The sequence below is a fragment of the Sciurus vulgaris genome (assembly GCF_902686455.1).
Source record: "Sciurus vulgaris genome assembly, chromosome: 8".
Classification (NCBI taxonomy): Eukaryota; Metazoa; Chordata; class Mammalia; order Rodentia; family Sciuridae; genus Sciurus; species Sciurus vulgaris.
In genome coordinates this window covers 141007710-141079500 of record NC_136468.1, presented here as the reverse complement: position 1 = coordinate 141079500, position 71791 = coordinate 141007710, and the positions used below count along the sequence as shown (strand labels likewise).

General features: G+C 49.2%; 2 long non-coding RNA genes across 3 annotated transcripts; one reads left to right on the top strand and one right to left on the bottom strand.

Annotated features, from left to right (window-relative positions):
* Positions 1-25322: 25322 nt before the first annotated feature.
* On the bottom strand, positions 25323-59174 carry LOC306668745. Of its 2 annotated transcripts, XR_013765962.1 has the most exons (4): positions 58291-59174; positions 38314-38376; positions 30423-30602; positions 25323-28319 (listed from the first exon to the last, which is right to left on the bottom strand). It is a non-coding gene; the product is annotated as an uncharacterized lncRNA (long non-coding RNA). The 2 variants fall into 2 exon arrangements; XR_013765963.1 differs by lacking the exon at positions 25323-28319 and having other exon boundaries at positions 29447-30602.
* LOC306668746 lies at positions 55341-55791 on the top strand. The gene is made up of 2 exons (XR_013765964.1): positions 55341-55450; positions 55550-55791. It is a non-coding gene; the product is annotated as an uncharacterized lncRNA (long non-coding RNA).
* Positions 59175-71791: the final 12617 nt, after the last annotated feature.

Below are 71791 nucleotides of genomic sequence, written 5' to 3'. Positions count from 1 at the left end.
TGGCCTGGGCTTCCGGGTGGAGGGCACAGGAACGGGTCCCTGAGTCAGTAGCAGTGGAGGCAGCCTTGAAGGGAGGCAGAAGGACGGAGGCACTGGCTAAGGCAAGGCCTTGAGTCATCACGGAACAGGGAGGGTGTGCACAGGGGACAGGTCCCCGGGGTTTCCCGAACTTATCATCCTGTGGACCTTGGAGTCACCAAGGCCTGAGAACCAGATGGAGCCCCCAGACCTGATTTGTTTGATCTTCATTTTCCATGAAACTCCAGATTCCTGGCTTCTTAATTGCTGACCCAGCACCTTCTGGGCCGTGCAAAGCCAGGATTAAGAGGCAGCTGCCCCCTCGGCCAGCCTCCCTGGTCACCCCCTGGCCTTGCACCTGGCCCCTGTAGGCATTTGAGATGGCCCTTCCTCATCCGCCCAACCCACCACCCTGTACAGATGAGGAAACTGAGACCCAGGGAGATTATGGCTCCTCAGTGTCGCTCAGCTGCCTCGTGACCTAGCCAGGGCCCAGAGTCCACACTCCAACCAGGAGCTGGACTCCTTACAGGGTCCCAGCCCAGCTTCTGACCCTGGTTCCCTGTGTGAGGAGAAGATGTAACTCCGAGCATCCTCAGGACGCAGCGTTTAACCATTCCCAGAAACACAACCCCAGGTGGATGGCAGTCATGGTGGGTCCTCACAAGCCTCCATGACATCTGTCAATCACTCGACTTGTCCTCTGGACACCATCGAGAGGCTGGGTGGACGAGGTGGAGGAGGCCATGGCCAGGGTAACAGCACACAATTTTACAGTGAACTTTTTGTTCGGGAGAGTCGAAGGAGCACGCTCTGAACCAATGACAGAAAGCGCCGTGGTAGATACTATGGTTCCCGGGCCCGGGACGTAGACACGCATCATCACCAGCGAGGATCAGTACGTAACTGTGTGGGCCATGCTTCCACACGGCAGGCAGGGCAGTGGGCTCCTTCACCCCAGTGTCGCCCCAGAGGAGAAGAATGCATTTCGCTCTGATGTCATCAGGGCTAAGATGCCACTTGGCAATAGGAATCTTTCAGCGCCGGGTCCTACACGCAGCTCACTGTGGATGTAAAGATCACGTGACCCAATCAGACGTACAAAACCATCATGGTGAGCCCATCAGATCTTTCCTGGAGAGTCTTAATGCTCCACATCATGGTTTGCCCACCATGGGACACCCGGCTCCCAGGGGGACCTGAGTGGAGACGGAATGGGAACGTGCTTGTAGGGCCGGTGCCCCGGGTCCCCAGCACAGTGACCCTGAGCCGAGCCTCACGACCTGGTGCTCCTTCTCCCACTCACCAGAGGAAGACACTGACGTCCAAGATGTGGAAGGCTCCTTCCTGCAGCTCACGAATGGTGCCTCCGCGGCCCCCTGCCCCGTCTGCCACGTCTGGCTGCTGGGAGGCTGAGATGGATTCACCCGGGCAGGGGGAGGCTGGCTGGCCTCTTTAACCAAATGGCCAGCGCTGCTGGGTTTGGTCCAAGTTCTGCTGGGCTGGCGAAAGGCTTTCTCTCCCGTCGATGCCCGTGTGGCCTCCTTTTCAGAGGCTGCCTCGGTCTCTCTCCTCTGATTGCGTTCACTTATTTTATTGCTTCAGAACCAGGCAGCCAGCAGAGAAGGGACAGAGAGATCAGGAAGGCGGCCTCTCCTTTAAAAATGACCGTGAGCTTGCCCCTCCTCCCAGCCCAGCGGAAACGGCTGCTGTCTGTCACAGGATCCTGCTTACGGGCACAAAAGCCGGGAAATTTCAGAGCCAGCCTCGGCCCCGGGGAGGCCCGAGCCTGTGGGCTGGGCTTCAAATGCTTCTCCCAGTCCTTGGGAGGAAGGTGGCCTGCCCGCCAGTGGACCTGCCCCACGGCCAGTGGGAAGTCCCAGAATTTATAGATGACCTTGTCACCAGGCAAATGTTTTGGAACAAATTGTTCTTCTTTTTAAATCCTTGTTTTCCACTGGTTTTTCTTGTCCCCTCCGGTCCACCTTCCTGCTGTCCTTGTTAAATCAGGGCCATGGCGCCACCTACTGCCCGTCGTGGGCAGTGGGACTCGACTGGGACCGGGGACCCTGGGTCTGTGGCCCACCTCTCCCGTCTCAGCACAGGTGGGAGGGTGGCTCTCTGACTCCTGTTCTCAGAGTCGGCACCTGAGGTCACCGAGACTCTGCTTCCTCGGGACCCAGGGTGTCCTCTCTCAGGTGGCGTGAACGACACCCAGGCCTGGCTGGATCTGGACGCTCGATCCACACACGTACCCTTCCTCTCCCGCCTGAAGGGTGGCTCACCAGGCGGAACAGCTCAGAGGCCATTAGAGGCCAAGGCCAGGCCTCGGAAAGAGTGACACCTTTATCTCCTTTATAAGAATACAAGCCCAAGAGGGCAGAACTCTCTAGAAACAATAACCAGCTTTGCGAAGCAGGCCAGGAGCTCAGGCTGGGCCACCCTGGGGAAGTTGCTTCTCCCCTCTGAGGGTCTCAATGTCCTCACCTGTCTGTGGGGACAGTAATAGTGACGGGACCTCAGAGTGTTCCGGCGGGCACTGACGTGGGCACGCAGAAGCCAGCAGAGAGGAGGCGTCCAACCGCACAGACGATCCAGGTGTTAATGGCTGCTGTGAGACATGATGCCTGATGCAGAGGAAGCACTTCGTAAATGTCTGAGGAATCACAGACCCAGGGTCAGAAGACTGGTCGACTGTCCTCGCAGGGGACTGCGCGAGGCCCAGGACGTCACCGTGCCTGCTCCGCCCCCTCCGGAGACCTTGCTTCATTGACTGAAGGATCCTCAGTTTTCCCACCCGTCAGAAGGGCATGACGTCTGTCTTACCTGGCGCTCAGAGATACAGAGGGGCTCCGGCCAGCAGTGCATTTGAAACTGCTTTGGAGAGTTTAAAGGAAGAAAGGAGAGGAGGAAGGAGTCTTGCTCTTCCGTTAGGGCAGTTCCACTTACCTGGTGACTTTGCCGTCACCCTCCAAGGGATCCTGGGGCTCATGGACAAACGGTGACCCTCCTGACACAAAGTGGGAGTCATATCCAGTGCCCCCACCCACTGACAGCAGCATCGGGCCAGTTAACTCCTTTTCTGCTGACAAAAATTGAGCACACTCCTGAGAGTGGGTTCCCCCTCTCACCTAGTGGACATAGGATCATGGGCAGCTGATCTGAGGTTGTGGGGGAGCCTTGCAGCACAAGGGAAGTGGGTCAGGCCATGTCAGGAAGCAAGGTGGAGGCCAACTCCAACTTAGTCCCAGGGGCCCTAGGGAGCCACAGACAATTCATGAGCAAGGGAAGGGCAGGACCAGGAAGAGAATTCAGGCAGCAGCAGGAAGGATCAATTACAGAAAGGACTACACAGCTCCTCCCACACCCTGTGGCCTAGACTTAGGGAGGCCAGCTGTCCTGACTTGCCTGGGACACAGCAGTATCCTGAGACATGTGATCCTGAGTTTTTAAAAGTCATCAAAGTCCCAGTGTGAATAATATCCCCTAGGTGCTTTTTTTTTTTTTTTTTTTTTTTTTTTTTTTTTCCTGCGGTGCTGGGGATCGAACCCAGGGCCTTGTGCTTGCAAGGCAAGCACTCTACCAACTGAGCTATCTCCCCAGACCCAATAATACCCCCTAGGATTCAGCAGTGCCGTGATTCTGGCTAGAGCCTGCTAATCCACACCTCCTCATCCGCTCTCAAAAATAACCCATCATTGCCGGGCAGGTGTGGAGGCACACGCCTGTCATCCCAGCGGCTCGGGAGGCTGAGGCAGGAGGATCTCGAGTTCAAAACCAGCCTCAGTATAAGCGAGGCGCTGAGCAACTCCGTGAGACCCTGTCTCTAAATAAAATACAAAATAGGGCTGGGGAGGTGGCTCAGTGGTCAGTGCCCCTGAGTTCAATCCCTGGTACCAAAAAAAAAACCGAAAAATAAAACAAAACAAAAAAGCAAAAACCCACCACCCCATCTTTTCTCTCATCTCTTCCCAGTTCTGTTTTACTGAATAGCAACTAGGTGAGCAGAGTAAAGCATCGGATGGATTACTGCTGACTCCTTCAAGGTAAAAGTCGTGCATTTAAGCTCCATCATCTTCCAGAGATGACGCTTTCATCCAACAGAGTAACAGCACTAAAAATGTCAGCCCACGAGAGAGGGGGTAGCTGGGGGGGGGCACCAAGTCACTCACGTCTCCTCCCATCAGCAGCCGCCCATTTTTATCATGCTTTGGAGCCTCCTGGCTCCCAGCTCACCAGCCCACCCTGCCAAGCAATCCTGCAGGAGCCTGGGCTGCTTAAATATTCTGTAAATAATGCTGACTCCAGAACTTTAAAGATCGACTCACGGAATCACAGCACTAGAATCACAGAATGTCAGAGGAGAAACAGATGCTAGACATCACACAGTCCAGGGTCAGAAAATACACCACACTCAGGCTGCCGCTTCCCCCTGCCGTGCCCATGGCAGACATCACTAATCAATCATGACACTCTCTAGCCGAGCTTGTGTGCAGCCTTAGAATCCTTTGGGCCAGTCTAAGACGCACCTACCAATGATCTTTAGATCAGTAAATCATAGCTAAGGTTTATTGAACACACTTACTGTATTCCTTCCACATTCTACTGTAATCACCAACTGTTTGCTGGGGACTTTATATCAGGGGTCCTCAGCCTCAGCACCATAGATATGTGGGCTGGATGATCCTTGGAGGTGGGAGACCGTCTTTGCATTGTTATCAGAGGACTGCATACTGGTTCTCTACACACTAGGAGTACCCCCTCCCCTTAAATGGTGACAACCTAAAATCTGTGACATCGCAAATGTCCCCTGGATAGAAGAGAGGACGGGAGCAAATTCGCTCCTGTTGAGATCTTCTGGTGTATCTATTTTCTCTCACCTTCACGGCAGATTTGCTGGATTTTCACTTTACAGGTGAAGAAACTGAGACTGAGAAGGTGCTCCAGGATGAGTTAGTGCCCAAGCGGAGGCAGGACCCCAATCCCCCTCCTACAACCGGGAAACTCCACTGGTTCATTGTCTTTGGCTGCAAATTCCCGGGGCGGGGTGGTGTGCAACTCCAGAGGCTGAGGAAAACCAGATGCCTAATGGGTGCAGGGGACACGGGCTCTGGAGTGGCCGGCCGGTGCGTGTGGCCAGGGCATCCTGCTTTCCTCCCCGTCTGAACGGGGCTCAGGGCGTGGAGACGGCCCAGGAAGCGGCTGTGTGGGACCAGATGGCGCTTACCAGTGGCAGGGGTGGCAATGCGAGGCATAATACCTCCCTTCGCTCCACACTGACAAGTCTCCCCGCTTCCCCGGGCAGCGCATGAAATCTGGCCTCGCCTCCAGAGATTTGGGGTTGAAAAACCTGACAGTTTAGACATACAGCCCGTGGGCGATGTTTCCCTTCTCTGGGGCTTGTGTCTGTGCCAGGAATTCCTAACAAAGGGGGAAAAAGATTAATTAATTTTAAAAACCCATAAAAAATGCTCATGAAACTGACTCATAAGAAACTGTCCATTTTTTTTTCCTCCTTGGTAGCGATCAAAACGTCGCGAGTTCCTACACACATATTTTACAGAGGCTTCATAAATCTTCCCGCGGTGATTCTTCCTATAAGTAAGGTCCCCTGGGAAGTCATTGAGGCCTCCTCACTACATGTATTCAAGGAAAATTGGATGAAACACTTAGAGAAGGCAGCGGAGGGGCGGAGGAGGCTGGGGAGGAGGCGGAGACGGTAGACCAAGTTCACTGCCAAGGACAGAGGCTGGGAAGACCCCTTTTCTTGGAAATTCCTAAAATTTCCAAACTGTCTTTCACTTCCAGGGCACAAATAATCTCTTTATGCTATCTTTCTATCCTCTTATCTATTTCTAGTTGCAAATAGGAGACTTTTTTTTTTTTTTTTTTTGCTCTTGGAACCAAATCTTTCCCAGTCGAGGGAAGAAGAAAGAAAATCAACAAGCAAACAACGTCAACAATCAACAATCAGCAAGCCAAGCAAACAAACAATCAGAAAAAAAAAAGAAAAACAAACAAAACTCCCAAGAATTTGTTTTGTTTGGTTTTGAAGATTTTCCTGGGCAGTTTGACAGTGCCATCTCATCAAGTGGGGGTGGGGGGGTCCAACTTTAGTGTCCTTGCCAATCCTCAGGGAGCTTGTTAAAAATTGCAGCTTCCCCAAGCCTGCACTCCTGAGAGTGAGGACGTGGGGGGCTGAGGGGGGCCTCGAATCTGCGTTTTTAATAAGCCCTTGGGTGACGCCGCTCAAGCCAGTCACAGGACCACACTTTGAGAAATAATGAGTTTCAGATTTTTCAGCCCTCAGCAAATCAGAGACGTGAAAAAAAAAAAAAAAAAAATCCAGATTTAAAACAAAAAATCAGGGAGGGTAACGATGTTTCTGGAAGGGCTCAGCTTAAATAGGCATTTCTCTCAGCGACTTCACATATGATTCCGTTCACACTCGGGAAGGCGGCGACACAGCCAGGACCTCATCCGAACACTCTGGGCCAACACGGCAGACCGCCACCTTTTCACGGAGCAGCGTTGACACCCATCTGCTCAAATAAATTAACGTTTCCATCTCAAATAACTCATTTGGCTTCACCGGGAAGGTTACAGGCCAACTGGGGGAGGGAGGGGGAGGCAGGAGGGGCGCTTTGGAAGTTGCAGGGCGTGCTGGTGCATTTGGGGGCACCCCTTACCTGTCCTCCTGGCTCCCACTGACGCCCTGGGGTGGTCACAGCTGGAGGTGTGTGTGTGTGTGTGTGCACAGGTATGTGTGTATGGGGTTGGGGATGGTGGTGGGGTGGAAGACTTTTCTGAACCATAAAAGAACAGGATGTCTGGCCCGAGGCTCAGCACAGCATAAAATGGAGACAACAGGTATCTTTTCTTTTCTTTTTTATGGGTTCTTTTCAGTTATACATGGCAACAGAATTTATTTACCTTTTCTTTTTTAAAAAAATAGACTCTCTGGGGAGAGGGCAGGAGGGGGTGGAGGGCAGGGTGGACCTGACCACAGCATATGTGTACTCATGGAAAGGTCACGGGTCACCGTCGATTCCGCCGATGAATGTGCGCTCCTCGTGAAAAGAATTAAAGTTGCAAAAATGGAAGACTTCCTTTCTTAGGGCGGTTTATGTTTTTAGGGTTTCACAGCAAAATAAAGCAGTGGGTGTAGGGATTTCCCCTCTCCCACGTGTCCCCACACGGGCCCAGCCCCCCATCAGCAGTGTCCTCTGCCAGAGCGGCACCCGTTACCAGGGGTGAACCTACACAGACCCACATTATCACCCAAAGTCCATAGAAACTTGTTATTTTGGAATAATTTGAGTTACGATACGCTGTCCATATAGGAGGGGGCCCCGTTCACCGCCTCCAGCTCTCTTCAATATGGCGTAGCTGTGGCCCTAGACGCTCAGACGAGATGAAACCAGAGCTTTACACTCGTTCATCGCTGGTCGCTCAACGACAGGTCCTATTTTAGTTCACCCATTTTCCATTAAAGTCTTTTTTTCTGGACAGGAACTTTCCTTGGGTATGAATCCCCGCTTGTCTCTCCAAAACTGTACAAGTCACCTCGTTCCTCCAAGGCCTGGTTTCTCCTCTGCAAAATGGGAAACAGCGGGATACCTACCCGAGAGGGTCTTCACGATGCTTAGAGGCAGAAATGTGTGCCCAGGGCCTGGCAGGAGAACGGGCACCGTGGGTAGCTTGACTTCCCTACCCTCTTTCCATCTTGCAGGACAAATGGGCATTTGTGCAAATTCCTGTTTGACCAGTTTGACTTCAGCTCAGCTGGTAGATCAAGTTTCTATATTTTGGAAGAAAGAAAGAAAGAAAGGGAAGAAGGAAAAGAGAGGGGAAGGGAAGGAGGGAGGAGAAGAAAGGAAAAGTAAGAAAAGACGGGCGGCAAAGAGATCAATTAGGAAGGTATTGCTACTGTCCGTGCAAGCCAAGCCTATAAGTCTTGTGGCAGTAAGGAGAAGACAGACTTAATGACAACTTCAAATGCAGAATAAAGAAGAGCTGGTGACTGATCAGATAGGTAGGGCATAAGAAGGAAGAGCCACCAGTCAGGAGACTGGTAACCCCTTTAACCAAGGGATCAAGAGAAACCAGCTCAAGGGCAGCAATGAGGTGAGAACCGGCAATGACCCTACGCAGCACTTGCTGGGTCCCCGTTGGTGGGCCCTGCGCTTCATGCCCCCAGAGCAAGACTGCAGCGAATTCCTCCAACCACCCAGGAAAACCCAGACAGAAAATAAATCACTTGCCCAAGGAGTTTTTTTGGAAGTACCGCTATCCGAGGTACCTGCGGGTGGGATGGACTCCATCTCTTCAGGACTTGCTGGGATAGGAGAATGCAGGGTCCTGTTGGACATGCTTGAAGGACTTCCAGGGAGCTGGCCCTGACCCCAGGCGTATGGACTCTGCTGCAAAGCATCCTGATAAATACAGGCGTGAAGAAGACCACAGAGCCACGCCAAGGGAGGGCTTTGGGGTCAGCCTGCCCTAAGTGAGCTAGCAGGGAAAGGAAGACGTCAGGAGGAGCCAGCAGGTGGGGTGGACGCGAGGTACAGTGAGAGCCACCCCAAGGGAAAAAGCCACCGGGAGGAGGGAGGGGCCAGTAAAGCCAAACGCAGCCGTGCATCCTGTGACCACAGCTCCGTCAATGATGGACACATGTCAAGGTGATCCAGTGAGACTTTAACAAAGGGAGCTGGAAATCTCCCACTGCCTGGTGACATCGCAGCCATCATAATGACCTAGTGCAATGTGAGCCCCATATAAACCTACCGCACTGCCAATTGTACAAAATACAATTACATACAGGGCACAAAACTTGACAACGGTCATAAGCGACTCTGTCACCGGCTTCTGTATTTACTACATTGTAATCGCTATTTTAGAGCATCTCCTAATTGTTAAAAACGAAAAGTTCAGACTGGATGCAGAGGCTCCAAGCTGTGATTCCAGCGACTGGGGAGGCTGAGGTGGAGGATCAAAAGTTCGAGGCCAGTCTCAGCAACTTAGCGAGAGCGTGTCTCAAAATACAACATAGAAAGAGCCGGGGATGTGGCTCGGTGGTAGATCACCCCCGGCTGCAGTCCCCAGTACCAAAAGGAAAAAAAAAAAGAAGTTGTGGTCGACCTCGGTGGCATCAAGGTAGGCCTGGTGGTTGACCCGCACGTGCTGGTCTGTGCGAACGCACTTGATGACAGGGTCCCCTCAGGATGCATTCCTCAGAACATGCCCCTGTCCCTGTCCATCTGTGACTGCGGAGCTAACCGGGAGCACACAGTTCGAGGTACGTTATAAAGTGTCCCTTTGCAGATTGGGATGCTTCCGAGGGCCTTTGGAGGCCCGGCTCTTGGGGGCGGAGGAAGCAGACTGTGACAACCAGGGGTCTTCAGAGATGCAATGGCAGCAGAGACACCTCAGCATCCTTCACGCAAGAGGGCCTTCCGTGGCCAGGATCAGGGCAAGTTTACGACACCCTGAGAGGGAGTTTTTAAAATGTCACTCCACTTACAGGCAGCTTCCCCCACAGGCCTGGGCTTCTGAGGACCTCCTGCCTGTGTCCTCCCAGAGCCTCACCAATGGTTGGCAGACTCACCCTGAAATCATGGCCAGGGACTGGGGCTGGAAGCACCCATGGGGATTCTTGAGCAAAAAGCACTAGAATCTCTTTCTGGACCCACAAATGTGGCCAAGGTTGCAGAAGCTGGGGTCCAGGAATAGCCTGGTCGTTTGTTTGGACAATTTCAACCAGGACATTCAAGTTATCGTGGGCTATTTATGAATATTGTCTGGGCCACTCGTCTCATTCTGAATAAAGATAATAAAAAAGGAAAAGATAGCACACAACCTATGTGGCTCACAGCTCTCCCAGACTATTGGCCTTCACCCAAAGTATGTAGGTCCTCCTGACAGTGAACACCTAGAATTTTCATGACTGATTCATGCCTGAGTCTAATCATCTGTGTTTTCAGGAATTTTTATATTTTTAGAGTCATGGAAAAGCTCCATACCGTAGTGAAAGTTTAATCCTCAATAAAATTTTTATTTAAAAAAATTATGGTTCACAAAGAAAAACACAGCTGCACAGAAGTACATGTGATTTGCAGATTTAGTCTGCATAGCTATGCTAAGCTGCAGTAACAAGAAAGCCTTGAAATCTTGGTTGCTTGTAACAGGATCATTTCTCACTTATTCGAAGTCTGATGCAGGAGAACAGGGATCCTTTCCCCATCTTGGCACACGGTTTCCAGAGTCCCAGCAACAACAGAAGAGAGAGAGAGAGAGAGAGAGGTGGGAGTTTCCCACCCACTCTCAGGCCAGAAAGGACGTGGAGATACGCCTACTGTCAATGGCCAGACCTGGTCACTAAGCTCCAATTCAACTCTGTGGAAATGAGGGAAAGGATGAGCACAAGGGATCTTTAGTGGCCACAACTATCTCTGCCATCTGTTGTCCCCATGCCCATCCTGCTCCTCAGAGGCAACTAACTCCCATCAGCGGTTGGGTCAGTGTCCTTCTAGAACTTTCTCTAACACATGCTTCTTTGTGCTCATTACTTCTGACTGGACTCTACGCTCATATGCAATGGACAATATTTTTTTTTTACAAAAATGGGGCCCCGCTCTGCACCCACTCTTGTCCTGGGCTTTTTGTCTCCACGGGACAATCTGTCTTGGGTGGCCATCATAGCGACAGGTGAAGATGAAGCTGTATTCTCCATGCCATTGCTCAGGCCTGGGGCTCAGATCCTCACCTGGGGTCATTCCCGGGGACCTGCCTGTTCACAGCTGGTGCTGTGGAGCTTCCCCACTTCCAACACCCCCATGGAGATGCACCTTCCGGGTGTTCAGAGGACCCACCTGGAGCTCCCAGAGGGGAAGAAGCACACTGCCCAAGGCTGGTGGGCTGGTCAGCGGCAGGAGGCAACCCACCGGTCTGGGTTTCCTCCTCTCTCCCTCCTACGACGCACTTTGGCAGACTCCGTGTCCAGTCCCAGCTGGGTACATCAGAGGCGCTACGTCGGTCTTCGCAGGACAGACAGCTACGAGGGACCCGCCTCTCCCCAGAGGCCTTCTCTGGGCTGCCTGGAAGACCACAGCTCTTTCTTCTCCTGTCCGGGGGTCTCAGCTTTTCTCAAGTGACTTTCGGGGTAGGACTCAGGGCCAGCTGGCTCTGAACGGTACGTTCAGATACCAAGAGGAAAACGTGGTGACCATTTTGCTTCTTGGAGTGATTCACAGATCCACTCACTCATTTCAAACATTCTTCGAATGCTCATTGGGGCCACCTCTACTCCCAGCTACTCGGGGGGCTGAGGCAGGATGATCACAAGTTCAAGTGCAGCCTGGGCTACTTAGGGAGACCCTGTCTCAAAATAAAAGTTTTGAAAAAAGGGCTGGAGATGTAGCTCGGTGGTAGACATTTGCCTTGCATGCACAAGTATTCGATCACCAGCAAAACACACACACACACACACACACACACACACACACACACACACACACACACCATATTGGGCCCTTGCCACGTTCCTTGTGTTATACTATCTAGTGGTTCAGAGTAGCGGCCCTGGAAAGAGAAGTCTCACTTAAATACCAGCTTTGTCATTTATTTGTCGTGTGACCTTGGGGAAGTTACCTAACTTCTCTGATCCCAAGTTCACTCATATAAAACAGAGTTAAAAACACCTACCCATGAGGTGGTGAGGATCCCAGGAGATCGTGTGTGTACGTGCCTAGGAGAGGAACTTCAAATGGGAGGTATATATTGGTTTCGTCATCATAATAATTATTATTCTACTTTCAATAAATGGGCTATGGGTCTAGAGTCCCGGGACACAGAGCTCAGAGGGACGGGGATGGAGGGTAAAGCTGTAGCCGGCAGAGCGGCCCCTCTGTTCTCCTAGGGAATCCTGAAAGTTGGAGCAGGAGGGAGAAGCAGCGACCACTTGGTTTGGCTGTCTCACTTCACAAGGAGGAGATGTGAACCTAGCGGAATTGAGGTGAAGAGACTTGTTCGAGGTCACGGGCAGGCCTGGGGTCAGAGCTCAGCCCCCTGAGGCCCCAAGGCTGCCTTCCATCGCTTCCTCTCTCCCGGAGGGCTGGACCGGGTGGCGCCGCCTCCCTCAATGTAAACCACAGACAGAAGCCCCCAAGGCCTGGCCAGTGGAAAATCCAAGTCAAAGTACTTTTAAGGATGATTGTTTCCATAGAGATTTGCAAATAATTGGACACAATCATCCCTTATCTGGACCGAAAAGAGCCATTCACTGGAGGCGGATGAGAGGAGGGTAACGTTCCTGCTGACCTGGAATGGTGGACAGAGAGGCAGGGCTGGGAGCTAGGAACCCCGGGTCCACATGCCAACATTCCAGGAGAGGGCCTGCCGTCTCTTGATGGTTCTGAACACTGATAACGTCCAGTTTGCGGTACGGGGCCCCTCTGCCTGCCAGACCTTGGGCAAGGCACAGACACGCAACGGCAGCCCTGTCCTTTTTATTTTGAGATCAGGTCCTGCTGAGTTTCTGAGGCTGGACTCCAACTTGTGATCCTCCTGCCTCAGCCTCCCTGGTTGCCAGGATTACAGGCATGCACGGCTGTGACGGCCTGTGCCTGATTCATAAATGAACCTTTGTTCTAGGTACACGTGCCTAGGGAAAAAAATCAGAGCCTACGAAGGGTTCGAGACCACCTGCGTTTTCAGTGTCTGCGGGAAGTCTCCAAGGATAAGTGGGGACGAGGGTAGTGGACCTCTCTGAGCTCCAGGGTCCTCTTCAGTAAGGCAGAGGTCATAAGCACAGCTAAAAGGAGCAGGTGAAGTCTGCGTGAAGGCTGAGCCGGGGCCCAGCACAGCCTAACAACACAGGGAAGTTGCAAATGCCACCGTAAGAACGGTGATCGTGACCACACCACTGTCACCTGACTACCACCGACATCTCCTTGCTGGCATAGCGGAGGGACACAGGAGGAAACGTGACTCTAAAAGGCTTTTGGGAAGAGGTGAGCCCTGAGCCGCCTGCCCCCTCGGGCTGCTGTGCTGGAATCTGAGGAGAGATGAGAGAAGCCGCCTGGTGAGAGGAGCCAGCCCAGGGGACCACGCAGGCATCACGGTGAAGGTGCAGTGTGTGGGGAAGAGCGGGCGTGGGTGACCCAGGGCTGGAGCGCTGGGGCTCTGGGCTCAGGCAGTCTTGGGTTCAAGTCCTGCAGCTCTACTCGGTAGCTGTGCATCCCAGGGCACCTCGTTTGTCTCTGTTCCTTCCTTGCACGAGATGTGAGGGAAGAACGGCCCCCTCCTCCGCGGCTGGTGGCCATCCCAGGGCGCTGCGGTGCCGGGGCGGCTCCGGGGTGCCTGGCTAGGGCTGCAGACCCGGCCCCGGAGTCTGGACCCCAGGCGTCGGTTCCTTCTCTCGTCTGCCTTCTTTGGCACTTTCCCCCCCTTGTCCTCAGACCATAGGAAGTCTAGGCGCTGACCTTCCTAGCCTCCTGTCCCTGTCGCTGCCCCTGAACTTCAAGATAAGGGGTTTTCATAGGTGGGAAAGGTGTGAGGAGGTGAAGGTGTGGGTGACGGGGCATCACCCTCCTGTGGTCGCTGAGGGCTCCAGGGTCAGAGGGCCTGAGCCCCAATTCTGGTTCAGCGGCTTCCTGGCTCTGTGACATGGACAAGCGCTTGCCCTCTCCGCCGAGCATTCCTCATCTGTCAGATGAGGTCGGTAGTCACGCCACGAGGGCCGCCGGGGTACTAAGAGAACACCCGGGTGCACTCATTGACTAGGACGAGGCCCTGTCCATTTACACGTAAGAAAAATCGAGCTCAGAGAGGGAGAGTGCCTTGCCCAAGGTCACACAGCCAGTGGGTGGCCATCTGTCACACGGGCAGCATCTGTAGGATCAGTGGTCCAGGTGAATTCCTGGCTGGGGTTCCGGGGGCCGGACCCCGAGGTGGCACCAAGCGCGTCCCCTTTGTAGGTTGTCTCCCTGTGTGAAGGGCAAGGTGGCGTCCACCACCTGCAGCCTATCCATCCGCCGGTGGCCCCGGCATCCGGGTTTGTGCGGCTCTGCCTGCTGAGGAATCAGCTGCACCAGCAGACGGCTCCCCAGGCCGCCACTTATTTTGGACAGGACACAAGATGGGGTATGGGAGCAACCGCCGCTCAGGAGCCAGAACTCCGCCTGGCTCTTCAGGCCCCGAGCAGCCCCCACACCCGCCGCCGGCGCCTCAGAACTCTTTCCTCCACCTTGGTCTGTTGAAAAGCCCCCCGAAGACGCAGGCAGACTTCTTCCTGGCTGCCCAGCCTTTTCCTCAAATCAAACAGCACGTCAGTCGGACACACATTTCCTAAAAACCCGGAGCACGTGGAGACTTAGGGGGTCAAGACTAGGGCACTTCAGGTAGCGGGTGAGGCCCACCAGGTGAAGGGCCGGGACCCTGGTCCCCTCCCACTCAGGAGCTGAAGAATGTGCTGGAACAAGCCTCTTCGGGGGCTTTATTTTTCTGCTGAATAATGAAGCTCTTCGGTCCCCTCTGGAGCTTAGCTGATGTGGCTAAACCCTTCCTTTGCCTCGGGCGTCACCTAAACACCCCTAAGGCCCAGTCAACGGCCCAGAGATGTCAACCGACCTTCAGGCAACAGGGGGTCTTGCAATTTAGAGGTGATGGTCAGAACCACGCAGGCTGCTGGGGAGGGTGGCCTCCACGCCAGTGTTAGCAGCGTCCCCTCCTGGGTCATGGATGGGTTGACTCTGGCTGCTTCTTTTTTTTTCCTTTGGCAAGTGGACACAATGAAAAGAACAGGAGTCCCTCAGATGCCAGCTGACACCTCCGTTTCCCTCTCTGCACAACGGGCAGCTTCCGAAGCTTGCCCTCCAAGAGCCCCGAGAGGAGCCCAAGCCAGCTGTGGTTCTGACGTCCATACTGGGCAGAGGCCTGGCTCCCTCTGGTCCTGAGAGGCATATCCGTCCCCGCGACCCAAAAACCCATCGCTGAGAGCCAGAGGACCAGAGAAGCGGCTCAGAGGTGATCCCTGGCGTCATAGTTAGGGGACCCAGTGGCCTTGCTCCCCAGTTTCTCGTAGCAAAATCAGAAGTGTATCCAGGGACCAGCCGCAAGGATCGCTGGGACAAAGAGCCAGACCAGGGCCTCCCCTCGGCCTGTCTGGGGCCCCACGTGCTTCTCCAGAGCTGACCCGTTCATCTGCACAGCCACCCTGGAGAGTTCCACGGGGCACAGATCTGTCGTCTTTTCAGCACTGCAAAATATGGAGCTACCAGTCCCCCGATGGAGACAGAGAAAGTCCAGCCCAGACGGAAAAGAGAGGAGTGAAAACACTCGGGCTGGACGGCGTGCACGACCCCAGACGCACCCCAGCGCCCAGGCCTCTGCGTGGAGGGGACAGCTGCCGTTGTAGGGCCAGCGCCCGGAGGCCCCTCTGACACCCAGAACCAGGGGCCGGTGAGCCCTGAGGTCCCCGCAGGAGTCTCCTGAAATCACATTATTTCTTATTCTTACTCTTGCCCTGCTGCTGACTGACAGGGCGCCTCTCGGGGATTGTGGGACCTCGGCACTTTCCTCGTTCATAAACGGGTTGGATTAGGGTTGCTTCCTCTTGGAGGCGACTGAGCTACGACTGATGGCAGAGCAGAAAATTCTGGGGTGGCCTGCCTTTTTTTTTTGGGTGGGGGGTGTTGGAGATTGAACTCAGGGGTACTTTACCTTTACCACTGAGTCACATTCTCAGCCCTTTTGATTTTTCACTTCATATGTATTCATTTATTTTTGTCGGTTTCAGATCTACACGACAGTCGGTGTGTTTTGACATATTACACGCTACACTTTCGATGCCATTCCCGTGGATGAGCGTGATGTGGAGTTAGGCGGGTGGTGTACCCGCACGTGAGCGGAGGAAAGTGAGGCCCGGTTCATGCTGCTCTCTTTCCCACTCCCCTCCCCCCTCCCTTTTATTTTTTATTCTGAGTCAGGGTCACACCAAGTTGCCTGCAGTGAGATAGATAGCTAAACGCCTTACGTGGATGATTACTGTCCTGGTCAGCAATCACTATCTGGCCATCACCTTAGTAAACTAGTGCCCAGACTTGCGGGGGGACCCAGGGTTGTGCAGGACTGGGGTAAATGCCTGACCCTCTCAGTCAGAAATATCTGAGCTCAAATCCCACCATCGCTGCTTCCCAGCTGGGGGACCTGGGATGAGTCGCTTGACTTCTCTGAGCCTCCGCTTCCTCCTCTATGAACTGCGAAATCCTGTGTCTGCCTTTTAGAGTTGGTATAAAGATGAAACGAAGCTGCTGGTATTTAGTAGGTGCTTGATCAAGAGCAGTAAGGGTAAGGGTCTGCCATTTTCCATCAGTTTCTACAAATTTAGTACTTTGTTCCCCAAACATGCAGTACTTATGGAAAACAAGATTGTAGGTCGCATGTGAAAGTCTTAGATATGTGGAATTAGAGACCCAAGAAGGCACCCGTCGTACTTGTCATTTTTAACCCTGTTCCTAATGAGAGTGAAGCTCTCTGTTCAGGATGCAAGTCAATTAAAAAAACTATAGAAAATAAGTAATCGTATAGTTGTGCACAGGTAGGGTGCATTTTTTAAGATTTTACCTGACCTACTTAAAATCACAGGTCAACAGCAGAAGGGAAAGGCACCAGACAGGTGGCAAGTTCCGACCCCAGGTCTACACACACCCAGGCTCCCAAGTCCCCCTGAGCCTCAATTTCCTCCTGTGTCAGGTGGGATCATGAAACCCAGGAGGGGGAAAGTGAGATCATAAAAATGGAAAGCCCCGGAAGATTGCGAACGCTTCCTCTGACAGAGGAGGTTCATGTACTATTTCTAATGCTCGGCCTGACGGAGAGACAATCTACGGAGCCACCAGCTGATGGGAACACAGCAGGGGTGACGTCTAACCTCAGGACGGTTGCAAGTCTGACTCTGTCATTATGGTCTTGCAGCCTCGAGCACGCCATTTATGTTCCCTGAGACTCCGTTTCCTCATCTGCAAAAAGGGGTTGGTAATCATCATGCCATTTGCAATTCAACTCGAAGGGCTGATTTTGCTCCAAGGAATGTCACATCAATGAAAAGCCCAACAACTCAAAGCAAACCAAGCCAAGGACATGAAAAGACGGCACACCAAACACCCAATCTAAAGCCTGCGGCCTCGCACGCAAACACAGCCTCCATCTCACGCGCGAGGAAAGTGCTGATAAAACCTTAAGGACAACGATATTGTATCAGCAAATTTGCAAAGATCGGCGTGACAGGGCCCATCAGCAGGCTATAGGAAGGGCTGTGCATTCCTGCTGACGGTGGACACATCAGCTGCTCGGGAGGCCAATTCACCATTTTCAAACGTATAGAACTATATACCCTTCAAAGTACCAAACTATAGGGGCTGGGGATGGGGCTCACCGGGACAGTGCTGGCCTAGCCTGCTTGAAGTCCCGGGTTCCATCCTCAGCACCACAAAAACAAACGAACAAGCCGGGAGCGATCGCCTGTCATCCCAGCAGCTCGGGAGGCTGAGACAGGAGGATGGCGAGTTCAAAGCCAGCCTCAGCGAGAGCAAGGTGCTCAGCAACTCTGGGACCCTGTCTCTAAATAAAACACAAAATAGGGCTGGGGATGTGGCTCAGTGGTCAAGTGCCCCTGGGTTCCAACCCCGGTATCCTCCCCAAACAAACAAACAAGAAGTATGGAACAATCTTCCAAGTAGACTGCGTCGGGTACCACATCCTAAAGCCTGGGACGAATGACGAATGGAACCTAGCTGTCGTGACAGGAGGGACTCTGCAGATGTGGTGGACGGTAGGAATCCCGACAGGGAGACAGGACCTGATGCCATCACGGGGGTCCTTTAGGAGGGAGGCAGGAGGTCAGGAGGAGAAGGGATGTAACGTCAGAAGCAGAGTTTAGAGCTGTGTCTCAGAAGGAGAAGAAGGGGGCCACAGGCCAAGGATAGAAGCGGCCACTAGGAGCGGGGAAAAGCCAGGAAGTAGATTCTTCCCTGGAGCTGACGGAAAGATCCAGACTACCAGAACTGCTTTCAGACTTCTGACCTCCAAAACAGTGAGGAGTAAATCTGAGTCATCTTCTGCCACTAGGGAGGTGAATACGCCTTTTCTCTCAGCAATTGGACTCCTAGGACTCTGTCCTGTAGACACAGTGGAGCAGGGACCACAGGACTGTGCATGAGCTGATTCACTGAAGCTTGGATGGAACCGTGCGAGACTGGAAGCAAGCTAACTGTCCATCAAGTGGGGATGCTAAGCAAACCTGGGTGTCTCCATAGATACTGGAAGGGAGGGAGGGAGGGAGGGAGGGAGGGAGTAAAGGAAATGAATGGAAGCCAAGGGGAAAGTGAGAGAAGGGGGAGAAGAACAGGTTCTCCAGATCCCAGCCCAGCCGAGCTGGCTCACAGGTAGTGGATCCCTGGCTGCGGGTCCCCCAAGGGTGGGATGAGGGATGATGAGAGAAGACAATTCCTCTGAAGTTAGGTCCTGGCTGGCCTCAGCTTGGCGTCCTTTCATTCCGGACATGGTCCACATAGGTGTGGCTCTCCTGGCCACATAGAGTGGACATCTGCAGGTTAGGGGTCCTGTCGATGAACAGGGGCAGGTGGGGGGCCCACATCATCTAAATGGCTCAAATCTAACCGGCTCAAATCGAGCCAAGACTCGTGACCTCATGCCTGCTCCCCCAAACTAGCAAGGAGGCCCACCTCTAGGCACCTTCTGCAGCATTTAAGCCCCATTAGGGTCTCTATCCTGAACACCGAGTGCAGCCAACACCCCAGGGGAAGCTCTGAGGAGATCCCCCATCACCCCAGATGCACATGGGGGCGTCCCAAGGGGCTCTTCTCCGTCAGCCCTGGCCACACTCGGTTCTTTGTCTTCTGTGCAAAGCAAGTTGTTTTTTTTTTTTTTTTTTTTTTTTTTTTTTCCTGCCATGAGAGAAATACTCGTGCATGATGCATTAAAATCCCTCCAAGGGGGAGAGAGAGGAAGGTAAAATAAATGTATTTCCATGACTTCAAGTACAAATCCCCATGCGAGGCCTCCCGAGATCCTCCGAGCCAGGCCGGAGCTATTTTAGAACTAATGTTGTCCGTGAGGCCAACCTAGCCATTGAAAAATCTTCTGTTACAGGACAGAGATGGGTAAGAAATCAGGGCTGGGGCTCGTGGAGGGCACGATTGCGGTTATAAACATCACCAGCTGCATCAGCAGGGCTGCCGAGGGTCCGCCGTAAACCTTTCAAGGAGGGGCTGGCTTGGGAGGCGGGGCCCCCAAGGCAAGTTCAAAACCCCCTTTCACTGGGAGACTTCCCAGGCTGCTAAAAATACCCAGCGTTCGGCTTGAAGCAGGGCAAGCAAGGGAAGCCTTTCTTCCCTCTGTCTCCTGTCACTTGCAAGAGACAACCAGCTCGAGGGCTGGGGGTATGGGGGAGGGGTGAACCCAGTCCGTGCCAGAAGCAGAGTCTCTTGGCAGACACATCGGTGGGTGTCCGGGACACACAGGCATCTTCCTGGGGCTGACCGAGCAGAGACGGAAGGGAGAACACAGCCTGAATTTTGGAGACCCAGGTTCCAATTCCAGCTCTACCTTTGTATGACTGTATACCCAAAGCAGGTGACTTTATAAGCCTTAGTTTTCCGGTCTGCAAAATGGATCACCCAAGTGTGAATTGGAAGCTTTAAAGATAATAGATAGCAGGTGCCCGTCACTGCAGGGACCCTTTAGCAAGGGGAGCAATTATTATTGCTATGCAGTCGGGTAGGAAGAGAGAAACACACACATGCAAAGAAGAATCAAGCACGGGGGACAATCATATATCATCCCAGGTTGTCTGGTTTGGACAGGGTCCAAAAAAGTCTCAGAATGGAAAGGTTCCTGCCAAGTCCTCACCCCAATTCCAGCCCACGGACTCTCGCCCATGCTTCTGAAGTCAGGTAAATCCAGAGAAAGCCTGCCCAGCTCTCCAGCAGTGTGTCCTTGCTTTGCCGCACAGGGCAATGGACACCGGGCCAGCTGGTAGAACTGAACAGCCCAACTCCCTCTGTCACCAAGGCAACTCGAAAGACAAGTGTGGGATAAATGACCAGGGAGTGCAGAATGCACCAGGTAGGGGAGGCGGAGGCACGGATGGCTGCGTCCTGTCCGCGAGGCTGGGCCTCTCGACGTGGCTGGGCGTGGACCCTCGCACACAGGTGCCCGTGTTACGGAGGTCAGACCTGGTGCAGTATGGGACCCGGGTAGCGTCTGGCCAAAGCCGCCGACTCTGCTTCCAAGGCTGACCTCCAAGGGTGCAGGGCGGAGGTCTGGAAAGAAAAGAGGGCGGTTTTTCTGACCCCACCGGCTGGCGCACTGCAATTTGAATCTGGCCACTAATGGCTGAAGTGAGCATCGGACTCCTCACATTAAGGGCGAGGTTCCCGACAAGACTGATCCCACTTCAGACGCCAGGCCAGAGTGCAGGCCTCAGGCCCTTTGCACGTCTCACCTCCTGGGCACAAACCCCAGGCGGGGGGTTCCCACGGCCCCCTGTGCGTTTTGTAATGCACCAGAGCAAGTCAGGGAACCGAGAGAGCACTGTGCTTAAGATCGCATTTTCTCATAAAGGATGTGGGCCAGGGCCAGATGCGTGGAGAGACTCACAGATGAGGTCCACGAGGGTCCCCCAGCCTAGGGCTCCTGAGGCAATCGGAGTAGGTCGCCCTCTGGGAACATCTGTGTGTTCACCAGCCAGGAAGCTGCCCTGAGCTTTGGTGCAGTTTTTATTGGGTCCGCCGACACCCGCAGGCTTGCGGTCACGGGACTGAACTTGGTCTGCAGCCCTGGGCCCTCCCAGAGGCCAGGGTGGCTCAGGATTCCAACCCCCTGGCCTCGGGTTAGTCCTTCTGGTGACCAGCCCTGTTCTGAGTCTTCCATCTCTTAGCATGAACTTCAGTGCATGCAGGAGGGAGGCCCATGAGTACCAAGGAAGCTCCTGTTACCTGAGAAATTCCAAGGTCTCCCCGCCAGGAACCAGAGGGAAAGGTCAGTGAAATTCTTCATTACACAATCTACGTGAAGTGAGGAACAGGCAGCGAGAACACGCTGGAACATGGGGACTGACCGAAACCGGTGGCCGCTAGCTAGAGATTGTTTGTGTCCCCCGCCCCCCAAATTCAGACAGGTTGAGCATTTCTAATCCAAAATGCTCCAAAATCACAAACTTTGGTGGCACCACGAACATGAAGCCAAGAGGAAAATTTCACACCATAAAACTTTGTTTCATGCATAAAATTATTAAAATTATATAAGGTTCTCTTCAAGCATGTGTATAAAGTGTCTCAAAAACATAAACGAATATTGTGTTCAGACGTGGGTTCCCATCCCAAAATTTAAATTAAAAAAAAAAAATCCCAAATAGGAAACGCTTCTGGATAAAGGATATTCGCGACCTCTAGGTTTGAACCCTAAACTCCAGTGGGAAAGTACCCGGAGATGAGTCCTCAGGGAGGGGATCAGGTTTTAGGGGTGAAGTCCTCATGATGGGATCAGGGACTTATTTTTAAAAGAGCTTTTTTCCTCTTTCTCTCTGATCTCCACCCCGTGTGGACTCAGCAAGAGGGCGGCCATCTGCAAAGCTGGGAAAGGGCCCTCACCAGAGCCCGACCAGGCCGGCACCCTGATCTCAGCCTCCAGAACTGTGAGGAGTGAGTTTCTGTTGCTTCAGCCACCTCGTCTGTGGCAATTGGCAACGTCAGCCCAAGCTGAGGTGCCTTCCTGTTGCCTCTGCTCACGAGGGGCGTGGGTGTCTGCAGGAATTCCAGGGGCTCAGTCAGGGAGCCCCGGGGTCAGGGGAGCGGAAGGGAGTCCTGGGGAACAAGGAGGGTTGCAGACCGGACTCCTGTCTCAGACCAAGGGGACGCGGGAGGTAGGCCACACGGGGGTGAGCTACAAAATGGCAGATGCCTCTCCTCTACCCTCCAAAGCGCCCCCTGGGGAGGGGTCTTGAGACAGTTCCCACCAGAAACATTCAGGGCAGGGGATGTTGGGAAACGTGGATGAACCCAACCAAAGTGACACGTGGTAAGAGCCGTCGTGACACATGGGACTAGTGAGAAGATGACCTCCAAGCAAAGCCAATCTCAGGAGTGGCGGGTGGAGGGAAAGGAGAGGCCACCGATCCCCATGGAGTGTGCTAAGGGGTGGTAGGAAAGGGGTCTCCAGAACTAGCATGGAGCCCATGACTCTAGGCTGGCAGTGGCTGTCCCCGTTGCTTTCCGAGGATGCAGACACCTTGGGAAGGGAGTCTGGGAGTCTCTGGTCCATGTTCTCCTTCCAGCTTGCCTTGTCATCCTTCCCTGACTCCAGCCTCCAACACAGCCACCTGGCCCCTGGGGCAAGACGGGAGGAATTTAGTAATTTTTTGGGCTGCAGCGGACCCAGGAGACTCAAGCTCACGACTCTGCATGCGCCCCATCAATCTAGTCCCGTCAAGCTTCCTCACGCACAAAGAACTAACCGGCCCAGAAAGCTGGGGCAGCCTGGGGTCTTGCTCCTGCAGGCGCCCAGGAAGGAGGGGTCTTTCTGCCACCTTCCCTGGCCTGCCACTCAAGCCCGTGGGCACTTCCGTCAGAGAGGAGCGGGGGGAACTCCTGATGGCCCGTGTTGCCACCTGGAAGCCTGGTAAGAGAATCGGGCCCAGGGGAGACGTGGCGCAGGCCACCACGTTCCCCCAGGGGCTCATTCCTGACATGTCTGGGAATAACGGGTCTGCCTGAGGCAAGTGAGTGCGGAGGAATAATCCGAATGATCGAGAAGCTACTAGGGAGCCAGCAGACAGACCCTGCAGGAACTCAGCTTCCCAAAACTTGTTCCATTTCAAGGTTCCATCTTGTCGCATCTTGTCGCTGGGCGAAGTATCTTTAGTTTTTAGATATTTAGGTAGAAAATAGGGCGGGAAGACCTCGCGCCTAGAAGCCGGACCTCAGCAGTCTTCTGTCTGTCTCTTCCAAGTCTGGGCCACGAATGAATTCTGGGGTCCTACTCCATGTCATCTCTCCAGGCTCCCCCGCCTCGTCCTCTCAACACCAGAGGCTCTGGCCTGGAGGACCGCGGTGGCGTCCCCCGAATCAAGCTATCCCTCCCACGCCACGCTGACTGCCGTCAGATTCCTGGAATATGACGTATTTTAGGCTGTACCCTTGGGACAAAGCACTTCCATCTCCTGGACAAGTCACCGCACCTGGGTGTTTCAGAACTCAGATGGCAAACTCCCAGGCTCTCTTGCAGGCACGTGACCCAGAGTCTGTAGAAGGTCCCTCTTCGTGGCCACTTGGTAACAGAGGTCCCCAACACAGCAGCCAGCCGCAGCCCAGAGGTAGCCAGGTTGAGACGTGACCTTGGTGCCCGGCAAAGTGAGCTGGTGGCCTTTGATGTTCGACCCAGGCATTGTTTTGCGGGGGGCTGCACTTGGAAGCTTGATTTTGGGTCTGGGTCTCCCCAGTTCTCCCGATCATTTTGCGAGTGAATAAATAAACCTCCTTCCTGTTTATGCGAGCCCAAGTGGATTCTGTCCTTGACCCTGACAGCTGACTTACACGCAGGCCCTTGTACATTTGAGTGCTGGTCAAAGGCCAAAATGATCTTCCAAAACCTGAAATCCAGCACCATCCCTGGCCTCCTGAGTCGGCCGAAGGCCCTGGGAGTGGGTCTCCCCCACCTATCCCACCTCCCATGGCCACTGCAGCCCCGCTGGGTCTAGCTCCAGTCGTCCCTGCTCTTGCCTCTGCCTGGAGAATTTTCTCTTCAGTCCTCGCCCTGGGTGACCCCGGATGGCAGTTTCAATGTTACTTTCTTAAAAAGACTTTCCTGAACCACCTGGAAGCCCAGAAGCCACTCCCTGACTATTATTAATAATAATTACTAAAGTAACTATTTTGCTGTATTCCTTTCACGTTTATTGACCATCTCTGTCCCTGGATTGCAGATTCTGCAAGGGTGGGGTTCACACCTGGTACATGGCCTGCCCAGGTGGAATAGCCCAGGGGATATTAGTTAGGTGAAAGGATTATAATAATGGTCGTCATCCACTGAGCACCCATGTGCTAGAATGGTTTTGAAAAGTCCACACACAGCTTACTAAATCCTCACAATGACTGGAGGAGGTAGGTACTGTTGTCTTTCCTACTTCAAAACATGGGAAAAAATGAGCACAGAAAGGCTAAGCAATTTTCCCAAGGGCACACAGCGAGTGGTTTCAGATAATGTAGCTTGAAACTCCTTGGTTTCAACTGGGGATATCTCCTAGGAAGGGAGGGAGGAAGGAAGGACTAAAATAGAGTAGGGTGCTAATAAATAAGTGAGAAGTATTATACAAGTTCAGTATCCGCAGAAGCAGGACAATCTCCAGTGGGTCCCTCAGAGCCCGGGGTTCGATTATTCCATTGGGTTGAAGGGGCCTGGAGCTGCTATATACAGTGGGCACGTGTCCTCACGTGGGTATTTTACCAACCCTCTCCACACTGGCAAATATTTGTGCATCCGCATTTCATGAGAGTTTCAAACAGCCGTGGGTCTTTCGCTGTGTGCTGAACCACAGACCTGAAGGAGGGTCCCCGGGGGAGGAAGTTCTAGCTTAGCAATCCAAACTCCACATGGGGGCTGGGCGGCTGGACCAGTCCAGACCTCAGGCGAGGGGAGCCCCCGGTGCGCCCCGCGCTTTCGGCTAATAACTCTCTTAGCTCCCGAGCACTTTCCGAGCTGGATTCCCGACAGGCCCAAATGCATCTTTCATGACCCACAGTAGGAACTATGGAGGCATCACGAGAGCATGTTGGGAAGAGCACAATCTCCACGTCCGAGTGCCCGCCAAGTCACTGGGACGATCACGAGGGGAACCGGGTGAGGACCACGGTTATATTCACCCCCAGTCTGTTCAAGAGGGAGGGAAGGAAGGAAGGAAATACCACATCGACCAAGAGACAGGCGAGTTCTGCGCTTTCAAGATGAATAAAGGGGCTACAATAAACACGGCGGCGTCCACAGGAGCTGAGAGTCCAGGAGTCCCTCTTTGTGTTTATACCCACTGGTGTTTATATCCTCTTTGTATTTTTCTGCATTTTTTTTTTGTTTGTATTCTTTATTGGGAACCATGCTGCAGTCAGGAAAAATTATAATAAGCCTGTCCATTAGGAGCACAAGGAAGGGGTTCAATGCCTGTTGTGAGCACGCTCCAGCACGGCAGTCTCGCCCTTTGGTGGCATCTTTTCAAAACAATGGCCGGGCCCAGTGGCTCCTGTCTGTGATCCCAGCAGCTCGGGAGGCTGAGGCAGGAGGATTGCGAGTTCAAAGCCAGCCTCAGCAACTTAGCGAGGCCCTAAGCAACCCAGTGAGAGCCTGTCTCTAAATAAAATATAAAATAGGGTTGGGGAGGTGATTTGGTGGTAAAGAGCCTCTGGGTTCAATCCCTGGTACCAAAAATAAAAATTAAAAAAAAAAAAAAAAGATTCAAAGAAACAGAGTGAGGGAGGAGGGTATTCAACGCAAGGTTTAAATCAGGGAATATCGCCAGAGAGCATTGAGGGAAATGGAGGCCCGGAGACTGGGAGGCAGTCTGGAAAGGAATTGACCCGGAGGACTTGGGACTCTGGAAGTGGGGACTAAGCTGTCCCATCTCTAGCACCCACAGTCCCATGTCCAGCCACTCCTGGGTCCCAAGCAGAGCGGGATGTCGGTCACCCCAGCAGGGAGTGGAGAGACCAGAGTCAGCAAAGAGACAGTGAATGGGAGGGGCGGTCACTGCCCTGTGACTTCTGCCTGTCCCCTGCGCGAGCATCCAGGCTACTTTGATCCATGGATGGGTCCAAGGGACCTGCTCTTTCTCCCGCTCCCGCGAGGCCCCACTCATTTCCTGAGAGAAGACTTTACCGTCCATTTGTTTTCACAGTGGTCTCTTTAAAGTCTCAGCTGTTCCAGGGAGAGTAAATAGGTTTTAAAATTAATTATCAATTAAAGGGAGGTTAATTGGCACCAGGCTAGTCATCTATTCTGTCTGTAACTGAGGCGGCTCCCCCTCCCCGGCCCCAGAATCCCAAGATCTACGCCAGGGCCGATAAACCCCAGCAGCAGAAAGCTGTTCATGTGTGACCTGCCGACTAATGGAAGTAATTCTCCGTATTTACGCAGTCCTTTTCCCCCGTCGGAAGGTGAATTCTGTGGTCATTTTGATTTTCCAGCTCATCAGTAGGTAAGCCGGCCTTCTGGGGGGGTCACCCAATTAAAACAAGGAAAAAATGTGCTTTGCAAATATTTTTTTATTGGCATAAAGATTTTTCACCCGTCTCCACTGTACTTAGGGAAGTCACCGTGATGGAGTGAATCTGGGCAGCGAGGTTCCTAAGGACTAGCCCATCGGTCACTGGGTTTGGGTCCTCCCTGTTCATGAACATCCTGTGCCTCTTCTCGTGGCCTGATTTCACTTAAGCTCCGTCAGATTTCTCCCGAGCTCTTCAAGTGTGACTCTTCGCTGCCCTTGACCGTGCTGTCATCCCCCAGGTGGGGAGGAGCTGGGGTTGGGTTAATAATGGTCCTTAGCAGAAGTCGGTCGCTTCCTCTGACCTCACCCTTGACGAGTATTTACGGAGAGCCCACCACCGGGCGGTAGCAAACCGAGCTCAGACCTGACAGGTGAGGGGCCAAGACAATGACGTAATCTGGCGCTGGGACGCGCATGCGCGTTGAAACACACCCAATTATGAACAGGCCAGATGGGGACAGGCCCAGGGCTTCTCCGCATTCCATCACTGACCCAGACGCTGCTGAAGGCATAACTTGGGACTTGGAATAGCCACACGTCATTTGGGTGTTCTGGGAATATCAATTGAGGGTGTGAGGCGGGACACCCCCCTGCTCTCCCACCTCTGGGGTCTGGGTGGGGGGACCACCTATGCCTGGGAGCTCAGGGTTCTGCCTTTGGCAAGCCGGGGGACTCGGAGCACTTGCTCTGCACCAGACCCGGGGGGCTGGAGTTAGCCCCTCTGCACCGAGGACCAAACAGACGGGACTGAGCCGTTTCAAAAGGGGTCAAGCTCTGTGCAGAGGCGGGAGGGAAAGCTGAGCTCATCTCCCGAGCCCTGCTGGAGTCCGCTTCCTCTCCTTCCTAGTCCTTCCCCCTTGCACCCCGGGGACTGCTGACCCCAGGGCCAGGTCCTTCTCTGAGGGGTGGGGGCGCCGGGCCGCACTCTGCAGGGTGATCAGCAGCACCCGGGTCTCCCCCTGCCCAGGCTAGGAGCGCCTTCTGCCCAGGGTGTGAGGCTGGAAATGTTGGCACATGTTGCCACACGTCCCCTGGGAGGCAAATTCCCCTCCCCCATTAAGAACCCTTCCTTGGACGGCTCACTCACGCAGAAAGCTCCACAGAGAGGGCGGCCTAGACCCTCTCATCGAGCCCGGGATCCTCCCAAGAGGGCAAAGCCGAACCGTTGATATTTACACTGGGACAACAGGTGTGACCCGAGACCAGCTGGCAAACAGGGACATCCGGCCACCGTAACACAAGCCTCTCCTCAGAAGGGAAGGATGCGACGTCTGTGTGTCTAAGGTCTAATGAGGGGATTTCCCCATGCCACTGGCAAGCCCAGGGCTTTGCACCCTGCACTGTGGTCACCAGATTCTTCTGAAAAATAACATCGATCGGGGGGAAGGACATGGAGGAGGACTCGGGTGTTCATATAGGAACTGGAGTGCACTCAGTTCGTTGCTGCATTATTTGCAACTGCAAAAAAAGGGGAGGAGTTACCAAGTATCCACTGATGGGTAAATGGATAAGTGAGATGGGGGTCTCTGCACACAATGGAATATTATTCAGCTATGAAAAGGAAGGACATCCTGACACCTGCTACTACATGGATGAAGTTTGAAACAGTGTAACAAGAGCCAGTCACAGGAGGACAAATACTGCAAGATTCCACTCATAAGTGTTGAGTCCCCCTGTGAAAATTCATGGAGATAGTACCATGGAGGAGCAGGGGCTGGAGGGAGCAGGGAATGGGACTTAGTGTTTCATGGGGGCGGGGTTTCAGTTTTGCAAGATGAAGAGTTCCACGGCAACATGGTGGTGATGGCTGCCCAACCACGTGCAGGTCCTTAATGGCACACATAAAAAGAGCCAGGATCAGCGGCACACAACTATAATCCCAGCAGCTCCGGAGGCTGAGGCAGGAGGATCACAAGTTGGAGGTCGGCCTCACTCAGCAACTTAGGGAGACCCTAGGCAACTTAGTGAGACCCTGTCTCAAAATTTAAAAAATTTAAAAAGGCTGGGATGTGGCTCAGTGGTTAAGCACCCCTGGGTTCAATCCCTGGTCCAAAACAAAACAAAACAAAATGCGAAGGTAGATTTTATGTATGTATATTTTACCACCATAAAAAAATAAGAAATTGTTCAAAAGAAAGGGAGGACGGGAAAGGCTGTCACAAGCTGTCTGGATCCCTGTCCTGCTGCTTGTTCTTGCCCAGCACAGGAGGGTCTGTTGCCCTTGTCCTGAGAGGGACAGTCCACGGTGCTGGGCTTGGGGGACACTGGTCGCCAGCAATCGCCTTGGAAGACAAACCCTGCGGCTGTCCCCGCCCCCATTTTTAAAACCACTGACTGAACTCACCCCAGCAGCTCACAGAAATAGCTGCATCCTCTTTGCCTGGGTCACGCAGGGTCCCTGTGGTCTCTGGTGTGCAACGATTTTCTCGAGACACTATTTTTAAATCCCCTATTAGCCAAAAAGGGAGGCTGCGTCCTCCACCACCAGCAGCCTCCCTCCTCCGCCCACCCGACCCCCTGACTCCTCCAAGTATGAAAAACCAAGAACTATTTGTTCTGACCTGCCACTGTGAGTTATTAGAGGGAGGCTCAGCTGTCGCCTCCTTAATGGGCTTTATGCAAAGCGCTCCCTCGGAGGCCGTGCGGTTCAGTGGCAGGGCCCAGCCTCACCAAGGCTCTGGGTGGAATCGCCGTAAATGGGGTCCATCTACAGGAGGCGGGGGAGGCGTGCCAAAGGACTCGTGATAGCCAGGGGACTGCAGGATGGGACAGCCTTCCGCCTCAGCATGCGTGAAGCCAGGTGGGCCTTTGTCAATGGTGAGGAGATGCACTAAAGCCACCTCGAGGGTCATGAAGTGGGTACGTGATGACCGGGTCAGTTAATGGGAAAGGCATCCAACTTTCCAGATCGCTTTACTTACCCTGCGGAAGGAGGGACGCGTGACAGTGCAGCTGAAGGTTCTGAATGGGAGAACCATGTGTGTGTGTGTGTGTGCGTGCGTGCACGTGTATATGTGTGTGCATGTGTACATGTGCGCGCACATGTGCGTGTATGTGTGTGCATGTGTGTGCGTGTGCATGCATATGTGCATGTGTGTACATGAGTGTGCATGCATGTGCATCTGTGTGCATCTCTGTGTGTGCATGTGCATGTGTGCATGCATGTGGGTGCACATGTGTATGCATGTATGTGTGTGCATATGTGTGTGTGCACGTGTGTGTGCGCGCGTGCATGCATGTGCTCAACTTGAGATTTCAGGCACAAGTGAGATGTCCTGCTGAGCCATGGAAGTCTATCTCCAACAGCTGAAGGTCAGGGCTGGTGAATCTGGTAACAAATATTGGCCAAATATTGGCACAGCTTCATTCTAAGCAAAGTCAGACTACTTCATCTTCGACCATGTATGTTCCCCGGGAAAAACACATTCCAGGAGCTAGACTATTTCCAGACTCAAAACAAAACCTGTTCATCTCGTCCCAAGTTAAATGCAGAGAGTACTGGAGCTTAGCATGTTTCTGTAAATATTCATTAATTCAACAAAATGGCCTAACCATGGGCAAGGCTTGGTGTCAGCTCGCTCTGCAGACACGGAGATAACGTTGGAAAAGGATGCAGATGCGCGTCCGGGTGAAATGCCAGCGTATCTTGCCCAGCTTGGGAACAGGTAGTAGCTCAGGCCGAGGGCCAGAGCCAGGAGTGTAACTTTCCCTGGATGACAGGAATAACTTTTTGTTTGATGTTACCTCTGCTAACGACATCTCTCAGAGCAAAGGTAAACACGAGGGGCCTGGGGAGTTCCGCAAATATTTGTTCTCTGGTTAATATTAATGTATGTTCCTGTTGACTTGCATTTTCAAGTCAACTCTGCGGCGGGACTGACCGGCCATCCACTAAGTCCCCGCCAACCCGGCGAGGGGTGAGGAAGAGGACGGTCTAGCTGCTGGGTACCTAGTCTCAGAGCCCTTTGGGGGTGTCCCTGAGGAGGCGTACTTCTGGATTTTCTCCTGATTGCTTAAATTAAGTAAGGCCCAATTAGAAGGCGGAAGAGAAGTCACGGTCACCAAGCACTCTTACCGAAGATCTTGAAAGTCACTGTCCCGTTTCATGACCTTGTTGGATCCTCCCTTAGCTCCCGGAATGTCACCGCTCCTCCTATCTTACCGACGAGGAAACAGGAGCAGAAATGAAGGGGCTTCCCAGGTCAAGAGGGCCGAGCCGGCATAATTACTCAAATAAACGCAAAGCTGGCCATCCCTAGAAATCGGAAAATAAGTGAGGCCAGAGTTAGTTTCCTGGTGCGTTAGGTGATTTATTTTTTTCCTGGATCATTCAGAAGAGAGAAGGAATGGAGAAACCGAGGACACAGGACCCAAATCCGCTCTCAGTTGAAGACGGTGTTCTCTGAAATCCTAACGCTGGTCAGCGGAGAAATCCAACTCAGTTCAAAATGTTCCCTCCACACTCGACGGACGATCAGTGACTCTCTTATGGCACAAGTTAAAGAATGTCACCGAAAAAGGCAGAGAGCCAGGTGGTGTGTAGGAAGCAGGAGGGGCTCTGAAGTCAGGCACGCTGGCTCCCGTCGCCCTCTGGCATTTACGAGCTGTGTGGCCTTCAGGCAAACTTGATCTCTCTGATTTTCTGTCTTCCTTTATGAACTGAAGGTAATTACACTTATATCGGTCAAGTGATTCTCAAGGTTTAAATAGGATAATGTACCCAAAATACCCATGTCCTTGGAGATCACCAAGAACTATTTATTCATTTCTCTTCTCCAACTGGAAATCAAATTGTTCCAATGTGGCTTCCAAGACCTCGACTTGAGAATATTGACCATCTATACATGGGAAACATCAAAGATACAAAAATGGTCTGTCTGTTCTTATATGTGTGCCTATGACCCAAATATGTACTTGTGTCCCCAATGTGGAGGTATATCTCTTTGTTGACAGGTGTCACAAACACACTAGCTGGCATGTGCCTATTTTCTCAAGCCAAAGAATTAATTCGACACAAATCCTTCCCGAAGTGTGCTCCTTACAACTCTGATCTCCTAGTATTTCCTTAATGGGAAACTGGGCAGCCGAGGTCTGGGTGAACCTGGAAATCACAGCAGACTCATCTCCCCGGGGCAGATGAATAACAAGCCGTAATGGCTAACCTGTTTGACCTCAGAATCTCTTCCACCTGTCACTCATCTTCGGAAACTGGTGTCCCAGGGAAACACACTGGGAAATACTGCTTGGGGACCAGTTGAAACCGACTTGCATTTTGACAGCATCAAAAGCAAGAACTCTCTGGCTACTTAACATAACAAGGGACAATTTATTCCCACTTCAGAATGTGAGAGTTGGACTAGTTGACAGGAGTCGGAAACGGCGTGGCTGAAAACAAAGCGTTTCCGGAAGCCAGGGTCCACCATGAGGCACAAGACCGTGCTTGGCTCCGAGTGGGCAGATACTAATTTTCTCTGCTTAAAATTCCTTAAAAGCTCAAGTGTCCCGACTTGCAACATCAAAGAGAATTTTCTTGGAAACATCAGAGGGATAGTCTATTCAAAGGAGCCACAGAATCATGAGAGGAAAAAAGTGTGCCATTTGTCACTGTGTTGAGGTTCAACAAGGTCCCGATCAACACGCGAAGAGCCCCTGAAGCCAGCAGGAGTCATCAATTCAGCAATCAACAGCAAGAGGCAGGTGGATGACACTAATGGATGTGCAGGACATTGGCATACTTTAAACAGTTGCTACCCAGCATCAGCCTTAAGACTGAGAGTCCTTGTGCAGTCCTGCATTGAGACATCTCAAGGGGCTGGGGATGTGGCTCAGGGGTAGAGTGCTTGCCTAGCATGCATGAGGCCCTGGGTTTGGTCCCCAGCACCACTAAAAGAAGAAACAAACATGATCATTAATTTTAAAAATGTCTGACCAGGAACAGCGGCATATGCCAGTAATCCCAGCAGCTCAGGAGGCTGAGGCAGGAGGATCACAAGTTCGAGACCAGCCTCAGCAACTTAGTGAGGCCCTAAATAACTCAGTGAGACTCTTGTCTCAAAATTAAAAAAAAAAAAAAAAAAAAAGACTGGAATGTAGTTCAGTGGGAGAGCATCTCTGGGTTAAAAATCTCTAGTACTAAATAAAAATTTTTTGAAGTCATGGCTAGCCAAGACCTATTTTACTGTTTATGTCAAAAGCCTCACCAGAAACAAAGTTCTCAGCTGGCCAGCGGGACTCCCAGGCCCTGCTTATATACACCTTTTCCCTTTATGGAGGCATGAACCTGGGTATTTCTGTGGTGGGATTCTGCAGATGTTACTAAGTTCTCAGGTCAGTTGGCTGGAAATTACGGAGCTTCTCTGCACAGGACTGACGTAGTCACAAGAGTACTTAAAACTCCTAAGAAAAGTCGGCTTCAAAGCTTAAGAAGGGTTCCACGTGTCAATGCCGACTGGAGGGGACCATGAGGTAAAGAATATGGGTGACTTCTGGAGCCGAGCAGCCCCAACCGACTGCTGGCAAAGAAGCAGTGTCTCCGTTCTGCAGAATTCCCCAGTGCCTCCAGAGAACTCAGCCTGGATGCCCCCTCGGTTTCAATCTGGTGCCTGATTCTAGGAGCCCAACTGGACCTTGGGCCTTCAGCACTGCGACCTAATAGAGTTTTGCAGCCACAGAGGCTGTGGTCATTCGTTAGACAGGAGGAGAACGTGAGGACAGGTTGAGCTTTCCTCTATGAAATGCGTGGACCAGAGGGCTTTGGATTCGGGGATATTTACATATACATAATGAGACAGACTGAGGATAAATCTGAACATAAACTCTATGTTTCATATGTACCTTATATACCCAGCCCAGAAGTTCACGGTATCTTTGTCGTACCTGTGTTTTGACTGCGACCTGTCCTGTGAGGTCAGGTGTACATTTTCCACTTATGGCATCGTGATAGTCAGGGTTCTTAGAGGAACAGAGTCAACAGGAGGGATGATTATAAAAGGGGATTTACTAGATTGGCTCACATGACCAGAAGCTGGATAGTCCATGATAGCTGTTTGCAGCTGGAGAGCTGGAAGAACCAGCAGCTGCACAGTCCAAGAGGCAGAAGCCCCAGAACAAGAAAGATCAGCAGTGATCTTTCTAGTCCAAGACCTAGTCCAAGACCAAGGCTTCTGGAAACTCCCTGGAGAATCATTGGCCGCGTCAGCTTTGGAAGAATGAAGAAGTGAGAGTCCAGTGTTCTCAGACCATCAAAGCAGCGATCAAGAACCCCTTCAAGAAGAGCCGAGCTTGCATCTGCATCTGCATGTGCATCTGCTTCCTTGTTCTTCCAGTCCATCCTATTGGGCAGTGCTGCCCACACTTAGGGAGGGTCTCCTCTTCAGTTGGCTCTCCCATGTGCCAATCATTCCTAGACATGCCCTCATGGACACACCCAGAGGTCTCTTAATCATCTCCATCTCTTAATCCAATCAAGTCGACGGTTCAAATTAACCATTACAGGCATCATGTAATGATGAAAAACCCAAAAAGTTTCAGGTTTTGGGGCATTTCCGATTAGGGAAACACCAACTTGGGCATAGTATGGAGCATGCTGGATGGAGCTTAAGAATCAAAATCAACAGAATTGGGGTTGGAGCTGTAGCTCGTGGCAGACCATTTAATTGCCTAGCACATGAGGCTGTGGTTCCACCCCAGCACAAGGGCAGGCAGGGTTGGGTGGGGGAGGGGGAGAAAGAAAGAATCAATGGCAGGAGACCAGGAGGAAGTGCTCTTAAGGCCCCCTGTTGTGTTTGTGGGTTCAGTATCCCTGCAGACAACTTCTCCTAAATCCACCAGAATTAAAAAAACTGAAATGAGGGAGAAGTCAAGCTGTAACTTCACACCCACTCAATGGCTATTTTTTTTTAAGGTTAAAGGACAGTAACTGTTGGTGAGGATGTGGGAAAATCAGAGCCATCAACTCTTGCTGGTGGGTGTGTCACATGGAGCTGTCTGTTGGGAAAACACCCTGGCAGGACCCTTGAAGTTCAAGGACAGAGTTCCTCAATGACCCAGCAGTTCACTCCAAGTTCTAGACCCCCAGACAACTGGAAACACATCCACAAAAACACCAAGGTTCACAGCAGCGTTATTGACCTTAGCTGAAATAGAGAAGCAACCCACACGGCCGCCAATGAATGGGTTAAAAAAAAAAATGTGGCATGTTAACGATTATTCAGGCATGAGCAGGAATGAAGCTCTGACGCAGGTTCCAGCGTGGAAGAAACTTGAAAACTCGCTGCAAAAGACACCAGTCACAGAGTCCCATGCGGTGTGAACACGTTGCTACGAAATGTCCAGAACAGGCAAGTTCACGGCAGAGAGTAGATTGGAGGTGGCTGGGAAGGATAACCCAAGACAAATTGCAGAGCAGGATAGGGTTCCTTTGGGGGTGATGGGAATGTTCCAGAATTAGGTGTCAGTTGCACAACTAAGTGAGCACTGATGTGTGTATCTTAAACGGGTGAATTTAATGTCATGCAAATTGTATTTCAGTAAAAGTTTTAAAAATGAAACCAGAAGTGGCAGAGAGCCCATGGATGAAGGGGTTCTTATTAGTTAAACTTACTTTTGCTTTTTAAATATGTCTATTCTCTGTATTTTAGTCCACTCCTTTGCCCCCAGCTTTTTATTGTAAAATGTTTCAAAGGCGTAGCAAAGTTGACAGAATGAATCCCTGGGCACCCTCCGCCCACAATCACCAATTGCTACATTTTTACTGTGTTTGCTGAATGTCCTCACTTTCTGTCCACACATGTGCATGGGCGCACACACTTACACACAACTCACAAGCACAAGTTGTTGTTTTCCTTCACCTGACCATGAGTGCTTATCTGGCCCACACCATGTTTTTGGAGGGTAATAACTTCTTTTGCAGTCCCCAAATCATCTATCCCAGCGACTCGGGAGGCTGAGGCAGGAAGATTGAAAGTTCAAAGCCAGCAAGAGCGAGGTGCTAAGCAACTCAGTGAGACCCTGTCTCTAAATAAAATACAAAATAGGGCTGGAAATGTGGCTCAGTGGTCGAGTGCCCCTGAGTTCAATCCCCAGTACCCCCCAAAACAAACAAACAAACAAACAAACAAACAAATAAAAACAACCAAAAAAAAAACAACAACAACAACAACAACAGTAAACTCTGGTGAACCAAGGTCCTGCAATGCCTCCCTCATCTACAAAAATAAGACTGGCTAGAGCAGCAGTCTCCAAACATTTTGTAAGTGGAACCCTTCCCTTGATTGGCATCTTATTCAAATGAGCTCCGATTACCTAGAAAACTAACATTTGTGAGAATTGGATGCAGAGAGCTTGGCGCACAGCAAGCCATCAGTAGCTGGTATTGTTGTGTTGCAAATACACCAGGCAGTTACGGAAATAGTAAAGGAGCAGCTTCAGCTTGGGTACAAACAGCAGGTGATGAAGCCTTTGGAATTAAGTCAGTTAATTAATGCAGTGAAATTTATGTTCCAGGCTTATCAGCGAGTGCAGAGGTGATGGATAGAATTCATTGACTGGTAGTGACTGCCTGGAGTGCCAGGTCACTATAATTGATTAGTGATGTCTGCCGGGTTGCTGGACGTGCTCTGTTCTGAGTGGGTGCATTTTCTGCATCTGATCTAGATTTATAAATGTGGCATGTATGCAGAGTAGAGGCTTGTCCCGGGAAAATCAATTTTGATAAAGACGTCTAGGTGGCTCCTAAGTGTCCTTCCACGGTGCCTGCCTTTCTCTTCCTGAGTCATTTTTCTGCTTAGCTATGCAGCCTCCCAGGTGCTCTGTTCTCCCACCATCCTCTCTCCAGTCCCAAGATGACAGACATGGCAGAAAGTTAACAGACCCAAACAGCACCTGGCACGACTGCTATCAAACGAACATGCTGCTTACGAAGGGACAGGATGGGGAGGAAGCAACGTCATCAAGAATAGAACTCGCCTTCCATCTTGAAATAATGCAGCATTTCTCTCAATCTTTCTGTGGGAAGTGGCTTTTAGGTGTAATTCCTCAAACAGGGAGTGTTTTTAAGTGGATTTACATCAGAACTTTGCTACCTTAAGTGAAGCCCCCGCACTCTAAGCCACTGATGATTTCTAGAAATATTTTGGCATCTCATTCATGATGCTCAGCCACGTCATCTCTTTTCTCTAAGACTTTCTGATGAACCCACTCTAGATAAAAATAACCCCCTGCCTCTATATAACACAGAATATTTTCCAAGGAATTGTCATAAAAATTGCTTAATTTCATCCCATTGAGATCAGGAAGGGTACGATTCTCATTTTACAGATGGAAATACTGAAGGGTCGGAAAAACTAAGTGAATTCCTTAAAGTCACACAGGATGGTGTAGCATGGCCGGTATCTCTCCCTGGAATATCCCTCAGGGGAAATGGAGAGAGTCTGAGCTACTTAGCAGCTTCATGAGCTATGCAGGTTAGTTAGGAAGTATCTGTGGCTCTCAATTTCCTCATCTGTGAAATAGCAAAGCTAATAGCTACCTCTTAGGCTTAATAGGAAAAGTAAAGATATATAAAGTACCTGCTCCCTTGGAGTAGGCTGAAAAATAGCCCTTCAAAGATATATCTGTTTCCTAAATCCAGGATCCTGGGAGTATTACCTTCAATGGTAAGAGAAATTATTAAGCTGAGGATCTTGAGATGGGAGGCTCATTCTGGATTAACCCCAGGCACAGCCTAAGTGCAACTTGTACCTTTATAAGAGAGAATCAGAGGGAGATTCCATGCACACACAGGTGGGAGAAGTGCATGTGAAGACGGAGGCAGAGGAGGCTCCTTGTGCACAAGACAAGGAGCACCAGCTGTCCCCAGAAGCCAGGAGCAAATGTGAACTGGCTCACTCGTCTCCAGAAACACAAGGAACAGATTCCCCAGGACCTCTGGAGGGAGAGAGGCCCCACAAGCTCCTTGCTTTGGGGCCAGCAAAACTGACCTTGGACTTCTAGCTTCCAGAACTATGAAGGAGCAAGTTTTTGTTTTTTAACCAACCAGGTCTGTGGTGATTTCTTCCAGCAGCCGTAGGAAATGGATGCACCCATTGACTAAGTACCTAATAAATGGTATCCTGATTATTGTTACTGTTATTGTCTACATCATCAAACAGGCCAGCAGGGTGGCAAACTACCCTGCAGGGCAAATCCAGCTCACCACCTGTTTTGTCAATAAAGTTTTATTGGAATACAGCCTTGTCCATTCACTTACATATTGTCTGTGGTTGTTTTAACACTATGGTAGCTGAGTTTCGTAGTCAGCATAGACTATGTAGACCACAAATCTTAGATATTTAGTGTCTTACTCTCTACACAAGAAGTTTGCTGTCTCTTGCAATTAGATGCATCTGACAGAGAATGTAATTGTTTTTGCTTCTTTGTGTACAAACTTTGCATAGTGGTAGCCAGTCTCCAAAGATGGCCCCGGGGAGCCACACCTCCTGGTAGGTGCCCACCCTCTGGTGTGCACTGATTGTCTGAGGATTTGGACTGGGCCAGTGTAACCCATAGGATTTGGCAGCTGTGATACTGCCTGACTTCTAAGCTGGTTCCCGAGAAGCCTGGCTCTCTATCACCATGTGAGAATCCAACTTCCCTGAGACGGCCATGCTGTGAGGGAGTCCACAACAGCCAAGAGAGGAGGCCTCGTGGAGGGAGATGCCCGCCACCTCCAGCTGTGAAGCCATCTGAACCCAGGCAGCAGACAGGTGAGGGGAGGAGCCTCAGGAGCCATCAGGAGACTCCAGCCCCGCTGCCACCTGGCTGCAATGCCAGAGGTTCCAAGAGATGCCTCCTCGCTTCCAGTGCACCCCACAGAACTGCCAGAAATTCTGTAGTAGGAGATTGATTTCTGCCGCTTATTTGGGAGACTGTTTATTACCCAGCAATAGATAATGATTATGGAAAAAAATCTGTGCTTTTCCACGTACCTGTCCTACACCAGGCACAGACAGCAGGTCCTTCACAAAGGACACCAGCATCTTTTGTCTTTCCTGAGGAAATGAAAATAAATTTCATTTATTTTTGTCCGAAAGAAAGAGAAAAAGAGATGAAAAGGAACTACCCCTGGGTGCCATGTGCCTTAGATTCTTCAGCTAAGGCTTAATCTGAAGCAAGGGCGAGGAATGCACATCCGACTCCCCCACCAGGTCAGCTGGGGAAAGGATGATTCCCCCCCTCCCGCCGCTTTCAGCAGGGACTCCGCAAACAGCCAGCTGCTCGGGATGCTGCTCAAACAGGTGACGCACCTTTCAGCTTCAGAAGAGAGATTCTGCGGAGACCCGTGTGGGTGCCAGAGCCAGGCAGAGGGGTCAGCACCCAGGCAGAGACAAATGCTTCAAGGCAATAACAGAGGGAGGTGCCGGGAGAACAGAGAGAAGGTGCCAGTTGGTTATGGAGGGGGGCACCAGATAGGGGCACAGTTGTGAGAAAATGCAGAGTGTGTTTGGGGAACCCTGGTCACCCTGGTCTCTGGCTGAGGTAGGGCAGGGTCCTCTCTCCTCCGTCACCTCCCCCTCTGGCACATGGGCGCAGGCACGTCCGTGCACATACCACATGCACCCTGCACGCACGCCCCTGTGCACACTTGGAACACAAACACACAAGTGCACACACACTACACATTTGTTTACCGACAACCTGACGCACCGCACCAAATGGGAGGTACTCCAGAAGAGAGCAGGCTACCCTCAGGGGCTCCCTGGAAAGCCATCCCTGGCCTCTCCCCAGTAAGTCCCAGGAGCACCCCGACCCCTGGTTGTAACAACCTAAAGAGTAGTCTCCAGACATTGCTGAGTGTCCCCTGGAGGTCAAAATTGCCTCTGGTTCAGACAGACTGCTCTACGCTTTAGTCCTTGGTCTACAAAATAAGGGCCACACTGGTGACCTTTCTCAGGTTCACTGGGAATGCTAAATGAGACGGGATCCGCGCAGCATCTGGAGCAGTTTCCAGCACATTCTGACCATCGGTGATCGTGAGTCGTTACTACAGATGGACAGGCCACCGTCTCGAAGGAAGAGTGGGACTTTGCTTCAAAATCTCCACCGGTTTCCTGGGCCTGCTGTGTGGAATGACTGAGCAGAAAGGGGCGTTTGACAAACAAATGTTCTCCCTCGTGGTGCTGGAGGTCAGAAGTGCAGAGTGTCCCTCTGGAAGCTCTGTGGGGGAAAATCTGTCTCCTCTCCTCCTCCAGCACCCAGAGGCCGGCCCTATCCCCAGGTGGTGGTCCTGCATGCTCTGAATTCGGCTTTTGTCACCACATCTTCCTCTCTGACCCTCCCGCCTCCCTCCTCGGAGGATCAGCTCCCCATCTCAAGACCTTTAGCTTAGTCACATCTGCAAAGTCCCTTCTGCCACACGGGGCAGAGTGTTCACAGGTCCCAGGGGTTAGGACATGGACATCTCTGCCAGGTCATCATCTTGCTACCAGAGGCCCTTAATGCTCTGCCTCATCCACCAGAGGGAAGGAACATCCTCTAAATGGGGCTCTTGATGGATTTATTTTTTTAATTAAACAAAACAAAAAAAAATGGATGCCTGCATTGAAATAGGATATTGATACCCAGTAGATACTTTGAGCGTTTTAGAGACTGTCAAATGAGGACCTTTGGCATCCAGCAGGACAATGGCTTCCCTCATACACGCAATGGGGCAGGTGAGGGGTCTCCTGCGTGGCTCTTCACGTTCTCCCAGACATCAGGGGGACTCTGAGACGGATCGGCCACTCCACGGCTGAGGCTGCTTGTCAACAGCTCATACAATCAATGCTACATTCAGTCCAATAATGTCCCTGACTCCATCCGGCTTTCCTGACGTCCTTGTTTCTGTTGATAGAAATGGACCCTGAAAACCTGCCCAGGGGAGCCCCTTTCTCTCCTGGTTTTTTCTCTCTGCTTCTCCTCTCTTTTCTTCTAAAGCATATCTTCGCCTGGCGGTCACAGTTCCATATAGGTACCTGCCTCCCTTCTGCCCCACATGGATCTCACTCTCCTCTCTCTCACCCCTTTGCTAAAACCAGGCGTGTCCCTCAGAAACCCATGGAGGAGTCCAAGCACCCCCCCCCCCCCCCCCCCAAGGTATTAAGAGGGTGGAAACTTAATTCGACTGTGGAGCTTAGAGGTGATCGGGACTGGATAGACCCATCAGGGATCGCTGTGGCTTTACGAGAAGAGGGAGAGAGACCAGAAGACCACGCAGGACCGTCCACCCGCACACATACATCCCTGCCCCGCGCCCAGCGATGCCCTGTGCTGTCTTGGCACTCTGCCTGCAAGAAGGTCGTGGCCAGATGCAGCCCCACAGTCTGACCAGAAGCACGAGCCAAGATAAACCTCTTTTCATTATAACTCACCCAGTCTGTGGTATTGCTATTCACAACAGAAAACAGACTAATACACTCTCAAACTCGGCCTGGAAAAATCCCCTCATCGACACAGCTGTTCAAAGCTGACATCCAAGGCGGGTGGGGAGGGAGGAGCATCTAACGCTCAGCATATTCAAGATTCAGTCTGAGAAAGTGGAGCCCTAGGTGCCTAGGCCGAGGGTGGGGTGAGGGATGGGAAAGGGAAGTGTCTGATAACAGATGCGGGAATCCTTGGGTCATAGTGGCACAACTTCATGAATATACCAAAAACCACTGAACTGGGCGCTTTAAATGGGCTAAATTATGTGCCAAGTAAATCATATCTCAATAAAACTATTTTTTAAAAAAAGGTTCCATCTAATAGGTTCAAGAAACAAGAATGGGCCTGGTTTCCTTAGGAAATATACCTGCTTTCAGGCATTTTCTATTCTTGGTAACCCAAAAGACCATACAGTTATTTAACATAAATAACAGTCTAGTAATTGAATAAGCAATGCAAATCATAATTGTATTGAATTCCATGCCCCCAAGGAATTTAATCCAGCCTCTTTGCTCACCGGGGTCCTTTTTATCAGGAGTGAGCTGTTCCAGGCCCTCGGCTGGGTCTCCCTCTCAGGGGCTCTGCGTCCACTAGAGGAGACAGGTGGATTAACAGACGGTGACACAGTGATGTGTCAGAGCTAAAATGGAGACAGGCAGAAAGAACTTTGGAAATACAGTGGGAGCCAGAAGATCTGGAAAATGTCGCCCCACCTACCCACTGAAGCCAAAAGCCACTCCAAGGAAAACCTGTCCCTGGTACCTCAACGCCAAGCCACCTTGCCTCACCCACCATGCTCCCGCGTGGTCATGAGTGCCGGGCCCCTGGGCCCTCCCTCACCTTTTGTTCTACCTGTGCCGACCTTGCTGTTCTCCCTAAGCCATCCTGGAAATGGGTTGAAAAGAGGCACTAGGGAAGGGTCCCCGGCAAAGCGGACACTTCATCCCCATCTTCAAGGACAAGTAAGAGGTAGCCAGGTGCTATGGTTGACTCTGTCCCCCAAAGTTCATGTGCTGGAAACTTCATCCCTAAATTTATGTTACTGGTATTTGGAGGTGGGGCTTTTGGGTGGTAATTAAGACTAAGTGAGGCCATGAGAATGGGGTCCCTATGAGAGCATTAGAGTCTTAACTAGAAAAAGAAGAGACCTGAGCTGACACAAGCCCCCCTGCTCTTGAACCGGCAACAAGGCCGTTACCAGACCCGGGCCCCTTGGTACTGGACTTCCTGGCCTCCAGAACTGTGGGAAAAAGATCTCTTTTCTTCAGAACTGCTTTGGTACATGGTATTCTGTTACAGCAGCAGAAAGTAGACTGGGACATCCGGTGAAGAAGGGACAAAGAAAGCCTTCCAAGCCAGGCTCATCTGCACAAAGAACAACCTGAAGGACATTTAGTTGAATTCCAGGAACTATGGGTTGTTCTGAGTGGCGAGGCCATAAGGAGGCATACGTATCAGGTGACAGGGGAACAGAGAGGCCTCACAATGAGCAACATGCTGAGGAGTTAGGATATTATGCTGAGGTCAACGGACTTCAAGAGCTTTTGAGAAGCCAGGTATAGTGGTACCTGACGGTGATCGTAGCTACTCACTCAGGAGGCTGAAGCAGGAGGATTGCATGTTCAAGGCCAGCCTGGGCAATTTAGGAGACCCTGTCTCAAAAAATAGAAAAGACTCGGGGTATAGCTCAGTGGTAGAGCACCCCTGCGTTTAATCTCTACTGCCAAAAAAAAAAAAAAAATGTTTATGACAGACATATGTTCATAGTAGCAATATTCTCAATAACCAAAAGACACAAACAACCCAAATATCCACTAGTGGATGAATTGCTAAGCAAAACGTAGTCTGTCCATACACTGGAATATTATCCTGCCATAAAAAGGATGAAGTGCTAAGACAGGACTTAACATGGATGAACCTGGAAGAGACTGCGCTAAATGAAAGAAGCCAGTCACCAAAATCCCGTTATAGGAAATGTTCACGGGTAGGAAATGTCCAGAATGGTAAGTATACAGAGACAGAGCACAGGGGGAGGCGGCCAGGGATTCACAGAGAGGGAAATGGACGATACTTATGAGTATGGGGGTCCTCTTTTGGAACTAGACAGGGGAGATGACTGTACCACATTGGGAGTATATAAAATGCCGCTGAATCCTATCCTTTAAAACAGCTCCTTCTATGTTAGGTGAATTTGATCTCCAAATTTTAAAAAGCACAAGAGGAACAGCATCCTGGTTCAGTAAATATCTGCCCCACAATTTGGGGGCTTTACAGCACGGAGCAGGCCCGAAACCCCAAGGTAGGTTTCTACTCATACCCAAGTCTCCCAATCCCTCAGGAACCCTGGCCAGCCATCCGAGGGGAGCTTCCCACTCCAGCCAACGCTGCGGCTTTCAAACTGAAACCAAAGAGTTGTGAGATGTAGGCACAGCCAAGCCCACCTCAGGCCTGGGCTCTGCCTCCCGCTGTGCCGGTCACAGAACAGAAATGACACTGATCTGTCTGTAAATGACAGCCCCTTCCCCTCTGACCAGGCCCAGCCCTGCAGAAATCACATCTTCTAAACAGCTCTGGTGACTGCCCGAGTCCCTTCACATCTGCCCTTCTGTAACGTGGGTCTGAGCTTTCCTCCAGAGGATGTTCAGCCCTGGTTTTTAGATCTTTCTTCCAAAACCACAATCATACTCCTTCTTCAGTACAAAAAATTGGGGAGGAACTCAGCAAGGGCTGTGGCAACTTCTGGGACATCGAGGGTCAAGTTCATGTGGCTGTGCATGTCAGAGCCCTGATTTCGTTTCCCAAATGAGCAAGTCTTTATAACAAATGGGGACATTAATTTTTTTCCCTCTTCATCAGCGAGGTCACCTGCAGGTCTCAGGTGCACAGAGAGGAGCGGAGAAAAGCCAAGTCATGCAATTTGCTCACAGTGCTGGTGGGCTCAGTGCAGAGCAGCCTTATAAGACATGGGAAGAATTTAAAAGAAAGTAAAATAAAGAGAAATTTAGGTGAACTTTACAACTTTTAGATTTCCAACCCATTTATGATATTTTACAGTCATTCTCAACTGGGGGTGACTTTACGTCTTTGGGGGCAATGTCTGGAAACATTTTGGGTTGTCACAATGGGAGACGTGGGTGCTATAGGCATCCATTAGATAGAGGTTGGTATGCTCCTTGACACCCTGATATGCACAGATCAGGCCCCCCAGTGAAGGCTAATCCAGCTTAGAGTATCAGTAGTGCCAAGGTTAGAAAACCCAGTCACTACAGTCCCCAAAGAAAGAAAAAGGAAACCAAGTTATACTGCATTTACATGAAAACACTCTTCTTATTTTATGTAATATGTATTGCAGTCAAACAAAAAAAAAGGGGATTCCACATAAGAAGACATTTAAATATAACCCCAATGTTTATTCAAAGGAGTTCTTAATGGCAAAATTCCTAAAGTGGAACGCTAAGATGGAGATTCAAGATGGCGGGCTAGAGGAAGGCCGCATCCCTTGTGGCTCCCAGAGCCAGGATTTGAGCGGTGGGAAGACTGATTTTCTGTGGGGTGGGTGAAAGAGGGATGTCACTAAAACTCAATATGGGACAGACAGAGTGTCTTAGAGACTCAGAAATTTGGGGACATTAAACAAAATAAAAAGACAAGATTAGAGCCCAGCAGTGCTGGTTCAGCACAGAGGGAGGGAAGACGCAGAGAAACACAACGGACAGATTTAGTATGGAAAACCCTGAGGTCAGAAGAGCAGCCTACCTTAGCTGCTCCGGAGCCTGCACTGTGCAAAGGTGCATGGAAAGCACTCCGTGTTTCCCAACTGGCCAGAGAGAGCCGAGAGGCAGCCATCTTGGGGTGGCCTCCCTGGAGGCTCTGCTGCAGAGCCTGGAGACCTGAGCAAACATGGCTACGGAGTCCTGGCAGGGGCCTGCTGCACGGGGAAGGGTGTCCCTAGCAGAACAAGATCACAACGGGCACAGAGAATATTTAACCCAGCGGGAGTCAAATCAGAGAATTGAAGGGGAGCCTGGCTCATGTCCTCCTTTGAGTCTGGCAGCTCATGTGACCAGCTGAAGCGGGCTGGGAATCTGAGAAGGTGGGTGTGAATACACTCAGGGACTAAGCCCAGGAAGCCTGAGGAGCAGAGGGGTGAAGGATTGGCTCCCTCACCCCATGAGTAGACTCCTAGGAAGACTCCTGAGGTCCAGACTCTCAGCAGAGATTGGCAACTGCCAGCCCCTATGGGTGATCTAATCTCCCCACAGCAGTCGCCACCCAGCCAAGCCCCTGAGGCCTGATTAGACCCAGGCTCCATCCTAGACCGCGCAGCAGCTCCACCCTGGGAGTGCACAGACAGAACTCCAGCCGGCAGTACCCTGTTCCATCCCACCTCTTGCTGGGGAGAAGGGAAACTGGGAAAGTTTAAACTCCAACTGGCAACTTGATTAACAATATAAAAAGAGCGAGGGTTTAACAACCCCCGGCCCTTGGCCTCAAGCTCAGTATATAGCTCAAAAAGAAACAGCAAGAAAGAGAGTCGGGCGTAGACAGTGAACATATAGTGTCCTAGAGTATTTTGACCACCTCAGGGGAAATGACTCCTTAATTTTTCATTAAAATCTTTTTTTTCTTTCATTATTATTTATTTTTTTCTTCCTTTTTTCTCTTGTTTTCGGTTTTGCGTGTGTGCTAATTGGTTCATGGAACATCTCCATAGACATTTGTTTCTTTTTTTTCCTCATTTGTAGCATTTTAAAAAAAAAATGTTTCCTTGCCTCGCCTTCTGAGGATTCGGGTTTCTGATTAGTATACTTTGGTTTTGTTTTGTATTGTTTCTCTTTTTGTCTATTCTGCTAGCTTCCAAATTCTATTGTACTCTCTCTCACTTTCCCTTTGTTACTTCTATTTTTTCTCTTCCTTCCTTATAACCATCACATCTTACATCTCTTCTGCATTCTCTATACACTTTTTGAAACTGTAAACTCTTTCCTACCTTCCTTTCACATTTTCTTTCCTCTTAATTAACTGTATTCTTACCATCTTTTAGCACTGATTGGTTTATGTAATGCCTGCACCCACCATTAATGCTGTCGCAATTATTACTGCAATGGATGCCACAGTTGACACCTGTTGTTTGACTTAATGCCAGACACAATACACAGTCCCTTTTGTTTGTGCTGATGGCCATTGCTGACCATACCATTGGTGAGGTTCTGTGGCAATTAAACAGTGTAGACATAATAGAAGAAATCAAGTATGTAGTTCAAGACTATCTATTGTTAGCATTGATTGTTGCTATTATGTGTTTCCCCCTCATCTGTGAGGTACTGAAGATCTACAGGAACACTCTGAGTTCAGGGAGTAGAAACTCTGCTGCTGAACTCAACCAAAAGATAGCACACCTTGCCCCCCTCACACACAAATGAATGAATGCCATTAAATCTTCAGTTATACCTTAATACAAAGAGTAGAAAACATAATAACCCCAACTAATGACCAGGCCTCAAGAAGTAACAGCTAGAGATGGGTCTTTAGGTCCCACCTGTGGACTACCATTTCTATAGCAGAAACAGAAAGAAATAACACAAAGGCTGTAGACACCACACCGACAAGGGGGTCCCAATCAGTCTAGGACATTTTAGCAACTGAAGACCGTGTCCTAAAAAAGACTTAGAGGAATCCACTTCAACTGATGTGCGAAACCAAGACCTCTGCAAACATGAGTGAACAGGTAAACAGATCTCCCCCCAGAAACACAATCCCCCAACAAAGTTACCCATTGATCGTGAGGGAGATAAAACCCCAGAGAAAGATTATAACAAACCGATTACCAAAATGTTCAATGAAAGAAAAGAAGATCTAAGGAAAGAATTGAGGCAATTATAGGAGATGAAAAACCACTTTAATAAAGAAATAGAAGTTGTGGAAGAAATCAAGCAGAACTCCTAGAAAGGAAAGACAAGATCAATCCAATTACAAACTCACTTGAAGGCATCCATAACGGGCTAGATGGTGTAGAGAATAACACCCCAGCCTTGAAGACAGAACTTTAGGCACTGAAGACAGGCCATATGATCTGGAATACACAGAAGGCAGTAAAGGGCAAAAATTATAAAACATGACCAGAATATACAAGCACTCTGAGACAACTTTAAAAGATCAAAATCATTGGGATAGAAGATACAAACTAAAGGCATAAAGAACATTTTCAATGAGATAGTTACAGAAAACTTCTCACATATCAGAAATGAGATAGACAGCCACACACCGGAGTCCTGCAGGACCCCCAAATAGACCCAGTCAAATGAGAAGCTCGCTGAGATATATCATAATCAAAATGCCTAATGTAGAAAATAAGGAAAGAATATTAAAAACTGCAAAAGACAAGCAATAAGTCACATGTAGAGGCAAACCAATGAGGTTGCCTTCTGATTTCTCTGCTCAGACCCTAAAATCAAGGAGTGTCTAGAATGAGATATTCCAAACCCTGAAAGAAAACAACTGTCAGCCAAGGTTATTATGGCCAGCAAAACTCAGCTTCGAATTCCAGGAGAAATAAAAGCATTCCATGACAAAAAGAAATTAAAAGAATTCATGAGCACCAAGCCAGCACTACAATGAATACTCAAAGATAAACTTCACACAGAGGAATGAAAAAGAATTCCCAAAGCCCACAAACAGAGGAAGTTCAATAGAAGAATAATCCACTAAATGAGAGTCAAGACAGGATAAAATATAGCAAAAAAGCAAAATGGTAGTAAACCACAAGCATATATCCATATTAATGCTGAATATTAGTGATCTAATAAAACAAGTAAACGACACAGATTAGCAGAATGGATCAAAAAACAAAATCCAACTCTACACTGTTTACAAGAGACCCATCCTATAGGAAAAGACACCCATAGGCTGAAAATAAAGGACAGTAAAAAATATTCCAGGCACATGGTCCAAGAAAACAAACAGGACTAGCTATTCTCATATCTGACAAAGTAGATTTCAAGCAAAAATTAATCAGAAGAGACAAAGAAAGATATTATGTCCCAGTTAAGGGAACAATCCAACAAGAAGATATAACCATAATAAATAGTTATGCCCCAAATGTCAACATGCTCAATTATATGGAAAGAATATTCCATGATCCTAAATTCCACATAGACCCCAACTAATAACACTGGGAGATTTCAATACACCCTTGCCATCAACAGACAGGTCATCAAAACAAAAATTCAACACAGATATCACCAACCCAAATAGCACTATAAATCAAGAGGACCTAATACACATGCCATAGAAGATTCCACCCCAAAACAGCTGAATTTACCTTCTCAGCCACGCATGGAACTTTTTCCAAAATAGATTATATTTCATATACATATTTTTTTGAAACTTTAACTGTGTTATCAACTTTGGAAAAAGTATCCCAAGTTGAGTTGACATTGTACAGAAATTCATGGTTATATTGGTCTAGAAACATTGAACTTGATTTTTTCCATTTATGCAGGGGTAATGCACTGTATTAAATATGTAAGGTCTTATCTACATGGGTTTGATTACAGAAACTAATAAAGTATTCTCTAAATTTAGAAAAATAGATCATATTCTAGACCACAAAGCAAATTTTAGCAAGTATTTAAAAATTGATCTAATCCCATGTATCCTATCAGATCATAATGGAATGAAACTAGAAATCAACATCAAGAAAAAGAATAGAAATCATATATAAACTCATGGAGATGGAACAATACCCTCTTAAATGAAGAATGGTTCAAAGAGGAAATGAGAATAGAAATCAAGAAATTCTTAGAAATGAATGAGAATAAGACACAGCCTATCGACACCTCTGGGGCAGTGTGAAAGCAGTTCTGAGAAGCAAATTTACAGCACTGAGTGCCCACATTAAAAAATCAGATCACAAACACATAAGCTTCTGCTCAATCTCAAGGCTTTAGAGAAAGACAAACTAACCTCAAATCAGTAGAAGAAAGAAAATAAGATCAGAGCTGAAATCAATGAAACCGAGAATAAGAGAATAATACACAAAATCAATGTAATGAAGAGTTGGTTCTTTGAAAAGATAAATAAAATTGACAAACCCTTAGCCAAACTAACCAAAAGAGTGAGAAGAAGCAAACCAACAAGATCAGAGATGAAAAGGGAGATAACACCACAGAACCCTCTGAAATCCAGAGGATTGTTAGATCCAATTTTGAAAATGTATACTCCAATACACTGGAAAATATTGAAAACATGAACAAATTTGAATACACATATGATCTACCCAAATTGAACCAGGAAGATAAAGAAATCCTAAACAAATCAATACCAAGTAATGAAATTGAAATAGTAATTAAAAGCCTGCCAAAAAAGAAAAGTCCTGAACCTGATAGATTCTTGACTCACTTCTACCAGACCTCTACAGAAGAACTAACACCAGTCTTTCTCAAGTTATTCTAGGAAAGTGAAAGAAAGGGAACACTCCCAAATACTTTTTAGAAAGCTAGTATAACCCTGATAGCAAAACCAGACAAAGACACATCAAGGAAAGAAAACTATAGACGAATATTCCTCATGAACATAGATGCAAAAATCCTAAATATCAGCAAACAGCATTCAAAAACACATCCAGCAGACGATACACCATGATCAAGTGGGTTTCATTCCAGGGTTGGTGCTATATATTCAAATCAATAAATGCGATTCATCACTTAAACAATAACCACAAAAATCACATGATCATCTCAATAGATGCTGAAAAGGCCTTTGATAAAATCCATTATTCATTCATATTAAAAATACCAGAGAAGCTAGGGATCCAAGGAACTTATTGCGATATCATAAAGATCATTGATAACAAACCCAAAGCCAACATCATACAAATGGAGAAAAAATAAAAGCATTTCAACTGAATTATGAAAAGACCAGGCTGTCCATTCTCACCACTCCTATTCAATCTAGTCCTCAAAACCCAGAGCAATCAGGTAAGCAAAGGAAATAAAAGAGATACAAATAGGAAAGGAAGTCAAATTATCTCTGTTTGCTGACTAGATGATCCTGTACTTAGAAGATCAAAAACAAAACAAAACAAAACAACAACAAACAAACAAACAAAAAAAAACTCCACCAGAAGACTTCTAGAGTTTATAAACAAATTTAGCAAAGTAGCAGGATACAAGATCAACACCCATACATCAATCGTTTTTCTATACTCCAACAGTGATTCAGACAAGGAAGAAGTCAGGAAAACCATCCCATTCATAATAACCTCAAAAGAACAAAATAAAATATTTGGGAATTATTCTAATCAAGGAGACAAAAGAGTTCCATAATGAAAATTATAGAACTCTGAAGAAAGAAATTAAAGAAGGTCCTTAGAAGATGGAAAGGCCTCCTTTGTTCTTGGATGGCAGAATCGATATTGCCAAAACGGCCATACTACCAAAAGCAACATAGAAATTCAAGGCAATCCCCATCAAAATGCCAAATACATTCTTCACAGAACTAGAAAAATATAATTCTTAAATTCATTTGGAAGAAGAGACCCAGAATAGCCAAAGAAATACTAAACAAGAAAAGTGAAGCAGTAGGCATCACAATACCTGATCTGAAATTATGCTACAGAGCTATAGTAACAAAAATAGCATAATATCAGCACCAAAACAGACCAAAGGAGGCCATGAAGACCAAAGGAATAGAATAGAAGACACAGAGGCAAACCCACAAACCTAGTCATCTGATATTTGACAAAGTTGCTAAAAATGTATCCTGGAGAAAAGACAGCCTTTTAAACAAATGGTGCTGGGAAAACTGGATAGCTATATGTAGAAAAATGAAGTTAGACACCTATCTTTCACCCTGCGCAAAACTCAAATCAAAATGGATCAAAGACTTAGAAATTAGAACAGAAACTGTATAACTGCGAGAAGAAAACAGGGGGTCGACATTGCATCATATAGGTGCTGACGCCCACTTCTTAACAAGACCCCCAGTGCACAAGAAATAAAATAAGTGGGATGCCATTAAGCTAAAAACTGTCTGCCCAGCTAAGGAATTTATTAAAAGCATTAAGAGAGAGCCTACAGAATGGGAGAAAAATCTTAGCTAGTCACTCCACCAACAGGGGATTAATATTCAGAATATACAAAGAACTCAAAAACAGCACCAAAGAAACAACCCAATCAATAAACAGGCAATAGAACTCAAGAGAAGAAACACAAAAGACCAATAAATACATGAAAAGTGTTCAATATTTCTAGCAATCAGGGAAATTCTGGACTACCCTACGATTCCCTCTTACTCCAGTCAGAGTGGCAAGGACCAAGAATACAAACAATAAATGCTGGTGAGGTTGTGGGGATAAAGGTACACTTGTATATTGTTGGTGGGACTGTAGATTAGTATAACCACTCTAGAAAGCAATTTGGAGATTCCTCAGAAAATTAGGGATGGAACCATCATATGACCAAGCTATTCCACTCCTGGGTATTTTCCCAAAAGATCCAAAACTGACATACTATAGTGAAACAGCCACATTGATGTTTATAGTAGCATAATTCATAATAGTAAAATTATGGAATCAACCCAGATGCCTGTCAATAGATGAATGGATTAATAAGTTATGTATATATATAAATTATGCATATATATATAAATTATATATATATACAAATACACACACACATAATGGAGTTCTACTCAGCCATCAAAAAGAATGAAATTGTGGCATTTGCCAGTAAATGGATGGAAATGGAGAAATCATGCTTAGTGAAATTATTCAAACTCAGAAACTCAAAAGTTGTATTTTTCTCTCATATGTAGAAGCTAGAGTAAAATAAAGGAAAGGAAGAGGGAAGGATAAGATTACATAAAGAACCAATCAAATACAAATTAATAGATGAGCAAAGGGAAGTCTAGTAGAGTTGAGGAAGGAGTAGCGGAGGGGAAGGGCAGGATAGAAAAGGGAGAGGGAAAAGGGGGATCATAAACTAAAATAAATTTCCATGCATATATGAGTTTGTTGGGATGAATCCAACTACCATAAAGCTCTAATTAAAATAAATTAAATTAAAGGTAGGAAAAAAGATAACTTAATAATATGGAATCCCCAAAGCTTCTTCATCTTTTTCATTTTTCAACAAAACAATAGACTAAAAATTGCTTTTGAATATGTGCCTGAAATGCCCACAGAGGGAATGGTAACTCCGAAGAGCAAGTCCGAGCTCTATTTCCAGAAGAATAAGGGGGCTTCCACCCTCAGGTTGCACAAAGTGTGATTGATTCTTTAATAAAAATGCAAAAATGCTATAATGACGGACAAAGAGGAGACTCATTTCTCTTGGAGTGTTCAGAAAAAGTTCAGAAAAAGTTGCTATGTCAGAGAGTTCCAGGACCCACTAGAAGCTGGGAGAAGACATCTAGTGTAAGAAGGAGCATGGCCCTGCCAGGATCTTGATTTTAGACTTGTGGCCCCAAGAGCTGTAAAGAATAAATTTCTGTTTCAAGTCACTGAGGTTGTGGGACTGTGTTATAGCAGCCTAGGTGACTAATACAGATATAAAGCATTTAAATAATGTAATTTTTTTCATTTTGAACAATTTGATAATGGTAATCAATGTGGTGGTGAGCAAAGGGAGAGTTAGTGTTGAAAAGATATCAGAAAACATGTCATATCTCTTCCTGCCTTCGTGAAGGAGGTGATTCAGGAAGCAGTGAAAAAGGAGGAGAGTGATAGAAGGAGATAGTTTGATGATCTGAGAACTATGCCAAAAATAACTGTAAATTCTAAACTAAGGCAAATTGTAAGGTAATATCAATGCCAAACCTTGACTACACCAACAACTGGGATCTATTGAAACCCTAGATGTAAGTAGTGTCAAGCACAAGAACTATTTAATATCAGGCTGTGACAGGAAGAAAGAGATTACTGAAAAAGAAAAGGGAGAAAGAAGGGGGGATCAACAAACAGCTGCAAGTGGAAATAAAAAATACAATTCCACTTACAGTACCCCAAAACATCAAATAAATTTACCTGTATCTCAAAACCTACACTACGAAAACTTGAAATTGTACGGAAAGAAAAGTTTTAAAGACTAAAATGAATGATATGATATACTATGTTCATGGATGGGAAGAATTAAATTGTTGTTATGGTTTGGATATGAGGTGTTCCCCCAAAGCTTCTGGGTTAATGTTGGAGGTGAATGATCAGATTATGAGAGCTCTAACCTAATCCATGGGCTAATCCATTTGAATGGATTACTGGATGGTGTCCGTAGATAGGTGGGGCATGACTGGAGGAAGTGATTCACTAGAGACATGCCTTAAGGATTATATAATTTGTCCCTGGATCCTTCCACTCTCTCACTCTTTGCTTCCCAGCAGGTGAGCTGCTTTCCTTCACCACTCCCTTCTGCCATATGTTCTGCCTCACCATGCTCCCAGAGAAATGGAATTATCTGGAACCCTGAGCCAAAGTAAACTTTTCCTCTGCTAAGTTGTTCTGGCCAAGTATTTTGGTCACAGCAAAGGAAAACTAACACAATAGTTAAGATGTTGATTCTCCCCAAATAGATCAATAGAGTATATTCAACATGACCCCAACCAAAATTCCAGCATGGTGTTTTGTAGAAATTGGCAAGCTGATTCTAAAATGTTTGCGAAAATGTAATACCTAGATTTGAGAGGAAAATTTTTTAAAAAGGAGAAAGTTGGAGAACTTATCTGGCAGTGTAGTAGTACTGGTTAAAAAGATAGATTTAAAAAATTAAATAGACCCCCAAAATTGTTTGAAAGACAGATCAATGGGACATGAAAAAGAGTTTAGAAATATATCTTCAGGAAAATGGCTGATTTATTTTTGACAAAGGGATCAGGTAATTCAATGAGGAAAGAAAGTTATTCTACAAAGGGTGGCAGAATAACTGAATATCTACATGAGAAAAAATAAACACCAAATCTTGCAATATACCATGCACAAAAATTACCCAGAAGTGGATCATAGACTTACACATGAAAGTCAAAACTATTAAACTTCTAGAAGAAAATCTGATATTGGGCAGGCAAGAATTTCTAGGATAAAACGTAAAAGTCAGAGACCATAAAATAAAAAGTTGATATGTGGGACTTTATCATAACATAAAACTTGTTTTCATGAAGGACATAGTTTAAAAATGAAAAAAAAAAAAAAAAAACATGACTCAGAAAAAAGACGTGTCTAAGTGCTTCTGGATCAGAATCTTAAATAACTTCTATGCCTGAATCATGTGACAACCTAATTTTAATAATTAAAAAATATAAAAAGACATTCCTAAAAGAAAACATGAATGCTCAATAAGCACATGAAAACATGCCAAAAAAAAAAAAAAAATAGCCATTGTGTAAGTCAGTTTCCCATTACTGCAACAAAATAATTGAGATAATCAACTTAAAAAGAGGGAAGGTTTATTCTGGCTCTCTGTTTTGCAAGTTCCAGTCCATGGTCAGGTGGCCCCATTGTTTCTGGGCCTGTGACAAGGCAGTACAACATTGTAGGAGCATATGGATGAGAAGGCTGCTCATCTCATGGTGGTCAGAAAGCAAAAAATAGGAAGAGACCAGGGTCCCAAGATTCCATTTGAAGACACACCTACAGTGACCTCCCGTGACCTCTGACTAGGCCCCACTTTTAAAGCACCAGGGGCTGGAAACCAAGCTGGCAACACCAGCTTAGATAAAACTTTTTTTGGCTTTCCAAATCCAAACTATAACAGTTATCAAGGAAATGCAAGTAATAACCACACGAGCTACCAGCACACACGGTTTCAAATGGCTAAACTCAGAGACTCACCATCCCATGTACCATCCTGGATGGGAGCAACCAGAACTCTTGTCTGTTCTCAGTGGAAATATAAACATCATGCATCCACTTTGGAAAAATGTCTGACAGTTTCTTATAAAACACACACACACACACACACACACACACACATATATATATATATATATATACTCCTACCAGACAAGCCAGCTACTCTTAGATATTTGCCCATGAGAAAGAAAAACACAAAGACTTGTATACAAAGTACAGCAGCTTGAGTCATATAATATGCAAACCCTAGAAACAACCCAAATGTCCACCCACAGGTTAATGGAAGAATAAATTCTGGACCACACCTCAGCAGTAAAAGGGAATGAACTACCAATAAATAGAACAATGTGGGTGAATCTCAAAAAGCAGTTAGACACAAAAATCAGTATCACCTATATGATTCCATGATATGAAAATCATAAAGATGCAAAGTTACAGTGACAGCAGGCAGGTCACATGTGAAAGGGAGACTGGCTTCCAGGGCCTTGCAAAATCTCAGCAGGTGCTAGAAATATCCGTACCTCCATCAAGGTTATGACAGTTACCTGGATATGCACATTTGTCAAAGCATCAAATCATGTATTTTTTTTTTTTTTTTTTTTGCAGTTTATTGCATGTAAATCACACCTCGAAATCATGCGAGCCTCAGCAAAGAGCTTGATATTTTTAGAGCCTGAGGAGGCTGGGCTGGGTTGTTGCTTCTCTCTGTTTCAGCAGTCCATAGCATTCGGGTGTTTTGTTGACATGCAGCTGGTGACCGGAATTCTGTTTTCCTCTGCTGAATTATGTGCAAGTCTCTCCAGCACTCAGTAAAGATGACGGTAAGAGGGTTTGAGATCAATTCTCATCTTGTGTGCTCTGCGGCAGGAAACTCTGATTGTAATTCCCAGCCTTCTCTCTCTGTCGGCCTCTCTTTCAAGACACAGAGAGACTGAAAAATGTGTCATTTACCTGAAAGAGGGAGGCCAGCCTGAGACAGGAGTCGCTCAGCACAGCCTCTGATTAGGAAGCGCTAAGTGGCTGGACTCTGCTCTGCCCAGGTCCTCTGCAGGAGCCCTCGTGGGTACACCTGCTCCCAGCATGGCGAATTGGATCGACTTGGTTCATCAGATTCCCACCCTCAGCAGAACTCAGATCACAGGCTTGCGGGGCCAGACAGAAGCTGGAGAAGCCCAAGAAGGATCAATACCTCTGGACCCTCCTGGGCAGACGGTGGAGGAGGTGAATCCTTGGACAACTAACTGCTACCCTGACCGTGAGTGGCCAGGACATTCAAAAGGTAACAGGCAATCTGAGGCCCAAGGTGGACAATCGGAGGGCCAGAGTCAAAGTGCCTGTCTCTGGGGTGTAGCCAGTCCCTGGGGGCTCAGATGACTGGATGCCCCAGGACCAGGCAGTGGAGTAAGGAGCAGGTCTTTCCAGTGTGGACTTCCACCCTGGCCTCCCCTTTATCCCACCCCACTCAATCTCAACCCCAGAGGCAGATCATCTGGAAAATGCACTGCATCCTCTCTTCCAGACCCTTCCGTGCCTTCCCTTTGCATGTAGGATGAAGTCCAGGACCAGGAGACCCCGTGCATGAAATCATCCCTGGGGACATTGCTCATAAAGCAGACTCCGAGGTCCTGCTCAGAGCCCCTGATTCCACAGGTCTGCGCCAGACCCTCTGCACTGACAACCAGCCCCTGTGATAAGCCGGAAGCAGGTGACCCAGACCCCACTGTGGAAATTCTGTCCTCCAGATTTAGCCTCGAACGCCTCTCCTGTCGCCTGGTGCTCCACCCTCCCCGATGGCAGGGGGCTCCTTTCTCCTCCATGTGCCAAGGGCTGTCCCACTGGCAGGGTCCAGAAGGGGCCTGGCTAGGCTTGAGCCACCGTCTCGATCTCCGGTTCCTCTCCCTCTCGTTCTGCCGTGTAGACCATTCTTATTCCCTCAACCTCGTAGAAAGTGCTATTTTCGACTGAGCTTCAAGACAAGCTATCAATACACGTCTTTTCTATAGGAGATACTGGAGCCAAGTTGTGGATGTAGCTCGGGGATGCTGTCCTTACTTAGCATGTGGGAGGTGCTAGCTTCAATCCCAGTACAGAGGGGGCGGGGGAGAGAGAGAGAGAGAGAGAGAGAGAGAGAGAGAGAGAGAGAGGTTTCTGATCCTCTGGCAAAAACCTATATCCATAAGAACATTCTGGAACCACTGGCATCCTTTCCTGTTTCAAGATATGACAGTGGCCTGTGTTTCTCTACCAAGAGGGTCGATTTCTGCCCTCAGCCGATCCCACCCCTTCTGAGTAGCTGTGTGTTGAACTCCCTTCTCTATCTACACTGCAAGAGCCTTCGGGCTCTTTCCTGCTCTGCCGAGTCCTAAGAGCCGAGCATGCTGCCTGGCATGACCAAGGCTGGTTGAATATTGGCCGTGGGCACTGGAGGCAGCAGGCAGTTCCTAGAGGTGCTGCTCTCAGGCACCACAGACCCACCCTGGGAGGGCTAAGAATTGGCTTCCCCAGTTCTGGAGGCTGGGAAGTCCAAGGTGAGGGCCCTGCATCTGCTGGAGGACTTTGTGCCACATGCTCTGGTAGCAGAGGGTAGAAGGACAAGATAAGGTGACAGCAGGCCAGCAAGGGGCAGATCAGGCAGCCCCAAGTTTCACAACTGGCATTGACCTGTTCACAGGTGGAGCCCTGGTGACTTGCGCACCCCATTCAGCCCCGCCTCCCAACCCTGTTGCACAGGAGACGAAGTTTCCAATCTGCTTTGGGGGGACCCTAAGACGCCCTCGTCACCCGCTGCCTCAGCTGCAGAATCCCGGGCCCAGATTCAGCTCATCTGGAAGTCCACGTCTCCTCAATTGTCTTTTTTGGAATAATAAATACATCCTGAAAAAGATGTGCAATAAACCTATTTTCCTTAAGAGTAGTGGGGAGGTGTCTGGTCATTTGAAAACTCCTTCCTCTGTGTGAGTCAAGTGTTTTGTTCCCCAGCACTGGTCCCCAGGAGATATTCTGGGGCCCCTGGGACTCTGCCAGGAGATAGATGGTATCAGTATGTGACAACTCCTTAGAGTTGTAAGCCATATTTTGTGTCCACATTCATGGTTTTTCATCCTACTTTAAAAGACAAAATTACTGGCATCCAAGAAGCATCATCTTTAGGGCAGAAAAAAAACACCAACATTCAAGACCCAGCCCGGCACCTTACAAAGGGAGAACTCCAGCCAGACCATCCGGGAAAGGGCTGCAGAAGCTTCTGGGCATGAAAGCCCTCTTAGGATAAATGCCACGCTGAGCATTCCAGCGTGTTCTCTCTGGAGGACCTCGGCCAGGTGCTCCAGGCCATGACACCCGCCCTCCTTCTCCCCCTTCCCCATCTCTGCCCAAGGTCTGCATAAGTGATTTCCATTCTACAGGCATGGGGACACGCGGACGAGGCAGGTCACTGAATGTTCCCACCGTCCCCAGGACCTGAAAGAGGCTGAACCTTAATAGAAGGAGAAAGGAGGAGGAGTGGGAGGAAGGAAAGGAAGAAGAAGAAGAACACTAAAGCCAGGCTTGTTCCCCTCCCGTCACTCAGACTCCCAGCACTGGGAGCCAGCGCTGGGTTCTGGAATGTTCTGCGAAGTAAAGATAGCTCTCCCACCCCGCCACCTCCTTCTCCAAACCCCACCTGCTTGTTGCTGTCTCTGGAGCAACACCTCCCGCAAGGCTGGGCGAAACGGGGGCTCCATCTGCCCCTGCACTTTCTGGAGATGTCTGAAGGTAACTTTGCACGGCTTCCCTTGCCAGGAGGCTGAGAAGCCTTCTGCAGCGCCACCCGGCTCCATCCTCACTGCAGAACCAGCTGGTACCAGAGCCAGCCCCTGGTGCCACTCAGCCAGATGGCAGGGGAAGCAAAACAAAAGTGACCTTGTTAGCAGAATGCGTCTTCCCCAGGAGGAGCTATTTTTGTTGTGGTTGTGAACTGAAGCTGTCTCGGCTGAGTTCCCCCTTCCCCGCGAGGCTGCGGAATGTTAATTTGTTCCAAAGTTCAGTATTTTGATTAGAACCAGGAGTGCCAGATTTTGTCGGAAACATTTGGGGACGGGGTAGGCCCGTGTGTGTGCTGGCTCCCTCCCTCTCTCCTTCGCTCTCTTGGCCACCAGACAAAGTAAATGTTGTTGCCACAGCTGCTCCAGGGGAACAGCCCCTGGCACGGCAGAGCCCAGGGCAGAACAGGCTCCTCCCTGCAGCTGTGACCTTACGGCCACAAAGGCACCCAGACAGTATACAGGGAGGACGCGCCCAGGGTCCATCTGGAAACGGCCAGGAACAGGGCCCTGAGTCTGGAACAGAGGGGTTCTCAGAAAGTACGTGCATGCACCGCCCCCAGACCCCAGGCGGGCGGCTTCTGCAACCCGGGGGCCCTGGTCAGAGGTCACTCAGTTCTGGATTCCACTTAGTTCTGGACTCTGGGAAGCCTCCGTCTCTGGCTGCCCTGGGTTGTCTTTCCCTGACCTCCTGCACTTTCTCTGTCTCTTTTCAAATGAGTTACGAACCCAAGTACTGGAGGGCTTTTTTGCAGGACAAAATAAACAGATAAGATGAAGGTGCCCTCAGCCCCCGCCCCCAGCCCAGCCTGGCGGGCTCCCCAGGTACTCAGGTCCACACACCTGGCAGGGACCTCACAGCACCCCATAGCATCACACCCATGACTTCTTGTCAGTCCAAGGGTGAAAAATGGCTTTTGTTCTGTCTTGTAGTGCCGTGGAGTGTGGACTCTGAGTCCAAGTTGGTTGGGGCCTGATCCTGGCCTGTGGCCGTAGTAGTAGCAGGGGTGTAGACAAGAGGGCGATTTCCAGGATGGGTGTTCTGTTCCTCCCCGTTGGGACCACTGAGGCTCAGAGTGGGGAGGGACTCCCCTGGAGGCACTGAAGCCACAAAACCAGAACCAGGCCAATGTCCCATAAGCCTCTCCTCCTCTTCAGGGCCGACACTGACTGACCAGAAGCAGTTTCCTGTCGGCTGGGTTAAGAGGGACTCTGAGGTACAGCAGTCTTATTTGCAAGGTGCACCTGTGGATAGCCAGTCTCTGCACTGGGTCCTTAGGGAGAAGAAGGCATGTGTCCCCAGCCACCTGGGGGCTTTCCCAACATTTCATTCATACTGAGGTTTAAACACCCGAGAAATCAACAGGTGCATTTATCAGATAATGGGATCGTCTTTACAGTTTTGAAATGTATAAAATGTTTCCGTGAAAGGAGCCCCTGCCTCCTCAGGAAAAATTTTGCTTCATTGAAGAATCTGTTTGTAGGCAGGAAGTCACCTGTAAGGATGCTAATAGCTCCCCTTCGTTTAAAGACGAGGACTTGCGGGGTTGACAAGCTTCTCTCTGTATGTGTTGGGTTTGGGGTTCATTTCTTTACATCCACACGGAGAAGGGCCCTTTGGCTCAGGGACGACATCGGCCCTGCCCCCTGGTGTGTTCAGGGGACTGGGGGAATATGTCGACCTGAGCTTCCATGTCCTTTTAACACATCCGGATCTGTGCATGGCAGCGTTACCAGTGGACACTTATGGATCGACCTTGTGTCCTAGAGATGGCCTAGCTATACATCCAAGTGCACTGGTTAAGAGAATTTCTTTTTTTAAAAAAAATTTGTTCTAATTAGTTGTATATGACAGTAGAATGCACTTATACATTTTATTTCATTCTTCTTTAACACTGAGTAATATTCCACTATATGTATATATAAAACACACACACACACCACATTTTCTTTATCCATTCATCTGTTACATCTGTTAAAGGGCATCTAGGTTGATTCTATTGTGAACTGAATCACCCTAAACATTGATGTGGCCGTATCACTGTAGTGTGCTGATTTTAAGTCCTTTGGGTATAAAGCGAAGAGTGGGATAACTGGGTCAAATGGTGGGTCCATTCCCGGTTTTCTGAGGAATCTCCATACTACTTTCCATATTTTTTAAAGCCTGAGGCATCGTGTTATTCTGTTTTATAAATAAGGACACAAAGTGTCTGTATTAAGCTCTCAAATCCTGGAAGACCAGCTCTGAGAGAAACAAAAATTTCCATCCTCACATGAGTTAGGGAAATGTGGGATTAAACAGAAGTAACCTGAGCCAGGCGCCTGTCATCCCGGTGGCTCGGGAGACTGAGACAGGAGGATCTCCGGTTCAAAGCCAGCCTCAGCAACCACAAGGTGCTAAGTAACTCAGGGAGACGCTGTCTCTAAATAAATGGGCTGGGGAGGTGGCTCAGGGGTCGAGTACCCCCAAGTTCACTTCCCATACCAAAAAAAAAAGCCAAAGTTACTTTCTAAATATGCAAAGAATACACTTCATTTAACAAACCCAGTTGGTCTTGGGACCCCTCTGGACCCCTCTGGAGAGGACTTTGAGATAAATGTACAGGAATGCTAAACAAGAATTCTGTGAGTGGAAGGTCCATCCCGGATGGGGAGCGGGAACTGGGGGCAGCCAGCGGTGGGCAGAGGTCCACTCTTCTTCCCCTCATGCCCTCCCCCGCCCTCCCTCACACACGCTGGTGAGCGACCTTGTAAGAGCCCGGCTTGTGAAGGACCACGTCCACAGGAAGATGGATAAGGAATGAGGCCACCTCAGCCTCACAGTCCATGGGTCAGGCCATCGGGGCCCCCACTGCAAGTGTCAGAAGGCCCAGGGCACTGGCGGAGGAAGCTAGCCACTCAGACCTCTGCAAGTCCACAAGGAAGGGAGGGAAAATTAGAATTTACGAAGGGCGAGGAGCCGACAGGGAGGGCCTGGGAGGCGGAGGAAGATGGCCTCGGCCCACCGGCCAGGAGGCGCCCCCAGCCCTGCGGGGAGCAGCCTGCGTCCACTGTCAGGCCCTCCTGGCGCGCAGACCGGGTGCGCAGAACAGAGAGGGAGCGGGAAGGACCAGCAGCTTCTTGGGTCACCAGATCTGGTGCCTTCCTGGCCACAGGCCACCAGGGTGCCAGGCTGAAGCACTGCCCCTGATTCTCCGGAGGAAACCGGAGTATTTCCAGCCTTGGTGAGGAAGGACCTGGACCCGAGCAGGGTGGAGGGCCGGGAGGGAGCAGGAGAGCCAGACAGGACCGGTCAGGAGGTGGAGATCCAGGCCTGGGACGCGCCTGCGGAGGCAGGAGGGCAGGTGACTGCCGGGCGCGCTCTGGGGCTGTGGTTCCCTCCAGTGACCTCTGGGGGACCCTGGTGGAGGAGGGTGGCCTGTCTGAGTCCGGGCGAGGGTCCAGGTTGATGTCTGGTGAGCGTCTTCCCGGAAACCCTGGGTCTTAGCAAACCCAAAGCGAAAGCTCCCTTGGAGCATCCCAGGCTGGAGCGGGGACGCGCCGCAGGAGGCCGAAGAGGAGGGAGGCCGAAGAGGAGGGAGGCCCTTTCAGGTGCAGCACGAGCAGGTTCCTCTGGCAGCCGTGGCGGGCACGCCCGACCCCTCAGGCAAGGGTGCCCCCCGCACCGGCCACCTGATCCACATGCGCAAAGACGAGAGCCAGGCGCAGACGCGGATGGGGTTCCTCCCCAGAGAAAGACCTAAAGGAAATCGCTTGGTTTTGCTTTTTCTTTAAGTGACTTTACACTCGGGGAAATTCTTGAATATCCCAACCCAACCTGGTGTGTCCCCAGGGTGGCACCGGGCTCCGCATCAGACTCTGCCATGCATGTTGGACCCATGCGTGGCTCTGGCCTGAGGGATGGGCGGATGGCGAGAAGCCCGGGTCACTCTCTACCTTCTGAAATGCCATCGGAACCTGCCCCTCCCCCCCTCTCCACCCCCACGTCAGGGACCTGGGTTCTAGAATTACCCCGGTCCCATTTACTGGTGAGGAGGCTTAAGGTAGGAGGGAGGTGTCTCTAGGCAACCAGCTGATGGTTGATAACTCCCAACTCCAAGGATTTCAACACCTGTATTTCCTGTGTCCCTCTGGGCCCAGGAGTGTCCAGCTGGCCAGCAGGTCAAACCCATCCCCCTGCCTACAAGTCAACACAATGTTGAAGGAATTTAGGTCAGTGCAGTGGCAAAGGCCTGTAATCCCAGGGGCTCAGGGAGGCTGAGGCAGGAGGATCCGTGGGTTCAAAGCCAGCCTCAGCCACTTAGTGAGGCCTTAGTCAACTCAGTGAGACCTGTCTCTAAATAAAATATTAAAAAGGGCTGGGGATGGGGCTCAGTGGTTGAGCACCCCTGGGTTCAATTCCCGGTACCAAAAAAACAAACCAAACAAAAAAACAGAAAAAAAAAAAAAAAAAAAATTTACAAGTAGCCTGGACTCTCACTTTCAATGTGAAGCCCTCTGTGTCCTTGGCCATCTCTTGCCAGTCAGTCCTGAAGCCCACCTACTGTGATTCTTTTCCTCCAGAGTCTGCACTTTGTACTCTAAAACACATATGTGCATTTTAATATATAAGTATATATTTTACTAAAATATATAATATAAAAAGATAAAATTCACATAACAAAAAAATTAATCATTTTAAACTGTACAACTTTGTTTTTTCAGAACATTCACAATGCCGGGAAACCACAACCTTTACCTAGTTCAACACATTCCAATCACTGCAAAGTAAAATCTGTCGATCCACGACGTTTCTCCACTTTCCCTCCTCTCTAGCCCCCCAGCAGTGTTTACTTTGGTCTCTGTGAATTTGCTTATTCAGAACATCTCCTATAAATGGAATCATACAATATGTGACTGTTGTGACTGGTTGCTTTCACTTAGGGTTATGTTTTCAAGGTTCCGGTGTGTTATCAGAACTCCATTCCTTCTTAACAGCCAAGTAATATTCCACTGTGTGGCTATACTGAAATTTGTCTATCTGTTCTTCCACTGATGGACTTTGATTGTTTCTACCTTTTGGCTATTGTGAATAGTGCTGCTATGAACATTCATGTACAAGCATTTGTTTGATTATTGCTCTCAGTTCTTTGGGGTGCACATCAAGGAGTGGGATGTTGGATTATATGGTCATTTTATGTTCCACTTTCTGAGGAATGGCCAAACCATTTCCCCCAGAGGTCCATTTACCTTGGAATGTAAATGTCCACCTTCCATTCTTACCGGCAATGAATGCGGGTTCCGGTTTCTCTACATCTTTACCAAGTTTGTGCTCCCTTCTTCTCTCCCCCTCTATCCCCCTCTCTCCCTGTTACCATCATCCCAGCAGATGTGGGGGGGTGGCTCGCGCTGCCACCTCGAGTCTTGAGCTCGCCGCATCCCAGATGCCCACACAGCAGATCTTCTATTTTTACAAATGAGTAAATGGCCATGTCAGCTTTTCCCACCAGATTATATTCTTCTTGAGAGAAAATTTTTACCTTTCTAGACCCCCAAACTGGAAAATGTTCCATAAATCGCTACTACATGGAACTGAAAAGTAATCATCTGCTATCAACTCATCTTCAAAACAAAAACAAGCAAACCAGCCCCAGTGCAGCCTGGACCGTAGGAAACTGAATCTGCTGAGCCGACTTCTGGTTGGAAGATTCCCGAAATCCTGGACAGTTTGGAAGTGGGGCATCCCCAGTGAGGCTAGCAGCTCACAGAGGTCTTTGGTCCCTGGGGAACTCTTTCTTTAAAATATTTTTTTAGTTGTTGATGGACGTCTATTTTATTTACATATGGTGCTGAGAATCGAACCCAGTGCCCCACACATGCCAGGCAAGGGCTCTACCACTGAGCCACCACCCGGCTCCTCCCTGGGGAACTCTTAAAGGATCCGCCCATTTCCTGCCCAGCCAGACTCAGAATCATTGAGTCCTTCAGACCGAGAGGAGGGGGGCTTCCAGAACTTTCCAGACAATGATGAAAGACACCTTCTGTGATTCCAACCTGCTTCCGAACTCATGGAACCCCAGGCTCCAGGGAAGGGCTGGTCAGTCCTCAGCATGAAGTCCCACGGGGGCTGCCCTGGCCAGAGAGCGGCTGGCCTGAGACTCTGCACCCTCCTGCCCAGCCCCCGGCGAGACAGCACAAGGGCCATCGGCCCAGCTCCAGGGAGAGGCCGGCCTGAGGTCTCCAGGGCGCCATGCGGTCCTGCCTGTGTGTCCTCACAGGTGTGAGCCCGGGAACACACTCCCGTAAACCTGCGTGCTAAGCTCTGCCTCAGGACCCAACCCGGATGGGGACAGGACAGAGTCTGGGGAAAATATTGTCCTTTCCACAACCAGCAGCCATGTCTCAATCCCTTCCCAACCTGGGCCTCACTCACGCTTGACCATTTCCAGACTGACTGCCACTCCATTGATTAGATTTAGCAGAGAAGTCTGGGGGCATTCTGGCCTTCTGGCCAGCTTTACCTGGGGACACCCTCTGATGTCATTCAACCCCCTGCCTTGAGACCAGTCACTGATTTCAGCTACTCATGGTCTCACTTTTGAGCCTCACCTGATCCAGCCCCTCTTGCTCCCTGAACTGCATCTCACTGAGACTCTGTTAAAGCATTAGCTCCCTCTACCACAGTGCCTTTGCATATGCTATGTCTGTTGCCTAGATCTCACCCCATGTGTGGTTCACTGAATCAACTCCTGTTTATTCTGCAGCTCTCATCTCAGTTCTCTTTTCCCTGGGGCAGCCTTTTCCAGAGCCAACTTATCCGTTAGGCACAGTGCCAAGGATTCATCAATGCCTTTAGGGGCCCGTAGAGGGGCGGAAATTAATTTTTTTTGAAATCTAAAGGAAAAAGCAGCTATAATAATGACTACATAATGATGAATCCAACCTGGATTTATATCAATGAAGTTGTAAACTGGAATTTTTTCTTAGTGAGAGAGAGACCCACCAAGGCAAGAGTCCCTGGGGACTTTCCCAACATCTTCTCGGTCCCATATGCCTTGAGGGCAGAGCTTCCTGCTAAGTGCCACCCTCTGCCTCTGCCTAAGCCCTACCACAGTTGTTATTTTACATTTGTCCCCAAACGAAAGCGGGGACCACATCATGCTTACCTCTGTCCACTGTCCCTTCTAACGCAGGGCCTGACACGTAGTATTTGCTCAGTGAATATTTGCCATCAATGTGACCAAGCACAACTGACCATCCTGCACACGAGGTCCCCCCAGAACACACAGTCCATCCGCTTTTCACTGCCGGCCTGGCCTGCCAGCCCGATGGGAGGGGACAGGACGGAAACGCAGAGGAAAGTCACACAATGGATGTGGGAGGACTGGTGGTACCCAACGTCTCCTTGGGGACGGGCAGGGGGAGGGGTGGCCGAGATTCCACGTAAACAGACATCTCCTTGTCTGTAGGTCACGCTGTAATTACACGCAGGTCAAGCGCTCCAGAGCTCGGGAGTCGATGGTATCTGTGGCGAAGGCCATCGTGGCTCCAGGGCCCCGGGTGAAGGGGACGTTCATCAGGAGGTCTTTTCTCATTTGGGCAGGAAGCTGCTAAGTGTGACCCTCCAGCAAAGGCAAGAGGAAGGGGTGGGGGCTGACCTCCGAGCTCAGAGAAGAGGTGACAAACCAAACTGATGAACTTGGGGAACAAGCCAGGCAGGAAGCCCAGGGCAGGGCACTCTGGGGAGGGAGCCAGGATGCCCTGGCCTTTTGGCTCGAGGAGGGGAGCTGGGGACAGCCCTGGAGAGAGGCCCCCTTTCACCTGGGACACTGGCTGTCTCCCCGGACAGAAGATATGTCAAGCTAGGAAGAGACAGGCTCGCAGGAGGTCACTGCGAGGAGGCAGGTGAGACCGCTGGCAGAATTGCCACCTGCTTCTGGCAGGTCCACTGTCCCCATTCACTTGGCTGGGCGAGGAGCCAGTCACTGGTTGCTAGGGTTCCAGGGCCCTGGGAAGGATGGGGTCAGAGAGTAAAGGGGAAGTCTGGCTGAGAGCCAGAAAGAGAACTTAATGACACACACAGAACCTCAACTGGTAGCAAACAGGATGGAGGAGTGGCCTCGTTCCAAGATCCACTGGGCTCACACTGGACTTTGGCCTGGTGGGACGGTAGCTGGGACTTCCTTTCATTAGAACTGGGCAGATTGTGGAAAGGGCCACTGGCATTCTTGAAATTCTCCTCTCCCTGCAGACCCAAAGTTAATCCGGCTGTTTACAGTGCTGTTCATAAGAAGCTGCAATGTCCTACGACTAAACAATGTCATAGTGACACGGAGAGCCATCTCAGGAATCTGCACGAGGCTTAATTTGTGACTACTACCAATTGCTAATGCATTAATAGGTGATAATTGTTAGCAGGTCACTGTCCTTTGTGTTCAAGGATGACACTGACTCATACTGTCTATGTGGCAAAGATCATCAAAGCATCTTCTTTGAACAGCTTTTTCAGATGCAGTTTGCCCAGCCTGCAATCCATTCTAGCCAGTGGTTGTTGCTGTGTTCACAGGGCTGGGAAACCATCACCACCTAATCTGAGAGCATTTTTGTCTTCCCTGAAAGAAACTCCATACCTAGTTCCCCTCCCCATCCCTCACCCCTGCCACCTTCTGTCTCTCTGCCTTTGCTTATTCCGTATATTTTATATAAATAGAATCAGATGATACATGGTCTTCTTTCAATGATCATCAGATTCATCATGTCGTAGCAGCTATCAGGACCACATACCTCTTTCATTTTCATGGTCAAGTATTATTCCATTGTATGGATATACCACATTTTGTTTATCTGCTTCCACTTTCTAAGAAATTGCCAGACTGTGTTCCAAAGTGTCTGCACCATTGCAGATCCGCATCAGTAGGGTTCCAGTTTCTCTACATCCGTGGCAACATTTGTTACATTTTTTAAAATTATAGTATGTTCTATCTGTTTCAAATTATAGCTATCCCATTGGAAATAAAGTTTCATGGTGGACACCATTTCCATCTGCCTAGTGACTGATGATCTTGAGCTTCTTTTCATGTGATTGGCCGTCTGTCTTCCTTGGAGAAGTGTCTGCTTAAATCTTTCCCTAATATTCTGATTGGGTTCTCTTTTAATGATTGAGTTGTAAGCGTCCTTTATATATTCTGGATGCAATCAGAGATACGGTTGACAAATATTTTCTGTAATGTGTCATTTACTTTCTTGGTATAAGATGCAACAAAAGGCTTTTGAGTTCATTTAGTCCAATTTTTTTTTTTTTTTTTTTTGTCATTTGTTTTTGGTGTCATATCTAAGAAGCCATCGCCCCCCCTCAAGGTCACCAAGATTTCCTCCTCTGTTCCCTCTAAGTGTTTTTAGAGTTTTAGCTCTTACAAGCAGATCTTCAAAGCATTCTGTGAATGGCATGAGGCAGGAGTCCAAATTCATTCTTTTGCAAGTAGCTAGCCAGCTGTCCTAGCTCCATTTATTGAAAAGACTCTTCCCGCCTCCCCTCCATTGAATTCTCTTGGACTCCTTGTCAAAAAATTAATTGAGATCATACCGTAGTTCTATTTTTAATTTTTCAAGGAGCCTCCAAACTGTTTTCTGCAATCGCCACACAAAGTTACCTTCACACCAACAGCGCAAAATCGTTCCCTCTCCCCTGCATCCTCATTGATACTTTTTATCTTTTGTTTTTTAAAATAATAGAGCCACCCTAGTAAGCATAAGGCAATATCCCATTTCCAGATGTATATTCGAAGGAAGTGAAAACCAGGATCCCAAAGAGACACCTGCCTGCACAGGTGTGTTGAAACATTCTTCACCAGAGCCAGGACACAGAGCGACCTAGGTGTGCATCCGTGGGTGGATGAGCAAGATGTGGCACGTATGGAGTATGGCACATTAAAAAAGGACATCCTGTCACCTGAGACAGCATAGAAGAGCCCAGAGGACCTTATGCTAGTTAAAACAAGCCAGACACAGAAGGACAAATGTTCCCTGATTCCCCTTACATCAGGAATTTTAACTAGTCAAACCCATAGAAGCAAAGAGTAGAATAATAGATGCCAGGGATTGAGGTGGGGGGCAGAGGGACATGTTGGTCCAAAACTACAAAGCTTCCTGGGTGCGGTGGTGCATCCCTGTAGTCCCAGCAACTCAGGAGGCTGAGGCAGGAGGATCTCGAGTTTGAGGCCAGCCTCAAAAACTTAGCAAGGCCCTTTCTCAAAATAAAAATTTTTTAAAGGCCTGGGGGTATAGCTCAGTGGTCGAGTGCTTGCCTAGCATGCACAAGGACCTGGGTTCAATCTCTAGCACTGGGGGAAAAAAATTACAAAGTTCAGTTGTACAAAAGGAGGAAGTTTTCAAGAGCAATGACTACACAGCATAGTTTCCCGGCGTTAATAATATTATATACTCGAAGGTTTGCTAAGAGTAGACTCTATAGTTCAGATCTTAACTGTCCCCAAAGGCCCATGTGTTCCCTAGTTTGTCACCACTGGGAAGTGCTTGAAACTTTAGGAGGCAAGGCCTAGAGAAAGTTCTGGTCATTGAGGGTCTGCCCTTGAAGGTGGTAGTGCAACCCCAGTCCCTTCCTTTTCTCTTTCACTTCAGCCGTGAGCTGAACAGCTTTGCTCTGACACACTTCTGCCATGACATGTGTCATCACAGATCCAAAAGTGATAGGGCCAATCCATCATGGACTGAACCCTCCAAACCCTGAGCCAAAATAAACCTTTCCTCTTTATAAGTTGATTTATCTCAGCCATTTGTCACAGTGATGGAAAGCTGACAAATCCATAAATCCTATGTTAAATGTTCTCATTTCAAAATAATTAATAATAATAGTGATAAAGAGGGCCAGAAGAAGCTTTTGGAGGTGACAGACATGTTTAAGGTACTGACTGTGGTGATGGTTCCATGCAGGTGTACTTACCTCCAAACTCATCAAGTTGTATACATTAAATATGTCTAGCTTTTGTACGTCAATCACACTTCAATAAAGTGCTTTGTAAAAAATCAATTGACATACATTTAAGAGTCTATTCTGGGCCGCATGTGAATCCTGCAGATCTTTCTTGTAACCTCGCACGGTATGAAAACACTCAGCTTTCCATCTTATCTCTTCTTAAGAGGCAGCTTTGTGTGGAGGGATCAGGCAGCCTATGATCCGGAGTAGCAGAATGTATAATAGTACAATACTTCAAAGATTCGGAAAAATAAAGTGGCCTGGCTAGGCAGTGCCTTTCGTGACCATGTGGTGAAGCATGCTAATTTGCACTGAAGACTCTTTATGAGATGGCTCACATGCAGAGGTTGCAGACTTGGGGCTCAGAGCTGAATTTACCCTGAGCCCCCAGACCTGCTGTGTTGGGCTGCTATGTTGTTTTAAAATTATTTCATTCAGGCTGGAGATGTGGCTTGGTCATACAGAACTCACCTAACGGGCGCAAGGCCCTCAGTTCAGTCCCTAGAACCATAAACTATGTACATATATATGCATATATATATGTATACGTGAATATGTGCATATATAGTTGGATAAAATATGTATTTAAAATATGTACACTAATAGAAATCTTGATTCCTGCCTTATCTTGGAAATGTAGACAGTCTAGCCCCGAGAGTCATTGTCCTCTGAGTGGGGGCCCCCTCTTAGGTGGCCACGACCCCGGGGGCCCCGGTTCTGAAGCCAGGTGCAGCTGTCCGTCATTCTCCCCGGCAGGTGCGATCCGCATAGGAAAGAACCACTCGCCTAGAGCCGGGCCTGTACCACACATGAGGGCACCGAGTTAAGCTGCCCCAAGACAAAGGGAGGAGGCAGATTCCTCGGCAGACGAAAGGGCTATTCTGACGTGATTTAATGGGCACTGAGAGAGAGCCCGCCTCTGCCCTGTGGGGTGCCTGGCTGTCCCCTGCAGGTGTTGGACCCACAGCCTCTGGCTTTTCCTGTGTGTCTGCAGCGTCTCTTCCATCTGAGCGTCTGTTCTTGAGGACTGTCCCTCATTTAGCATTCCTGACCCCTGGTTTCCCACACCGCCTGCTATGACATGAGGGACCAAAGAAGCCTCGACCCATGGATAGGCTGTCCTGTGCCAGTGGAAGCTTGTCGGGTCTGTCAGGGACATTTGTCCAGCACCTTCTGCACGCCCACCTCTACTCCAGCTCGGCAGGGACGCCATCTCCCCCGTCCCAGGAAGAGGGCCCAATCCTCCCTGTGAGATGCAGCCAAGGTAGGTGGGTGGCCCAAGGCGACACCGGAGAAGGTGGCTCTGGGTTTGAACTTGGCGGGAGCCTTTTGTTCACCTAGTGGGAGAAACTGAGGCACTCAGGAGAACCAAGTCCCACCGGAATCAGACAACCTGGCGAGCCTGAGGCTTTCTGGGGAGTGGATCCTCAGTGAGCTCCCCGCTCGGCTTTGCGTGGGTCCCTGCTTCTCCTGGACACAGCCTCCCCCCGCCATGCCCATTCCCATCCTCAAACATCCGGGCATTTGGAGATAGGACTGAGCAACGTGACTTCCAACGAGAACCCATTCAGAAAAAAAAAAAAAAAAAAATGTTTAGAAGTTGCCTTTTCTCGTTAAAAATTAAAAACCCTGCTCTGTCCCACCAGGAGATAAGGGGTAATTCTTGCAACTTAAATGAGTAGAAGAAATTTCCTAAAATGACTGTACTGCTTGAAAAAGCCACCAAGACGGTGAAGGCCAGACACAGATGAGATTTATCAAAAGGCCCAAAGAGGTAGCACTCCCTGGGTGTCACTAAGGGCCATCTCACCCCTTAGTCCCCTTATTCTGGGAACTTCTTGAAAACAGTTCCTGGAGGTAGGTATGGTGTTGGGGAAAGCATGGCTCAGAGAGATAAAGGGACCCACTGGAGGTCCCCAAGTCCCCTGGATCAAGTCAGTGGCAGGGCCAGGGCCGGAATTAGTTTATTTCATGCAGGTCAACAATCACCAAGCACCCGCCCTGAGCCCCGTCTGCAAGACACACTGGGAACAGGGAGGTGAATAAGATGGGTCTCTCTTCCCACGGATTCTGAGATGGCTTGGGGAGGACTGACCCATGCATGCACCCCAGGACAGCCCACCCGCCACATCCTGGCTGCTCTGGGGGCCGGCGGTGGCCTGGGCTTTCCTGCGGGACCTCTTCAGCCTCCTTCTGGTGACCAGCCCAGTAGAGAAAAGCCTGGATCCCAGGAAGATCCCCCAAACCCCAAGGAAAAGCTGAACCCCCATATCATTCCTTACCCCAAAGGAAGTTCCAAATAGATTAATTAGAGTCAAACTTAAAAATTAAAACTATGGAAAGACTGAGAAGAAAAAAGAAATTGATCATTAAAAATATATATAATTGTG